Source organism: Pistacia vera, unplaced genomic scaffold, assembly GCF_008641045.1.
Source record: "Pistacia vera cultivar Batoury unplaced genomic scaffold, PisVer_v2 Contig145, whole genome shotgun sequence".
Classification (NCBI taxonomy): domain Eukaryota; kingdom Viridiplantae; phylum Streptophyta; class Magnoliopsida; order Sapindales; family Anacardiaceae; genus Pistacia; species Pistacia vera.
In genome coordinates, this window is record NW_022195521.1 from 842,180 (window position 1) to 912,205 (window position 70,026).

The 70,026-nt window shown below is 33.8% G+C and overlaps 4 protein-coding genes across 4 annotated transcripts; 2 read left to right on the top strand and 2 right to left on the bottom strand.

Annotated features, from left to right (window-relative positions):
• The first annotated feature begins 377 nt into the window (after positions 1-377).
• On the top strand, positions 378-1,162 carry LOC116123818 (putative gamma-glutamylcyclotransferase At3g02910). The gene has a single exon (XM_031409550.1). The coding sequence runs from the start codon at positions 535-537 to the stop codon at positions 1,105-1,107; it is 573 nt and encodes a 190-aa protein (XP_031265410.1). The 5' UTR covers positions 378-534; the 3' UTR covers positions 1,108-1,162.
• Positions 1,163-4,798: 3,636 nt separating this feature from the next.
• Positions 4,799-10,813, bottom strand: LOC116123811 (dnAJ-like protein slr0093). Its single transcript, XM_031409541.1, has 6 exons — positions 10,567-10,813; positions 8,427-8,504; positions 8,191-8,266; positions 7,698-7,771; positions 7,353-7,423; positions 4,799-5,246 (listed from the first exon to the last, which is right to left on the bottom strand). The coding sequence occupies exons 1-6, from the start codon at positions 10,594-10,596 to the stop codon at positions 5,204-5,206; spliced, it is 372 nt and encodes a 123-aa protein (XP_031265401.1). The 5' UTR covers positions 10,597-10,813; the 3' UTR covers positions 4,799-5,203.
• Positions 10,814-47,544: 36,731 nt separating this feature from the next.
• On the top strand, positions 47,545-49,794 carry LOC116123819 (8-hydroxygeraniol oxidoreductase-like). The gene is made up of 7 exons (XM_031409551.1): positions 47,545-47,598; positions 47,735-47,877; positions 47,956-47,993; positions 48,294-48,699; positions 48,996-49,232; positions 49,310-49,468; positions 49,569-49,794. The coding sequence occupies exons 1-7, from the start codon at positions 47,562-47,564 to the stop codon at positions 49,677-49,679; spliced, it is 1,131 nt and encodes a 376-aa protein (XP_031265411.1). The 5' UTR covers positions 47,545-47,561; the 3' UTR covers positions 49,680-49,794.
• A 165-nt stretch (positions 49,795-49,959) lies between these two features.
• On the bottom strand, positions 49,960-54,620 carry LOC116123813. The gene is made up of 5 exons (XM_031409544.1): positions 54,495-54,620; positions 53,589-53,724; positions 51,526-51,619; positions 50,330-50,410; positions 49,960-50,244 (listed from the first exon to the last, which is right to left on the bottom strand). The coding sequence occupies exons 1-5, from the start codon at positions 54,526-54,528 to the stop codon at positions 50,107-50,109; spliced, it is 483 nt and encodes a 160-aa protein (XP_031265404.1). The 5' UTR covers positions 54,529-54,620; the 3' UTR covers positions 49,960-50,106.
• Positions 54,621-70,026: the final 15,406 nt, after the last annotated feature.

Here is a 70,026-nt window from a genome sequence, read left to right on the forward strand (position 1 = left end):
TTTGAGTTCGAATCCTTCTTCGATTGTTAATAAGGGTAATCATTAGAACTCTTATCTGATCGGTAATTTTAGAATACCGAATGATTAGTTAAAATATGAGTAAACTAGTTCAGACAACCCGATCATAAAACAAAAAAAAAAAAAAATCCTAAATTATTTTAATGTCAAAGCCTCGGAGCGTTTTGCTGGATGGTCACTTGTAATTAACTTCTTCAACCTCGGGGTTTTATCTCCCATGGGCATAGAAGGCTCCACTTTGTGCTTGTGAATTTACGAATTTATAAAAATTTGTCAATATGGTAAGTATTAATTGTATTATAGAATGTAAGATGAAAATAAAAAAAAATAAAAAAAATATATATATATATGGACACAAACCATGAATTGCAACAAGGCTCGTATAAATAAAGATGTCTAGTTGGTTGAAACGTGAAGCAATCCAACCCACCCAAAACAATACAAACAATTCTCCAACAACCTAAACAAAACAAACATCTCCTCCTCTCTTCTTCCCCTATCTCAAGATCTTCAGTCATGGGTATTGAAACCGCCCAAACTCCTTGTACAACAACCTCCATTTTCACCTACGGCACCCTCAAGCGCGGCTTCTCCAACCACACACTAATCCAAGATCTAATGCGAACCGGAGACGCCGTCTTCAAGGGAACCTACACAACCGTCGACAGTTTCCCTCTCGTTTGCGGCCCCTACAAGGTCCCTTTCCTCCTCAACTTCCCCGGCTCCGGCCTCCGCGTCACCGGCGAGCTTTACGGCGTCTCCGCCTACGGCCTTGCCCGAATGGACGAGCTCGAAGGCACTACCCGCGGCCACTACCAGCGCTTGCCGATTCAGGTGGTGGCTACGGCGGCGATGGCGGCGGAGGCGGAGGACGATAAAGAGAATGAAGAAGGGGTGAAGATAACGTGCGCCGAGGCGTATTTTGCGGAAAAAAGTTACGATAAAGAGCTCTGGAGAAGGAATGGGAAGAAGGGTTTCGGGGTTTATTCAGAAAAAGAAGCAAAAGGGTATGTGAAAAGAAAGGATCGGCCACAAAATCTGAGTTTTTTAGATCATATTCGTAATTTTATTTCTTCATCTTCTGATTGATTGAATAATTTTAGTGATTAGTTTATAATAATAATGGAGCAAAAATTTTAATTTGCTTTCTTGTTATATTGAGATGTTAGTGTGTCTCTGTTACCGTTGTTCCTGGGTAGCAGGTAATCCAGTCCAGTGGTAGAAATTTGTTCCGTAACGTTACTGTAGCAGCAAATTGTGATGACGAATTGTCCACCGTTTGTTGGAAAGCTTCGAAATTGTGGTTTATTTTGATTGAATATATTTAATTATTTTTGATTATCTTTTCTATTTATATTTATGGATTTTTATGTGGGGAGAAGGCATTTTCCCACCCAAGGTTTGGCGAAACGACACTTTTTCACCCGTAAAGTTTTAAAATGACACTTTTCTCCCTTCGTCAAATTATTTTAATATTTGATTAAAAAAAGGAAATATCCTTAAATAATTTATTTCTTAATTAGTTTATTATAAATTAAAATTTAATTAAGTCAAAGTTTTTATTCGATTATTTATTAGTTCAAGTGTAAAGATATATTTTTTTATTTTGTTTATTTAATTAATTAGCAATATTGATTTTCTATGTTAATTAGTAAAGATGAAAAACATTATATTATAAAAAACATTATAAATTTAATAGATTATTGAATAATAGTAATGTGATATTGATGACATTATAAATAAATAAATAAATTCATAGTATTACTCCTAACTTTTTAATTGGGGCTAACTATTTTTTTTTTTTTACTTTTAATATTTGACTTTTTGGTTAAATAAAAAATAATAAAAATTTTAAAAAGTTAAATATTTAAGGGTATTTTCGTCTTTTCAATTAAATATTAACAGAAAATATAATTTTTTTAAACCATAAGTATTTTTGGAATTTTTTTGATATAATTGACTGTATTTCAAAAATGCTTATAGAATTAGAAATAAATTATTTTTTAGGTTATTTTAAGCTTCTTCTCGTAAGCTTTTTTTAAATTTATTAACTAATTTCCGTTCAATAATTCATTTATAATATTGGTTTTCTTTTTTTTTTTTTTTTGGTGTGTGTGTGTGTATGTTTTGGAGATGTATTGGGATTTTGAAAGGGGCTGAAGTTATTGCTTATTCTTTTTGTTTTTTATTGAAAATTAAGAATAATTAGATAAAATTTTTGTTTTGTTTTTTCTGTTGTCGTATTTCCAAAGACTCCCACAACCAACATATATATCTAAAATGATAAATTCTTTTTGGCTATTTTACATTTTATTAATATTTTATATTCTGTTTCAAATGATAATATGTACAAAGAATGGAATATTAACAAATTGACATGTTTTGAAATAAGAAGATTTAATCAAACATAACAGAATTTTTGGTAAATCTAAAAAAATATAAGATAAACTTGAACAGGTAATGTTTTATATACAAATTATTTTTTATAAATTGATCCGATAATATAATCTAATAATTAATTTAAAATAAAATTTAATTATTCGCAAATTGCGCACTTGAAACGGCTCCAAATTGATTAGAATTTGTTCTGATCTATTGAAGAGACAAATGACAATCAAGACATAACTTTGTACCCCTTGAGTGAACTCTTTTGTGTAGCTTTATGTTCAAATTAAAAGATGTTTCTTTATAATATGAGGAATTTGTTGACATAAATTTCTTATAGATTAATTTTGTGGGGGTAACAACTTGGCTTTTTAAGGGGAAAAATGGTCAAAAGCTTGCTTGAATTTATGACACGGAATATAACAAATTATAACTAATTTTCTTTTATAAAGAGTGTACTCTGCAGTCTTTGCTGACATAATGCTTCATGCAACTGTTTATAATCATTAAATAATTTTATAAAATTTAATGCATAATTTAGGGGTATATTGAAATCAATTTTTTTATATAAATATATTCTCTACTTTGTTTCTTCAGAGTTCCTAAGTAAAAGATGTTATGAAAATAAAGGAAGGTAACCATAAAGAGCCTAGATTTCCTGTTATTGATCATAACATAAATCAAAGTAAAAGTATCGTTTGTTGTACTCTCCTCAGAGAACAGCCTGGATTTTGAAATTCAGCCCAATTTAACAAACACAGTATTTGTTGAAGAGCCAAAATTGCATAGAGTTGGCAATGTCCGAGGATGAGGCTAGGGACCTTCATCTCCAACCCCATCTTCGTTGAGTTGGTCATCCCTTCCGGCCTTGGCCTCAACTTTGGAACTTTCCGGGATGGGGTGGGTATCCCCGGTAAGGGAATGCAATACCCACCCCTACCCCAATTTTTTAAATAAAATATAAACTTTCTATATATATATATATAATTTTCCTGACTTAAAAATTGTACACTATCCTACGGCAGCAATTGCAAGAGAATTATTATATTCAATAATTAATCAGGCAATGTGACTACATAAATTAAATAAGCTTACAGTATTCATATATATTATATGACAAAATATTAATATTATGATATTCATATAGTAAGAATATAAATATATTGTTAGCTTAGCCTTTGAATCACACAAAGATTGACATTTGGAATACACATTCTTGCCAAGTCTCTTGTATCATAAATTTGATGGATTATCAAAACGGGAAGAGGCAGGCCAGGCCAAGTCTATTTCTTTTACCCTTTAGGTTTGAGTTAAGGTCAATAAAATCCCTTTTGAATTTAAAAATATTAAGATACTTCCCGTTATTTAAATTATCATCATTTTACATATTAATGTTAGGGTTTTCGAGCTTAAGCCCCTAAAGTTTAACCAAATAACAACATTTTCCTAATGATCTTTCACCGTTTATTTTTAAACCAAAACCAATGTTTTAAAACCCAACCTAGCCTAACCGGTTGAATTGGGACCAGAGGCCTTCACTGGACCGAGCTACAAATTTTACTGTTCATAAAAAACCCAAGAAATTAAGACTACAATCGACAAACAATTGAAGGTTGAGATGTTGGGGTTTTGAAGAAGAATGGCTGGTGAGTCGAAAGGTGGCGACGAAGGTGATTTTCGGTGTGTGAAATGACTAAAAATCGCAAAAATAAATTTGCTGTTGCCGACAATTGTCAAGGCGAACGGGGGTAGAGAGAGATGGGTTGTGGTCAAGAGGCTGAAGGGAGAGTTTTCATAGTGATGGAATGTGTTGTCGACGTTGTAAACAAGCTCTATTTGGCTTGGGTGTCGACATTGGCGGTGTAATTTAAGGCGTTTTTGCAAGATTTCAAACCTGTAGAGATTAAATTAATTTTTAAGAGTGTTTTTATTGGATTTCAAACTTTTTTTATATTCTAACATCACCAGTTTGACCCACCGATTTAAACTTGAGACCCAATCACTTTGCAAGATTTCACCCTGGGTTAGGTTTTAAAACCTTGACCAAAACCGCAACAGTAAAAGATTTATGTTATTACTAAAACCAGAGTGGATAGTTGTTATTTAATTATATCTAAGAGGGTTATTTTTATCAAACCTGAACTATGTTGATTATTATTCTAAAATTTTTTGCTAATCAAACAAATTAACAAATAAAATCCAAAACTAACAATTAAAAAAAATATCATTTATGTTTAAGACATTGCAAGGAATTTTATGATATTTACATATACAATCTTCAACTTTCTTAATAAAACATCAATTGCTATTGTCATTATATTCAAATGCTCTGATATAACTGGAAATTTGCTATTTAAAACAATTTCTAAGGCAAAAAGTAAAAATGTGCTGAATTGAACCATTCACCAGCCACAAATTTACTCTAAATACAAACCATAACTTATAAGATTAGTCGACAGATGATTGGATAGAATTGGAACATCAAAAGATCTTTCACATATTCACATCTCAATATTTCTCACAGCCACATAAAATGAGCTTTCGTCTCAAAAAAATCATTACCAAGTTACTGATATCGATTGCTATTGTATGTAACAGTACAAACATACTCAGGTCCATCTTCAGCTGCCTCGGCAACATAGTACAAACTTCAACATCTCTATTCCTGCTTCAATTCACACAGTAATTCTTGTATCCAAATGATATTGGAAATTTTCGATTGCAGAGATCCGACTCATTAAGAGAAAGATTACGAGGTCTATAGCACAAACATTGTCATGGATTACAATATCACCAGACCTTATATATCTGCAAAGTCATTGGTTTCTTTCAGTTGTGGTGTCCTGAACCAAGATAAAAAATCGTTAGTAACATTATAGATTGCAAGATAAAGTTGGTAAATCTCGTATGATCCTTTCTTTATACTATATGAACCAGAAATGCTTGAATTTGAAGGTTGAAAACATAGGCAGTAATGCAGCTACCTACCCATGCACGCATAAGCCTGAGTATGAAAATTTAACTATTTTTTTTTGTTTCAAAATAACTACAGTTAAAATTGTAAACAAGGAGTTCACATATGTTAATTAAATTTAGAGTTCACCTATCTGGCTTTGAGTAAGCCCATAAAAAGAAGTTACTAAATTACTCATATGATCCTTTTCCAATTTATAAACAAATTCGTCATAGAAATGATATACATATTTTGTTGACAACTTTAATTTTCTCCCATTCAGTCCAAAATTCATTCAAGATATAACAGCACTTTACCGAAGAAGATGACAAAGCTTTCCCATCCCTTGTAATTTGCCAAATCAGTCACAGTGGCACATCACCCTCTATACTTTGTTTTTGAGGCTATCTTTTATGATGCTAAACCATCCATACTTCTCTTTTGAGGCTATCCTTCATGACCAAATCTTCTATACTTTTTTTTTTTTGAGACTACCTTTAATGATGCTAAACCTTCTATACTTCTTTTTTGAGACTATCTTTTATGATGCTAAACCTTCTATACTTCTTTTTTGAGACTATCTTTTATGATACTCCAGGAAGAAATTAATTATGATAAGCTAAAGGAAAAATGTCTACAAAAGTTGCAGGAAAAAGGTACTATAAATATCAGCAAGGCTATCACTTTAGGCAGGCAGTTTCACCAGTACTTGATCTTACATCACATTAAACTTCTAGGTTGAATAACTTAATCACTAGATTGCTACACAATATTAGAATAACAACTAGCACACCATATAAACCAAAGTACATTTAATTTGAGGTGACAATCATACAAAGTGATGCTGAAAACAACAAGACTACTTTTTCTGGAATTCTTTTAATTCTGGGAGAAAAAAATACGTGGACCATAATAAAATTAGATAACTCTAGTTTATGAGATTATGTGGTGGATACAACATTACAATACGATATCTCTAGTTTATGGGATTCTGGAGTGGATCCAACATTACAATCATATTGTATTAGATATCTCTACTTATTCAATGCACTTTACCAATGATAAATTGGATTGTGATTATAATCCTCAAAAATATTCAATCCTATGTCTTCTCATGTATCAAACAAAAGCTAAATGGTTAGGACTACATCTAACATGTGATATTTCCAAATTACTTTACTGTCGACATATTAAGCATAATTTCTTTTGTTAAAAGTCCATTAACGACTGGTTTGAAAGATGTGTCATAACTTGTGTAAGATATAGAATTTATGAGCTACCTTTATACTCTCGTAAGTAGTGATTCACTTATATATATAGAGGCGAGTTCAGCGCCTTTTATTTTACAAAGTTTTGACACAAGTTTGTTAACATTAGATAGGAACAAATTGTATTCCCAAGATCAAAGCTGATGTGGAATTTCTATTTTTACATGCAAAAAACAGATCCTGGCACATTGTCACATTAATAAACGTAAATGTTTTCTCTCCGATATTCTCTTGCGTCTATCCATTATTCTCTCCTAACTGAGGTCATATCATAGTTATTTTATAAAAGTTTTGAAGATAATGAAATCTTGAACCTGGAATCCTATTCAGGTAAATGGTTAAACACTTGAGTCAGCCAAAGATAGAAAAGAAGTCCTCTCTTGGAAAAAAAATTCTAGCCTACTATAATATTGACAATATTTAAAATTTTCCATCCCTTAAATCTAACAAACATTCTAAAGACCCTTTTTTTTCTTCTTCAAAGTTGACATTCTATTTGAAAAGTGAAGAAAGAAAAAGAATTGCACACGTTGAAATAGTACACAATGTAACCAAAATATGTCAGTCTCATTGACAGGGTATTAAAGGTCTGAGTTGACCAGTCTTCATGCTAATTACCAAAACTAAGACTTATGTACATGACCTCACAAAGTAGTTGGTAGTAGTGATTCAACAAGAATATTAGAGCTCTTTTAACCGGGCAAGTTATACAGTTGCAAAAGAATTACCATATAGAGGGCTGACTAATGCCAAGGCCATTGCAGGTAAGAATCATTCCTTTAAATCTGGCAAGATATTCCTGTATCGCAATGGCATATGTCAAAGATAATCAGTAAACAGTGTCAGCTAATTGTTCTTGACCATTCCTAAACAGCTAAAGAAGCATAAGTTGACAATAACAGACCTAATGGAATCATATAAGTTCTATATTTATAAAAAAAAATAAAAAAATAAAAAAATAAAATAAAAAATATGATGATCATAAAAGTTATACCCGCAAAGTATACTTATCAATCTCATAAATAAAAAATAAAAAAATAAAATAAAAAATATGATGATCATAAAAGTTATACCCGCAAAGTATACTTATCAATCTCATAAATCCCAGTGAAATCATATTCAAGGCGTTTGTCAGGATCACTCAACACTGCAGCAGAATAAATTAAGAATATATCAAATTAGATGAGCAAAAACCATCAATTCACACTATTATATGCCTGATTCAACAAAGAGCTCCAACTAGGATGCATATTATGCTACAGTCTTCAGTTGTTCAACATAAATCCCAGTCCCAAGTACCAACCACAACCTTTTGCAGATACAATTTTTTTTCCCATTTTTTTTTTAGAAGAAAATTATTTTAGTATGTTTGCAGACCCTTGAAAAAATTGTCTTCCCTTTAATTCTTTCAACTTTCATTGTTTACTGTGTCATGCCTTTGAAGATGCTCTGAGGAAAAAAAGTTTCCACATACTAAATTCCAAGGATGATCATTGACACATCAGAAGGCAACAGGGGATTGCATGCTAAGCAAAATGCAAAATTTTGTTCTTACTATTGAATTACCTTTATAGGCTTCGTTTATCTCTTGGAATTTCTCTGTAACAGCGCTATCACCATTGTGCTTATCAGGATGCCACTTCTACAAATGGACAAAAGATCATGAAAACATCCAGTCAACTCCATTGCATCCATAGAAAGGACCATCACAATGTAGAAGTGTAGGAGCTCATCCAATCCAAAACACTAATAAGATGAGGAAGGGGATAAGGAGAGAGAGAAAGAGGAAAAGAGCCACTAACCAGTGCAAGTCTTCGGTAATTTAACCTGATCTTCTCATCAGTTGCATCATAATCAACTTCTAAAATCTTGTAAAAGTCCTGTAACAGAGTGATAATTCCTTGTCAGATATTCATCAAAGCACAGTGGTTCACTGAATGGTGAAACAAAAAACTGAAGTTGAAAGAATTTGGAAACTTAGGCTCTAAGTTCATGTCACAAGAACATGGAATGTGAATAAAGGGCTTCTAGATGTTCATCCAGGAATTAAAATTGGAAAGATCTGACTAGACTTTAGCGATAGAGTTGACCTGATGACAATTATATTAATTATATTACAAAAATAATCCTCAAATGATGCAGTATGTCAAGAGATTCAGAATTACATCTACGTGACCAATTTGGTTCTTATAATTTTAATTTCATTTCTGTCTGAGAAACTTTGTGCTATGTTAAGAGAGGACTTTGTCTCCCTTGTAACTGTCGCAATGACTCTATACACACAGTTATAAATCACCTACTTGGCCACCAGATTTCTAATTAAACATCATAGCTAAATTCATACTTTACTATGCCCTACATTTCACAAATGCATAGGTTTATTAAAAGGGGAGTAAGTCTACAGCATCTGGGTAGTAAACCAAGGTTTTGGGACAACACTATTACACAACCTGCAAAAAGATACTGGTTCTCGAACAGGGGTTCCCAAATGGAACCTACTTTTGTCCTAACACTTGATTCTAGGGAGAAGGGGAACCCTAGATGTAAGTCCACAATTGCAGTATCCTATCCTGTTTATTTCCTATCCAACGGAATTTCTGAAATTGTAAATCTACTGCGTATCATAATTATACATAAGCACAAAGTGATTGCACAGATTTCAAAAAACAAAAAGATAACAGTTCATATTGTCTCGTATAGCTATTCTTGATGTTATTGAAGGAGTTGTAAGGCATTCTTTCTACTTCAGCATATTGTCTCATATAGCCACTGCTGATGTTATAGAATTAGGCGTAAGAAAATTGCACAAATAACTAATATAGAATTAGGTGTAAAAATCAATTTGCACAGAGAAAAGATATTTTAATACATAGAGATAAAGATGAAAAAATAGCAGCATAGAGAGGCAGAAATGCACGAACAACTAGACAGAGATCTTGTACTACTTGCTTACCTAACAACATCTTCATACGGACTTCAGAACTAGAAGGAAAAAAGAACACAACTCCAGCATAAAAAGATGGTTATAAACAGTATGCTTAAATGAGAATATAAATCTCAGGCTACCATGTCCACTACAAAATGTAAATTAAGAGGCCAAAGTTGAAGAATATCCACCACCATCCCTAACACATAAAATGGGTTCAACAGTGACTACATAAATGTCAAGCTTAAAGTTCACAATGAGGTACCACCTCGACCCTAATGGTTGTGAATGAAAGATATATGTCCGAAAGGACCTTGCCAATACCATGGGAGGGAAAAGTATAAGTTGAATAGCAAATGACATATGGCGTGAAATACATTCAGTACCTGCGTACTTCAACTGGACATGACCATATCATTTCTAAAGAATGTATAAGCTAATACTGAGACAGGCTTAGATGAAAAAGATGCAAAAGCCACACTAAAAAGTTTATCCTGTTCATTGGTCATAAGGGTCAAGGGATTTGGAAAAGCCATGTTCGGTACATTTGTTTTAAGAAACCAAACTGATCCTATTACTTGCTTTCTTCTACAATTAAGTCGATACAAATTTTACTGTTGCACAAACAATTCTCTTCAACTACATTTGACAACTGCAACTTTTCTTCCCAATAAGCTTGTTCTACAAAATCCATACACATGATTCAAGATTATCATTAACTAATCCTCCATAATCTTAACTTCTCCCTTTACCGTGAGAAACATAAACAAAGAATCAACATCAAATCAAATACATGAAACTAATTGAATGAAAATTGCTTCACTTTCACTTTGAACGCTAATAAAATCTTTAACTCAAACTCCACTTTCTCATCATTCCTAAGATTTTCAGCACCCAGATGCACACAAAACCCAGAAACCTCAAAAGGGTCCAAGAAAAACTATGAATTGCAGCAAAATTACAGCTTAATGAAGAAAAAGGAAAAAAAAGGAAAAAAAGGATAGAATTTTGGGTACCTTATTAGTAGAATTATCATTGGCTTCCATTTGGTACAGAAATGGGGTTGGGGGCTATAAACAGAGGTTTATTTACAAAATACTTCATTTGATTAAAAGAACCCAGAAGTGGTTTTGGTTTCCTCGATCAGCAGATATTATATTTTTTCTGAATTTTGAAGAAATGACAAGTTTGAAAGATATTGTGTTGTTTTTGTGGTTGATTTTTTTAGTTAAAATCAGAAGGAGATGAGCTTCAAATGCCACAACAGCGTTTGGTTTTGAGATAGACAATGTATTTATTTATTTATTTTATTGAGGGAGAGAAAGGGAGGGAATGTCATTATTTACAAAGCGCCACTGAGGTTCTATGAAATACAACAAGCCCCCAAAGTAAGGGTAATCCATAAATTCCTTCGATAATTGGGTTTGAAAAAACTTGTAATTATATAAACGCCCAAATGTTTTGCGATTTAGCAAATTGGCCCACTAGGTTGATTATTGGACCATAATCCCCATCGAATCTAAAATCGTTAATAAGATTCTGTTAACATTAGGAATGACTATTCCGGCTTTAAAACCTTAAATATAGCTTGTAGATGTCGTTGGGGGCTAGATGCAGCCTCATAATGACCGCATGAGGTAATTTCTAACCTTACAACGATCACTTGAGGTTGTTTTAAGCTTTCTAACAACTACTACAAGTCAATTTTGGCCTCGTAATAACGGCTTGAGGTTGTTTCTAGTCTTATGGAAATCTCATAAGGCCAAAATTGGCCTTACAAGCCATAAAAGACTTATTTTGGCCTCTCATAACTATCACGAGAATAGAATGGCCTTATGGTGGTAAAACAAAGGTAGATCGAGACTCATCATACTTGCACGAGGCTAAATCCAACCTCAATATAGTCATGAGAGGTTGGACATGTTAGAGAACTAGTGGAGGGGAGATGGAAAAAGGAAAAAAAGGGAGGCACAAGGGAGAGAAAGAAAGAAAAAAGACGCGTGGAATGGGGAATTGAAAACAGAAAATAAAAGTTTTATTAAGAAATTTGAAAGGTAAAAGTATCCTTCTTACGTAGGTAAATATCAAAATTACCAATTTGATGGTTAAATTTATAGGCAAAAACTAACAAAATGAGATTATTGTTCAATTTCCACCCTAAACCATAAACTAGGGTTGTTTGTTATGAAACTAGAAAACATTTGAATGTTTACTAATTACAATTTTGCAAAACCCCTAAAAATTGGAAAGTCCAAGTTGGAATAAATTGAATCGTGCAATTTGGTTTGGGTATGTGATATTTGAAAAAAAAATCAAATAGAATTGATTTTTTTATGCANACTAGTGGAGGGGAGATGGAAAAGGGCAAAAAAGGGAGGCGCAAGGAAGAGAAAGAAAGAAAAAAGACGCGTGGGTGCGGGAATTCAAAAAAGAAAATAAAAGTTTTATTAAGAAATTTGAAAGGTAAAAGTACCCTTCTTACGTAGGTAAATATCAAAATTACCAGTTTGATGGTTAAATTTATAGGCAGAAACTAACAAAATGAGGTTATTGTTCAATTTCCACCCTAAACCATAAACTAGGGTTGTTTGTTATGAAACTAGAAAACATTTGAATGTTTACTAATTACAATTTGGCAAAACCCCTAAAAATTGGAAAGTCCAAGTTGGAATAAATTGAATCGTGCAATTTGGTTTGGGTATGTGATATTTGAAAAAAATCAAATAGAATTGATTTTTTTATGTACTTTTTTTTTTCTCTTTTCTTTTAAGAGACTCTAAGGTTGCTAAAGACTTAAGAGAATAAGCTATACCTTATTTGTTTTCAATTTGATTGATTTTTTTTTTTTTTTTTTTTTTTTTTTGCAAAATCCCAATATATATATTTTATAGTATTACATGCATCAAATGCTTATTTCTCCATGCATTCTAACCTCCAATTGGTATCACATAGCATTGGGACATACCGTATACAGTGTTCTCAACAAGAAGAGCTTTAGTCTTCTTAAGACTTTCTAGATAAAGAGGACAATTCCTCTTCTAGTGCCCATTTTCCTTGCACCAAAATCATTGGCCTTTTTCTTTAGATTTATTGGCTTTAGGTGTAGCATTTTTCTTAAACCCTTTGCCTTTGGGTTTCATCCCCGACTTCTTTTAGGGTTTCCATTGCTTCTTCTTCTTAGTCTTACTAGAAGAAGTTGCATTGATTTCGTCCTGGCTTTTTCCTTTTCTCTCCTGATCATAAAATTGTTGAATCTCATTCATCAAGTCTGGAAGGGATCTCTCAATCCTATTGACATTATAGTTATTAATGAAAGGCTTGAAACTCAGCAGAAGGGAGTGGAGAATCAAATTAACTTTGAGGGTGTCAAGCATCTTGATATTCAAAGCATCTATTTGTCCTAGAATATTTATAATTTTCATGACGTGTTCTTCCGAGGACATACCCTCTCTTAACCTCATTCCAAACAAGGTTGACCTTAACTCATATTCCCTCACTTTCAAGTTTTCACAATACAACTCTTGTAACGTGAGAGAAATTTCATTAGCACTCTTCATTTTTTTTCACATTTTGTTTGGAGCTCATCACTCATTGAAGCCAACATATAAGTACGAGCTCTTGATTCATCATCCTTCCATTTCTTATATTCTTTGTGCTCATCAGGTTGAGCTTCAAGAAGAGGAGCTTCAGGTAGGGGTGTTTTTAAAACATAAGCTACATTTTCAGAATTTAATATCATTGATAATTTTCTTAGCCAATCATTAAAGTTGTTACAGCCAACCAATTTGTTGTTGTCATCTAGATTTTTCATCAGTAAACTATTCGTCTTTTATTGTTTTATATCACACACGAGATAGACTGCAAAGAAATTAAAAAAAAATTATTATTTTTTTATCACATATATCTTTTATTAAGCTAATCTAATTAGCTTCCACTATTTTATTCAAATCCCATACTTCCTTGGATGAAAATTCGGAATTTTCTTGGATTAAATTTCTAGTGAGGAATCAAATTCTTATTAAACCTAATGTAACCTCACAACAAAAGATCAAGTCATGCTAAGAATGGCAAATGGAGCAAATGTTGCAGCCGAGGCCATGGGAACATGTAGTTTGATGCTTCCATCATGACACATTTTGTATTTGTACAATATCCTATATTTTGTTAAAGCTACTAGAAATATAATTTTTGTTTTTGTATTATGTAAATATGGTTGCAGTGTATAGTTTAATAAAAATGAATGTCTACTTTATTTTGGAAATAAACTTGTTGGGAAAGCTATCAATACAAATAGTTTGTATGTGCTAGAATTGAATAACCATAGCATAATGAATTCCATAACTAATAAAAAAATTCGAAATGAAATTAATCCTAAATTACTTTGACATCATAGAATAAGTCATATAGGAGATAGAAAAATAATCCAATTAGGAGAAAGTGGACTTTTAAGTTCATTGGGTTCAAAACCCTATCCAACCTGTGACTCTTGTCTTCAAGGAAAAATGACGAAATCACCCTTTAAGAGTAATGGGGAAAGGGCCAAAGATTTGCTAGAATTAATACGTACAGATGTGTGTGGACCATTTAATAAAATGGCCAGAAGAGGTTTTCACTACTTCATTGCCTTTACTGATGATTATTCAAGGTATGAATATTTGTATTTAATGAAATACAAATCAAAATCTTTTAAAAAGTTCAGAGAATTCAAGAAGGAAGTAAAGAAACAAACTGAAAAGAGTATTAAAATTCTACAATTAGATTTAGGAGATGAATACTTAAGTATGAAATTTTGAGATTTGCTAAAAGAAAATGGGATTATATCACAATTAACTCCTCCATTTACACCGCAGTACAATGGTGTATCTAAAAGGAGAAATTGAACTTTATTGGATATGGTACGATCAATGATAAGTTTTACGGACTTGCTGATTTATTTGTGGGGATATGCCCTTCAAACAGCAATGCACATTTTGAATAGAGCACCATCCAAATCAGTCCAGAAAACACCATATGAAGTAGGGTATAGGAAACCACCTAGTCTTAACTATTTGAAAGTCTAGGGTTGTCCAACTTATGTCAAGATTGTCAAAACAGATAAGTTGGACATAAAATCTGATAAAGGTCAGTTTATAGGGTATCCTAAAGATAGTTTAGGGTATTATTTTTACTTCCTTACTGATCAAAGAATTTCAATCAGTAGAAACGCACATTTCCTTGAAAAAGAGTTCTTAGAAGAACAAGGTGTGAGAAGAAAATTTGAATTCATGGAATAGGCCAAAGAGTCTTAGATTGACAATACTCAAATAGATGAATCAAATTAGGAACCTTTAACTCATGAGACAATGGTTCCAACTTGCAAATCTTCTAGAATATCTCGATCTCCAAAGAGATATTATGGACTTCTACATGAAAAAGTTTTTGAATCTCTTTCAATAGGAGAAGTTGATCGTGGAGATGATCCTAGAACCTATGAAGAAGTGATATTAGATATTGATTCTGGAAGATGGCTAAAAGCAATGAATTTTGGAATATAATCAATGTATGCCAATCAAGTTTGGACACTTATTGATCCTCCTAAAGGAATAGTTCCTATTGGATGTAAATGAGTATTCAAAAGGAAAATTGAGAAAGATGGAAAGGTAAAGACCTATAAAGCTAGACTGGTAGCGAAAGGTTATACTCAGAAACAACGGTTGGATTATGAGGAAACTTTTGTTAGAGTAGGTGCCTTAGAGCCAATCAATTATTGTAGAATTGACTCTTTGTAATAATTTTTATTTATCAATAAAAGGCATATTCTTCCATATCGTGTAAATCATAATTTTGTGTATTGATATATGTCCTTAGGATGGTTGAACCATGATAGGGTATTCAGCGTTTCAAATATTGATAGTGAGAACTCTATGATCACATATGGTGGCCATTCTGGAAATATCCGTAGCCCCAGTATTATTCTGACTAAGGACACAAATAATACAATAAGGCTATCATAATGTTGAACGACTCTATTGAAAGATAGTGACTGATCCCACTTGTCAAGGTTGTTTGCTGACAACCTAGAGCAACACATGGTTGTTTGTTATAGGCAAGTTCATTGGATAGACCTACCAAAGGATTCCATATGGATGGTAATTCTACTGTCTATGGAGTAAATCCTCTAACAAATGGTGGTGCATGTGATCCTTAGATTTGAGATTACTAGAGCGTCTTGTGCACTGATTGGTGTAGTTTGACACTAGCGCAATGTAGTTCTATTCAGAACTATAGACTATGGTAGATCAACAAAAGATTCATCACTCCTGGATATGTGAGAAGTTATCTCAATATGCAATTTAGTAAATGGCAATGACACTAAATCTGTGGCCATAGTGAAATTGAGTTGTTATTCAATCGAATTTATTATTTTGGTCATTGGTCTAGTAATTGAATACAAAAATATTGAAGATATCTAAGGTTGACACTATTTTTGTACCTTAGTCTTGATGAGATAACGTATGATGAAATGATTTGATTGCACGGTAACCATATTGTTGATAGCTATTTCGCTGAATCCAAATCTATCGAGTAGCTATGATGCCTTGCTAAAGGTCAATCTTGGTCTATATTTAGTGAGACGATTGATTGGTGTCAATCGCGAGACTACTCACTACCAATATGATAAGGAGCCTATTGGTCACACACATAAGGAGACAATTTAAGGATTAATCTGTGAAAGGGGTATTTTCGTCTTTTAAGACAAGGGTATTTTGGTAATCTCATAGTGCAATTAAATTTGCTGAGGTTGTTGCCTGTATTCAATTTTAATATTAAAAATAAAATTAGTGAGATTATATTTAAATATATGTAAGCACATATTTAAATCAATTATTGTTATTATTTAATGTTAATATATTTTTAATATATTAATTGATTTTAATAATAATAATAATTAATAATTAAAATACCATAATAGCAATGTTTGGCTATTGGGTTAATGCTATTCAAGTTATGGAATAGGGTTTTATTTTAAGTTACACTCTATAAAGGTGCAATTAAATAAAACATAACAACACAATTAAAACCCTAGCCCCCAACGTTTTTCACAAGGGAGAACGAGAGAATTTTTCTTTGAAATTTTTGCATACCTTCAAACCTTATTGCATTGATTTAATCTAGCAAATTAAATCAATTGTGAGTTTTCCTGTCTTCATTTGGATCAACATTCGTGCAATCCTTGCTTAGATTGATTAGCGAAATTCAATATTCAGAGAAGGAGCCTCCAAACTCGGGTATAAACGAATCATTGTATGGGTTTTTATTGTTTCATTTTAAGCATATAAAATATATATATCAAACCGTAATCTTGGCAAAATTAGAATGATCGAAGAGCAAATTTTTTGTTTTTCCACTGCCATCGTTCATCGATTACTTACAATAGTATCAGAGCATAGAGTTTTGATAATATATATTTTAATTAAATTGTTTTGATTGATTATATATATCAGACCCTAATCTTGGCAAAATTAGAGTGATCGATGAGCAAATTTTTTTGTTTTTCCACTATCATCGTTCATCGATTACTTACAATGGTATCAGAGCCTAGGGTTTTGATAATATATATTTTAATTAAATTGTTTTGATATATATATATATATATATACATACCCTAATCTTGGCAAAATCAGAGTGATCGATGAGCAAATATTTTGTTTTTCCGCTACCATCATTCATCGATTTCTTACAATGGTATCAAAGCCTAGGGTTTTGATAATATATATTTTAATTAAATTGTTTTGATTGATTATATATATCATACCCTAATCTTGGCAAAATCAGAGTGATCAATGAGCAAATTTTTTGTTTTTCCGCTGCCATCGTTCATCGATTGCTTACAATGGTATTAGAGCCTAGGGTTTTGATAATATATATTTTAATTAATTTGTTTTGATTGATTACCTATATTGATTGCTAGAACTGCATGTTTAGGTTTTTCAAACTATTCAATTGCTTAAATTAATTAATGTATAAACTAAATTGCTAATGAATTTGTATTAGATCGATTTTGTGATTAGCGCATGCATGAACAGTGTTATGGAATTGTGATTTGTGCCGCAGCACAATTCTGCTATGCTATGGCATCAAGCTTTGCAACACCTAGAATGCATAAACAGGTTGCGGTGAAATAAAACATTGTCATAGCGTGATCGTGGGGTAAGCGACTGGAACGCACAAATAGGCCACGGCGAAATAAAACTTCACTACGACATAATGATGTTGTGCGATCGCAAAATTGTGTGATTTGAGCCGCAATGTAATAAAACTACGTCGTGGCGTGATAGAGACAAGCATCGAAGTAGCACGTCAAATCGTAAAATTGCGTGGTCTCACCGCGGCGTAATAAAACTATGCCATGGCATGAAGATATCTTCAGAGAGAGCGAGTTGCTGGATTTTGCGCCTTGATGTAATGAAACTTTGTCGCGGTGCAAATTCGTTCCTTCGCCTCGCCGTGGCATAATAAAACTATGTTGTAGCGTGAGTGCTACTGTATGTCTTATTTCTTATTTTAGCGCAATGGGACTTAAGTGTAGCATTTTAAAAGTACTGGACCAATAATAATTCTGCAAATTCAAGAGGGTAATTTTGTAACTCAACCCACACAATTCAAAATTGATTGTTTTGAATGTATGCAATAACTCTTGTTTGAAAAATTGCATGGTGTACGGTACATGAGCCTTAGAACTAGGGTGAATGTTTTAATTTAATTTGGGTATATATGGTTGTAAATAATTTTAAATAGGGCCTACATGCTCTAACTTTCTCTTCCATTCTCGATGTATATTCTCTTTTCATCTAATTCCCCTCAAATGTAACTCGAGGTTTCTAAATTTATTGATGTAAAATTAGTGTAATTTTAATTTCACTATAAATTTAGTGTGTGCAATTTGCAATGTACTTGAAGATGGAGCAAGGACGAAGTGATCATACTTGAAGACTCAAGATATTATTACAGGATCCGTAGGTGACCTACTGATTTCTCTAGGCTCGAGGAAATCAGTTTTAGTTAGACCATGTACCGGCACGTTTCTTTAAATGCTTATTATGCATGCTAAGGGTGTATGCTATGACTATAACATGCTAATAAAGATAAAACTGCTGAGACGTAAGATAAAAATCCTTAAATAAAGTATATTAAGTCAAAAATATGCCTTCTATCACCATGGGTTTAATCAAACCACTATTCGTCGGTACCTTGTTCGCCAAAGCGAAGGTACACTTCTACCAGTGGGGGGTTAAATCTCATTAGAGTTTTCCTTAATGGTGATGGGTCGATTTAGATGATATGTTTTGCTTGTTCACCAAAGCGAAGGTTGATAAGTATATCATAGGCATAGTAGAGAAGTACACTTGTTGTGTGTACGTGGCGACATGTAGTGTTCACTATATTGATACTAAGAATCACATTTGAGGACAATGGCTTCTATCATTGTATTGTGTGATTAGTTTGTTGGCTTACTTTGCATATGAGGTTGGTAGTTGGAGTTATCAACTGGTGTGAATTAAGTTTGTTGGCTTACCTAATCAACCCATTTTGGCTTGTTCGCAAAAGCAAAGGTTTGAAATGGGCTAGATGGGATCTCAGTCCACTAGGAAAGCCAACAGGCTTTCTTGAATTAATAGTGAAGGCTATTAGCTTGAGGAAAATAGTGAGAGTGATTTTTAATAAAAGACCTTATTAAATAATAATAAACATTGTAATAATTTTTACTACATTTGTAGATTCACCTAAATGAGCAATACCAACCTGCAATCGATAATCAAGAAAGAAAACATGCTAGATGAATCCAATTTCTTGGACTAGTATCAAAATCTTCGGATTGTACTGAAGTCCAAAAAGAAATTGTATATCCTTAATAAGTCTTATCTAGCTAAGCCTGATCCTAATGCCACTTAGGAAACATACCAAAAGTTCCTTGATGATGCTGATAGTATTCAATGCATTATGCTAGCATCGATGACACCTAAGCTGCAAAAGCAACATGAGAATATAGACGCAAGTGCCATAATTTTGCACCTCAAGGAGCTTTTTCAAGGAAATGCTTGTCATGAGAGGTATAAGGTGTCGAGCGCACTGTTTAGGAGTCGTACGATTGAGGGATCCTAAGTTGGTCCTCATGTGTGCAAGATGATTGGATACATAAAAAGGCTTGAGACTTTAAGGTTTGGTGTAGATGCAGACTTACAAGTGGATTTAATTCTGCAGTCACTACCTGATTCTTTTTCACTGTTTATAATGAACTATAATATGAACACGATGGTGAAATCCCTGTCAGAGCTTCTAAACATGCTAAATACTGTGGAGTGGGACTTAAAAAAGTTCAAGCCTGTTTTATTGGTTATTGCCAGTAAAGAAAATGCCAAGGCCAATCCCAATCCCAAGCCTAAGCCCAAGCCCAAGCCCAAGCCCAAAAGAGAAGATACTCTCAAGCCTGAAGGTGGCATTGGGAAAGGTGGGAAGATAGTTTGCTTCTATTGTGGCAAGCCTAGCCATTGGAGGAAGCACTGCAAGGCTTTCCTTGCAAACAAGAAGAAGTCAGACGCTTCGGCTTCAAGTATGTACATGATTGAGATTAACTTCTCTCCTTCAACATCTTGGGTCATTGACACAGGATGTGGTACTCACATTTGTACTAATGTGCAAGAACTAAGGCAGAGTAGATTGCTTGCTAAGGGAGAAGTTGACCTACGAGTTGGAAATGGAGCACATGTGGCTGCATTAGCTGTAGAGACTTATTGTTTGACTTTGCCTATGGGCTTATTGTTGGAACTCTATGATTGTTATTTTGTACCTGCAATTTCTAAAAACATTATTTTAGTATCTACTTTGGATAATATAGGATATAATTTTGAGATATCTAAGGATTGTTATCCTTTAGTTTGAATGGTGTACTATTTAGAATTGTAAGGTTATATAACAAATTATATGTTCTCGATTTAAACAATAAGGATATTCTCAACTTTGAAATGAAGAAAGCTAAACATAGCAATCAAACCCAAACAGCCCCTAGCATTGCAGACTAAGTCATGTTAATTAGACCCGCATTGCAAAACGTCAAAGGGATTGAGTTTTGGACCCTTTTGACTTCCAGTCATTTGAGGTATGCGAGTCATGCTTTTTAGGCAAGATGGCCAAGTCGCCTTTCACAGGACGAAGTGAAAGGGCTACTGAACTGTTAGGCATCATCCATACTAATGTTTGCGGTCCACTAACAGTTGAACTTAGAGATGGATATTCATACTCCATCACATTTACTACTGATTTTAGTAGATATGGTTATGTCTACCTTATGAGACATAAATTTGAAGCCTTTGATAAATTCAAATAGTTCAAGAATGAAGTACAGAATATGTTGGACAAAAGTATTAAAGCTCTTCGATCGGATCGAGGAGATGAATACTTGAGCTTAAGGTTTTCTGAATATCTAAAAGAATCTAGGATAGTATCACAACTCACTCCTCCGTATACACCCTAACAAATGGTGTGTTTGAAAGGAGGAATATGACCTTACTTGAAATGGTTAGGTCTATGATGAGTTTTAGTGATCTACCTACATCGTTATGGGGTTATGCCCTAGAGACTGTAACTCACGGACTAAACCATATGTTGTCTAAGTTTGTATATAAGACTCCATATAAACTATGGAGTGGGTGAAAGCCCAACTTGTCTTATCTAAGGATTTGGGGTTGTGAAGCTTATGTCAAGAAATTGACTGCGAACAAGCTAGGCCCGAAATCTAACAAATGTATATTTGTGGGGTATCCTAAGTAGACCAAGGGATACTATTTCTACCACTCAAAAGAGCACAAAATTTTTGTCACTCGTATTGGTGTCTTCTTAGAAAAGGCATTTTTCCTAAGAAGTACTAGTGGGAGAAAAGTAGAAATCGATGAAGTTCTAGAACTACAAGATACATTAGACGAAAGACAGGAAGATGTGCCACAAGAAGTGGTTGAACATCGTGAGGAGGTTACTCCACAATCTGTGGATCAAAGTGAACCACCTTAACTAGCACAAAAGCTACATAGGTTTGGAAGAGTACGTCATGAGCCCGAGAGATATGGATTTCTCATGACTCAACATGGTGACGTATTGGTCTACCAAGACAATGAACCTATAACCTACAAAGACGCTATATTGGATCTAGATTCCGTTAAATGGCTTGAAGCCATAAAATCTTAGATGGACTCCATGTACCAGAACAAAATATGGTCTTCGGTGGATCCACCTGAAGGGGTAAAACCTATAGGGTGTAAATGGGTCTTTAAGAAGAAGACTGGCATGGATGGCAATGTGCATACATATAAGGCATGACTGGTTGCCAAAGGTTTCAAACAAATTCATGGTATTAACTCTAATGAAACCTTTTCGCCGGTTGCCATAATTAAATCCATCCGGATTATGCTTGTGATTACTATATAACATGCCTATGAGATTTGGCAAATGGATGTCAAAACAGATTTCCCGAACAGAAACCTTAAAGAGGATACGTATATGACACAACCCGATTGTTTCGTTCTTAATGGACAAGTTGATAAGATATGCAAGCTGCAGAAGTCCATTTATGGACTTAAGCAAGCTTCAAGGAGTTGAAACATTCGTTTTGATGAAGCTGCAAAAGAATTCAGTTTTATCAAGAACGAAGATGAGCCTTGTGTTTACAAGAAAGTAAGTGGGAGCGTAGTGGCATTCTTGGTGTTGTATGTCAATGACATACTTCTGATCGAGAATGATATACTGAACTTGCAGTCGATAAAGACTTGGTTATCTAAGTGCTTCGCAATGGAGGACTTAGGAGAAGCAACCTACATCCTCGGAATAAAGATATACCATGATAGATCACGTAGGTTGCTTGGCCTAAGTCAGAGTACATACATAGATAAGTTGCTGAAGAGATTTAGTATGGAAGAATCTAATAAGGGATTCTTCTGATGTCACATGGTGTCTATCTCTCTAAGGATATGTGTCCTAAAACATACGATGAGAGAGATAGAATGAGAAGGATCCCATATGCGTCAGCAATTTGATCCATCATGTATGCTATATTGTGTACTCAGATTGATGTCTTATGCACGTTAAGCACTTGTAGCAGATATCAATCGGATTCAGGTGAGTGTCACTAGATAGTTGTCAAGAACATCCTTAAGTACTTGAAAAGGACTAAGGACATGTTCTTGGCTTATGGATGGGAAGATGAGCTCACTGTGAGAGGATACAGTGATTCTAGTTTCCAAACGAACAAAGATGATTATTGCTCGTAATCCGGGTTTGTATTTTATCTGAATGGGGGTGTAGTGAGCTGGAAGAGCTCCAAGCAAAGCACTGTATCAGATTCTACAACGGAAGTTGAGTATATCGCATTATCCAATGTAGCCAAAAAGGCGGTTTGGATCAAAAGGTTCGTCACTGAACTTGGTGTGGTCTCCACTATTGTTGAACCAATAAAAGTCTATTGTGACAACAATGGAGCAATAGCTTAAGTGAAGGAGTCACGGTCTCACGAGCAATCCAAACACATACTCAGGCATTATCATCTCATCAGAGAAATGGTTGAGAGGAAAGATGTGTAGATCAGTAAAGTACATACTAATGACAATCTCGCCTATCCACTAATAAAGCCTCTATTGCAACAAAAGCATGAAAAACACTTAAGGCCATTCGGTATTAAATACATGAATGATTGACTATAGTGCAAGTGAGAGATTGTTAGAGCAGGTGCCCTAGAGCCAATCAATTATTGTAGAATTGACTTTTTGTAATAATGATTATTTGTCAATAAAAGGCATACTCTTCTATATCGTGTAAATCATAATTGTGTGTATTGATATATGTCCTTAGGATGGTAGAACTGTGACAAGGGTATGAGGTGTTTCAAATCTTGATAGTGAGAACCCTATGATCACATATGGTGGCCATTCTAGAAATGTTCATAGCCTCAGTATTATTCTGACCAAGCACACAAATAATACGATAAGACTATCATAGTGTTGAACAACTCTGTTGAAAGACAATAACTGATCTCACTTGTCAAGTTTGTTTGCTAACAACCGGTGCAACACATGGGTGCTTGTTGTAGGCAAGTTCACTGGACAGACCCACCAGAGGATTTCATATGGATGGTAACCCCAGTGTCCATGGAATAAATCCTCTAACGAATGGTGATGCATATGATTCTTAGACTTAAGATCACTGAAGCGCCTTGGGCACTGATTGGTGTAGTTTGACACTAGCCCTATGTAGTTCTATTTAGAGCTATCAGAATGGTAGTGATTGGCTACATCGAGAAGTGTATCAAGACTATAGTGGATCAACAAAGGATTCATCACTCCTAGTTTCTCACTGTACAATTTAGTAAATAGCAATGACACTAAATCTGTGGCCACAATGAGATTGAGTTGTTGCTCAATCGAATTTATTATTTTGGTTATTGGTCTAGTAACTGAATACAACGATATCGAGGATATCTGAGGTTGACACTATTTCTGTACCTCAACCTTGATGAGATAACATATGATGAAAGGATTTGATTGCATGGTAACCGTATCATTGATAGAAAGCTATTTTGCTGAATATGAATCTATCAGGTGGTCATAATGCCTTGCTAGGGGCCAATCTTAATTTGTGTTTAGTGAGACGATTGATTGGTGTCAATTGCGAGATTACTCACAGCCGATATGATAAGAAGCCTATGGCTCACACACATAAGGAGACAATTTAAGGATTAATGTGTGAAAGGGGTATTTTCATCTTTTAAGACAAAAGGGTATTTTGGTAATCTCACAATGCAATTAAATTTGCCGAGGTTGTTGCTTGTCTTCAATTTTAATATTGAAATTAAAATTAGTGAGATTATATTTAAACCTATGTGTGCATATATTTAAATGGATTATTGTTATTATTTAATGTTAATATATTTTTAATATATTAATTGATTTTAATAATAACAATTAATAATTAAAATACCATAATAGCAATGATTGGCTATTGGGTTAATGCTATTCAAGTTATGGAATAGGGTTTTATTTTAAGTTACACTTTATAAAGGTACAATTAAAATAAAACATAACAACACAATTAAAACCCTAGCCCCCAACGTTTTTCACAAGAGAGAAAGAGAGAATTTTTCTTCGAAAAATTCTGCACACCTTCAAACCTTATTGCATTGATTTAATCTAGCAAATTAAATCAGTTGTGAGTTGTCATGTCTTCGTTTGGATCAACGTTCATGCAATCATCGCTCAGATTGATTAGCGAAAATTAATATCCAAAGAAGGAGCCTCCAAACGCAGGTATAAACGAATCCTTGTATGAATTTTTATTTTTTCATTTTATATATATATCAGACCCTTGTCTTGGCAAAATCAGAGTGATCGATGAGCAATTTTTTTTGTTTTTCCGTTACCATCTTTCATTGATTACTTACAACTTTTTCACTGGTGACAATGCTTAAATCCATCAGAATCATGCTAGCCATAACAGCACACTATGTTATGAAATTTGGCAGATGGATGTCAAGACTGCATTCCTCAATGGATTTATTGAGGAAAACATATATATGTAACAACCTGAAGGTTTTGTATCCAGTGCTGAAAGACATAAAGTGTACAAGTTACATAGATCCATTTATGGGTTGAAACAAGCTTCCAAAAGCTGGAATATTCAGTTTGATGAAACGATCAAATCTTTTCATTTCATAAAGAATCCGAATGAATTGTGTGTATATAAATGGGTGAAAGATCATGTCACAGTTTTTCTCATACTATATGTAGATGGCATACTACTAATGGGCGATGACATTGGCATGATTATTGAAGTTTACATAAGGTTATCGGAGGCCTTCTCAATGAAAGATTTGGGAGAAGTAACCTATACCCTAGGAATTCGCATCTATAGAGATAAAGCGAAAGGATTAATAGGGCTGTCTCAAAGAATGTACAAAAAGGAAATGTTGAAAGGTTCAACATGCAAGATTAAGGGTGATCGGGTCCAAGTATCCAAGGATTTTTGGAGGAACCGAAACTGATCGGTTTTGGTTCCTCAATTGCTAGAACCAAAACCTATGAAACAGGTTTCGGTTCCAGTTCCGGGTACCTTGGATAATCACAGGTTCCGGTTCTGGTTTTGGGTACCCTGGATAATTATCATTGGTCCTTGTAACTTTACAAAATGATAAAAAAACATGTAAAGTTTACAAATACATCCCTACTTATTTAAATATCTATAACAATATAACCTTTTCCTTATTAATTAATTTCAATATTTCAAATAATTTTAATATATAGTCTTACTTTTAATATATAGTGTAAGACTATATATTAAAACTATTCATAGCTTCTTCGTATCCAAAATCCAAAATGTTCACTAGTTATGTACATTAGTCTAGGGATAAAATTTATTAAAACCCCCCAATGTTGTATACTAGTTATGTATAAACCCTGGTTCTTTTCCCGGTTCCTTGTAGGGTACCCTGTTACTGGTTCCCTACAGGGTACCCTATTATAGGTTCCTAGCAGGGTACCCTATTCCAAGTTTTGATTCTGGTTCCTGGTTCCTAGAATGAAGAAACCAGAACTGGAACCAGGGGGTCCCAGTTCCTATTTTTTAGAACTGGAACCTGTCTTGTAAGGGCCAGTTTTGGTTCCAACCCGAAACTGGGACCCCAATGACCCGCCGGTTCTGGGTAGAACCTATTTTCATACTTAACCCTATACACGACTTTAAAAGGGGTTTTTTGCCTTGCAGTCATGGACTATATCTTTCAAAAGATATGAGTCCTAAGACTTATCAAAAGCGATAGCGGATGCATAATATACCCTACGCTTCAGCCATATGTAGTCTTATATACGCAATGCTATGTGCAAGACCTGATATAGCCAATGCTATAAGTGTTGCGAGCAGATATCAATCAAATCTGGGCGAGAAATATTAGACAGCGGTTAAAACAATCTTTAAGTACTTAAGAAGGCCCAAAGATTAATATTGAGTTATAGAGGTTCAGAATGAAAATCCAGGGATACTTAGATTCTGATTTCCAATCAGATATAGAAGATAGAAAGTCTACGTCCGGATTCATTTTTACATGTAATGGAGGAGTAGTTAGCTAGAAAAGTTTCAAGTAGTCAACCACTACCGACTCCACTACAGAAGCTGAATATATTGCCGCTTTAGAAGCGGCAAAAGAATGTGTGTGGATACGCAAATTTGTAACTAGACTAGACGTGGTTCCAAACATGAAATATCCGATAACCTTGTTCTGTGACAATAGTGATGCTATTACATAAGCAAAGGAACCTAGAGCACACCAAAAATCAAAACATATTCAACTTAAATATCACATTTTGAGAGAGTTCGTTGGAGTTGGAGAAATTTTGGTGCAAAAAACACCTTCAACAAATAACATAGCTGACCTACTCACCAAGGTGATGACACAGAAGCAATTGGATCATCATCTTGAGAAGATGGGTATTAGATACCACAATAATTGGCTTTAGTGCAAGTGGCTTTAGTGCAAGTGAGAGTTTTATTAGTGTATGCCCTAGGAACCAATCGTGTTGTCGGTTATATATATATATATTTTGTACATACATTTTTAATTTATTAAAAAGAAAGTGTTCTTATTTCAACTTTTTTTTTTCACTGCTTCATTTATATATATGTGTGTGTGTGTGTGAAATATCTGGATGATACAAATCTTTAGAAGATCAAAATCATCAAAGTATTCCCTACATAGGTAATAATAATTGTGCAATAATATTACATAGTAGACATGCTGAATGCCTCCATTGAATATCATATGATTATATTAGTGTGAGTAATTATGAGAGTCATACCTTTATGACATTAGCATGGATAAACAGTTAATGAACTTTTTGTCGAATACAGCCATTTACGATGAATCACGTGTTAGTAAACGGTCCCGTATATGCAGCGGAAACAAAAATTAATATATAACAGGATCGTTTACATGAGCCAAGATCAAGGGTATAATTTTACAATTCATATTAAAGCAAGAATCTGCAGAAATTAATAATCTGTGTTTAGAAACCATACGCACGTTTGGAGGCTCCACCACGATTGTCTTTGAACGTTTTGCTACCGATCCAAGTGTAGGATCGAACCCACGTAGTCCACACGAAGACAATCTCAAAAGAACCAAAGAGGTATTTGCTAGATCCTCTTTGGCTTCAAGATTAAGAAGAAAAGAAATCAAATTGAATTGATTTAGGCCAAAGAAAGGTTTCTGGCGTGGGAGTGTCAAATGGGGGCTGTGTGTTTTTGTTTTTCAAAGAAAAATCTCCTTAATTTAATTAACACACTTTTCTTTTTATAGTAAAAACAATTTGCCCTAATCCCATACGGAATAGGCTTGGGCTTCAACCCAAACGCCCCATGTTGCCAAACACTCCCAATTTGATTTATTTTATTTTCCATCATTATCTCAATTAAAATCAATTAATATATATTTAAATATATATTAACATTTAACAATAATGATAATATATTTAAATATGTGCGAACACATATTTAAACGTAATTTCACTTATTTAATTTTTCTAACAAATTAAATAAAGGCTACGACCTCAGCAAATTTAATTGCACTGTGAAATTACCAAAATACCCTTTCGCCTTAAAAGACGAAAACGCCCTTCTTTCTTCTTGCATCTTAAATTGTCTTCTATGTGTGTGACCCTTAGGCTCCTCATCATATCGGCAGTGTATAGTATTGCGATTAACACCAATTAATCGTCTCACTAATACACAGACCAAGATTGGCCCCTAGCAAGGCATCATGGCCACCCGATAGATTCGGATTCAGCAAAGTAGCTACCTGTCAACGATATGGTTACCGTGCAATTCGATCCTTTCATCATACGTTATCTCGACGAGACGAAGGCATAGAAATAGTGTCAACCTTCGGTTACTCTCGATATTATTTATTCAGTTTCTGGACCAATGACCCGTATTATAAACTGGATAGAGCAACAACTCAATCCCACTGTGGCCACAGTTTTAGTGTCATTGCCATATACTGAATTGCGCCGTGAGATAACTTTCTCCCGTACCCGGGAGTGATAAATCCTCTGTCAATCCACCATAGTCTTGATACACTCCTTGATGCAGCCAATCACCACCGTATTGACAGCTCTGAAAAGAACTGCGTTAGGCTAGTGTCAAACTACACCAATCGGTGCACAAGGCGCTCCGGTGATCTCAAGTCTAAGGATCACATGCACCACCATTCGTTAGAGGATTTGTTCCATAGACACTGGGGTTACCATCCATATGGAATCCTCTGGTGGGTCAGTCCAGTGAACTTGCTGTGGTGTAATCGCCTACAACAAACACCCATGTGTTGCACCAGGTTGTCACCAAACAACCTTGACAAGTGAGATCAGTCACTGCCTTTCGACAGGGTCGTTCAACACTATGATAGCCTTACCGTATTATCTGTGCCCTTAGTTCAGAATAATACTGGGGCTACGGACGTTTCTAGAATGGCCACCATATGTGCTCATAGGGTTCTCACTATCAAGATTTGAAACACTTGATACCCTCGTCACGGCTCTACCATTCTAAGGACATATATCAATACATATTGCAATAATAATGATTTACGCGATATAGAATAAAATGCCTTTTATTGATTAATGAACATTATTACAAAGAGTCAATTCCACAATAATTGATTGGCTCTAGGGCATCTACTCTAACATCACGTGGATATTTAGAATATAGTCAATGATACATCGTAGGATCGTATTAGTGTATCATTGATCCTTAGACCTGAGATGTCACAGTTGGATTCCACATAGATGCATATGGTTCATATGGTGTATAAACATGGGACTAATCATGTCATGCATAAGGAGTCGATCTAGCCATGTGTTACTTATGTGTGAAGACAAGTGATAGTCAAGATGGGATCCGTTAACTTGATATAGTTTGATATCAATTTCCCAAAAAAATGTCAATATACATTGGAAAAGGAAATCTCCGACTGGGGTATATAAAATGTTACCTAAAAGGTTGTTTATGGTGACACTTTCCTAATCTATTGATTGTCAATTTGATGTAAGAATAGGACAAGGACTTTGACATACCATGAATTCATTTTTGATTGGGATTAGAAAATGGAAGGATTTAACTACAGAGAGCATATGATTATAAAATGGTTCGTTGGAGTATATCTTCAATATAACTTAGGGGTTATGGAACATTACTAAATGTCTACCATAATCGGTGGGAGTTTCTGTCGTAAATAGTGATGACAAAAAAAATTTGGAACAGACTACGATATTGGGGAACCTAAGAGGTCACACATAAATAATCTATAGAGAATGAAGAAATAGACAAAGAGAATTGATTATCCAAGGTTGGCTAGCACCTACTAAGGGTAATAAAGACATTTATATTATTATCATTGAATTAGATTCAATAGAGGGTTATATTTGTAATTATGAACAATTTAAAAGATTAAACTGTTAAATGGAATTAAGTGTAATTCTAAGTTTATAATGAATCATTTTCTTTATATTAAATTAGATTTAATAGTGGATTGTAATTGTAAATATATAAACAATTAAAGAGTTAAATTATCAATTATGAGTAGATGTTAATCAAATGTCATTGTTTAAAGAAGTTTAATAACTTCATAATAATTATGGAATTATTTACAACTGCAAAACAATTATGGAATTGTTTAAGGAGGTCCAAAACAATTATTGAATTGTTTATAAGGCTACATATATAAAGAAAATGATATATCAATTTTAGAGTAGAGATCAAAAATTTCTAAGAACCCTAATATATCTCTCTTAGCCTAATTCTTCTTTTTCCTTAGTATGGATACTCTTTTGTTTAATTTCCCTTGAAATTAAAAGTCTCCAAGATTGCTAAGGACTTAAGGTAACAAGCTAACCTTACATGTTTTCAATTTGACCAAAAGTTTTTTTATAGTATTACATATATCAAATGATTATTTCTCCATGCATTCCCACCTTCAACTAAAATTTATTATTATTAAAACATAAATGTATATTGAAAATCTCCTTTGGGAGATATAACAATATACAATAATTGAGTTTAATTGATGCAATTTTTCTTAATTGGTAATCACATACACTTTCATTAGACATGTTAGTTATCTTTGGATATACTAAACACACCCAATCAAGTACATTAACTAACTTCAGTTATGTTCATAATTATAGGATTAACTAATATAATTTATGAACTTCAAAATTACTCATGTCCAATATATCATGTCATCTCTAAAGCATCTAACAATCATGAGTAATTGAATCTAACTTAGTTTGATATCTATGGGATAATCATTCTAATTTGGCCACTTTAGTTACTAACAAATTATATATAATATAGTTATCAAACTTAAATAATTACTATAATTATATCCTAAGTGGACATTCCATCTTTCTCTAAAGAAAATTTTTCTTTAGAAACCTATACACATCCTTCACGCGCCCATACGCGTTGGATATTGACCATCACACGCTCACACGAGCCCTCACGTGTAGTCACGTGCCGGGCACGCGCCGCCACACATCGTCATGCGCCAGCTGGCCCATTTTGGCCCTTTGACTGGTTTAGTCAACGGTCTAAACCAGTTTGACCGGTTTGAACCGTTGACTGGACTAGTTCACTTTTCGAACCGTAACCGGGTTGGGTTGCCCCATTTTGCTGGATCGGGTTGACTCGTATTTACTAAATGGTTTTGGGATTTTATGGGTTATTCTTAATGGGTTTGGGTTTGAATTTTCTTAATGAGTTTGGGTTTGAATTGAGCTCACTTAATAAATAGGCTTGGGCTTCTTTTATTTGGGTTTCATAAACTAAAAAAATAGGCTTTAAAAATGGGCTAGATCAACTAAAAAATAGTATTATTATATGGGCCAATATTTGATCTGAATTTATGGAAATATTTTGGAATCCGAATTTCTAGAAATTTTATTGAAAAACGTGTTGAGAAAATCACGTTTTAGCATAAGAAAAAATTAATTCTGGCCAACTTTCCAACCACTTAAGAGATTTACAAACCCAATCTAATTTGACAGCCTTCTTATTTGTCAATTTCCAAACCCAATCTAATTTCTTTATACCATAAGAATCCTAATATATAAAAAAAATCAACTTAATGGACAATACATCAGTTTCTAAACCTTGCTCTGACATCACATGTAAAATTTAATGGCAAAGAATCAATAATATAATCATATTTCTATGCCCTAAATTGTATAAACATAAATCCCAATACCTGAAACATAACGAATTTTCACTTTTTATTAAAGAAATAATGCATACCTGGTTCCATGATTAAATTCCTTGATGATGTGAAAGAAGGCAATGTATCTCTGCCTTTATTCCCTTTAAATCAATTGCTTATTTCTTTTGATGAATAAAGAAAACTAACATAAGGAATGGTGAGAGAAGACTCCGTTTTACATAGCAGTTTCATTAACTGCCAAACTGCAGTTATTTTATTAACTGTAGTAACTTCTCCATAAAAGGTAAATGACCGTCATGCCCCTTAACCAATTTAATCTTTATATATATGTATATATAAAGATTAAAAGATACAAGAGATGTGCTGGCATGACAATTAGTATTAGAGGATCAATCTTTGTAGTCTTTTGACATTATACTCAAAGTCTACTGCAATAATTGAAGTTTGAAAGAAACAAAGATTGGTCCATTTAGCATATCTGATTTGATATTCTTTTAATCGTAGAAGTCAAAGGCTACCGAATGAATAATGAAAATGAAAGTGTGTGTGTGAGATAAAAATGAGTTGCAGAGAAAGAACATGGAAATGTTTATAACTGTCGAGAGAGAAAGTGACGTGAGTTATAAAGTGAAGATTTAATGAAATAAAAAAATTTCAGAAGAGTGTATTATTAGCAGTATATAGTTAGTTGTATTAGTTGTACACACAGGCAGATGCAGTACTAGTTTGAATTTAAATTATCTATATTTATATGTACAATTTCCGGATTTTGACCCATTCTAGCAGAAATATTAATGGACAAAAATATTAATGTGCTATTAGTTTTTATTTTGGTCCACCCTAACAGAAATTTCTAGATCCGCCCCTGGTTGTACATTTGTATATGCGTAAAGCTAGTTAGTTTGTTTAGTTATAACTTTAGTTAAATGGTTAGTTGGTTACTGTAATATATAAACAGTAAGTGATGAAATGAAAGAGTATTCGATTTTCCCCAAATTCATCTCTTTCTGAATTAGTTTCATACTCTTCAACAAGTATCAGAGCACCAAAATTTACGCTTCTCGATCTGATATCAGATCAATTAAACACTTGATTTCATTTCAATCAAGCTCAAAGAAGCTCAAGATTCTTCAATTTCAGCTTGAATTTCTTCATTTTCAGCTTGAATTTCTTTATTTTCAGCTCTAACTCTCTAATTTTCAGTTAGTTACTGTGGTAGATTCAACTAAAGAATTAGTCATTCCTTCAATTGATTCTAATTCACCTCTTTATGTCCATTCATCTAACACACCAAGTTCTATTCTGGTTTCTGAGCAGCTTGTAGGCATTGAAAATTATAGCCGTCTGGAGTCAAGCAATGATTGTTTCACTTTGTGCGAAGAATAAGTTAGGGTTTGTTGATGGAACATGCACAAAATTATCAGTTCATTCTTGTTTAGTTCTACAATGGGAAAGGTGCAATTCGTTTGTTCTTGCTTGGATTTTCAATTCTGTTTCAAAGGAAATATGCAATAGGATTGTTTACTCAACCAGTGCTACTTAAGTATGGCAAGACTTAAAGGAGCAACACCACAAAGTTAATAAAACCAAAGTATTTGGCATCCATCGTGAAAATGTTAATCTTACACAAGGAACAAACACAATAGCAATCTATTATAATAAGCTCAAATCACTTTGGGATGAGCTTGGTTCCTTTGTTTGCTTGCTTGCTCCAGATAGTATTTCTGCAAAAGCATATCTTGAACATCTCAATCAATAGAAGTTGCTGTTGTTTTTTTGGGATTGAATGATTCCTATTCTATGGTTCGAAGTCATATTTTGCTCATGAATCCTTTACCAATTGTCAAACAAGCGTATTCAATTGTTAATCAAGATGAAATGTCAACAAATCTTTGACTAGAATGAACATCAATTATGAAGTAACCATTGCACTTTATGCTCATAATAATGGAAAAGGTCAGAATCAGGGATAGAAGTATAAAGGCAAGAAGCCATTTATTGAATGTGATTGTTGTCACTTACTTGGCCGTTACCAGAGACATGTTATAAGTTGAATGGCTATCCAACCGATTATCAGTTCACAAAAGGCAAGACAATTTCCAAAACCAAAGTCTTTGCTAATCAAGTACACACTTAGAGCTCAAGTTCTGAGACTTCAGAGGCTAGAAATTCTGATGCATTAGTTGGTCCAGTACTAATTACTGAGCAGTACAACCAGATTCTCCAATTGCTAGGAAAAGAGAATGTTAATCCTCCAGCTACTAATCTTGCAGGTATATTTGTTGCTTTATTCTCTTGTTTTGACAATAATAGCTGGATTATAGACACGAGAGCTACTAATCACATGACCTCCAATTATTCTATCCTAAAATCCCCCATTGCCATAGAACCATCTTCAAAATATCTTGTAAGATTACCAAATGGTGCAAAAACGTAACTTACATGAAGCATGTTGGCTCTGTTGATCTGGACAATGGTATTCATTTATCTAAAGTCTTACATGTACAAGATTTTAAACACAATTTATTGTCTGTTTCAAAATTCACTATTTCTAACAATTGTTCTATTACCTTTTATCCTGGTTTTTGCTTAATTCAGGATTTTTGCAATGGAAAATTGAAAGGGATTGGTAAGCATAGTCAAGGCCTATACTATTTTGATCCAATTTTGAAAATTTCATCAACTTTATCAAGTTTAGGAATGTCAAATAAAGCTATTTGCAATACTTCACATTCACAAAACATTGTAACTTCTGCCTTTACAATTGAATAAAGTTCATGTTTCTACTGTTTCTTTTATTGTCAGCATCTAATCTACTCATCTTGAATTGTGGCATCAAAGATTAGGTAATGCACCTTATTCAATTTTGCAACTTATGCATCACAAATTGAATATGTCTCATCCTCCTCGTTATCATGTTTGCCTTTTAGCCAAAGAGACTAGACTTCCTTTTCCTCATAGTAATTCACAATCACAGAGTAATTTTGATTTGTTACACATGGATGTTTGGGATCCACATAAGACACCAACTCATGGCAATGCTAGGTACTTCTTTACCAAGTAGATGAACATTCCAGAGTCACTTGGTTGTTCCTTATACAATTTAAGTCAGACACTTTTCACACTATCAAACAGTTTCTTCAAATAATCCATCAAACTGTTTCTTCAAATAATCCAAACACAATATCACTTAACTCCGAAATGCATTAGGACTCATAATGGTCTAGAATTTTTTAATAAGGATTGTCATGATATGTCAAGTAGCAAAGGCATTATTCATCAAAGTTCTTGTGCCTACTCCCCTCAACAAAATGACATTGTTGAGAGGAAGCATAGGGCACGTCTTGGAAGTTGCCAGGGCCTTGAAATTTCAATCTCATGTTCGTTTTCATTTTTGGGGTTATTGTGTGCAAACAATTGTCTATCTCGTTAATAGATTTCCTACATCAGTTCTTAAAGGTTTATCTCCTTTTGAAAATAATTTTGCTAAACCCCCTTCATTGGATCAATTGAGGGTACTTGTTCTGTGGCATATGCAACCATTCTTCCTTATAAAGATAAAATGTCCCCTAGATCTGTACCTTCTATTTTCTTGGGTTATTCTCTAACTCAAAAAGGTCTTTACAACCTTTCTTCTCGTTTTGTGACTATGACCAAAGATGTTTATTTCTACGAAAACATATTTCCTTTTACTTGGCCTATGCCTTGCCAAGTTCCTTTTCCTATTGACTCTAATTTTCTTGAATTAGAATCAGACCAGCATTTTTTCATCCCTACTTCAGATGATGAATTACCTACTATCCAGACCATAGAACCTACAGCTTCTCACCCATCTTTGTTGCTTGACCAACCTATTACAACACCACCCTTAACCTTTTCACATAACTAGAGTGTTACTTCTCCTTCTATTAGGAAATCCAACAGAGTTACTAGGCCCCTAATTTGGACATCTGATTTTGTTTGTCCTTCTATTTGCAATCTACCTACAGTTAACTTCACTTAGTATCCTATTTCCAACTTTGTTTCCTATGACCATATTTCACCTTCTTATAAAGCCTACTTATCATACCTATCTTTAGTGTAACCTATTAGTTCCTCTCAAGCCTCTAAGGACCAACATTGGGTGGCTGCAACGTAGAAAGAAATACAAGCTTTAGAACAAAATCATACCTGGTCCTTAGTTTTCTTACCCCCTGGAAAGACTTCTATTAGTTGTAAGTGTTGGGTAAGTGACCAGATTCACGCAGCGGAAAAACGTAATTATACAAACAAAAAGGTCACTTACACATCCAAGATCTAGGCACAGATTATAATGTTCTCATGCATAAACTTAAAACGTAAAATAAAATCTGGTAAAAACAAATCTATACAAGGATTTAGTTCATACCCACATTTGGAGGCTACTCCGAATATCTCTGATTTCGCTCGTAAACACAGCTCACAGCACTGTTCATCAAGTACTGTTCACTGACACTGTTCACCAGATATTATTCACCAGCTACTGTTCATAGACACTGTTCACCATATTTCTTTGCTAATCGATCCAATGTAGGATCGCACTCACGGAAATCCACACGAAGATAATCCGAAGAATCGACATTTGTTTTGCTAGAACAATTGTCGACTTCAAGAATCAAAAGACAATCAAAGAAAAGAAATTTTCTTTTTGCACTCAAAGAGTGAAAACGTGAGAGAGAGGGAGAGAGTGTGGCCAGGGTTTTTTGTGTTTTTACAAAAGCATTCATTCTGTTTTAATTAAGTTGCACTTATATAGTGCAACTAATTAAAACTCTATTCCAGTAAGGAATACCCATGGGCACCAACCCAAGCTTACCCTTGCAACCAAACACCATGTAATTGGTATTTTAAATTAATTAATTATTATTATAATTAAAATCAATTAATAAATAATAATATATTAACATCTAATTAATAATAACAATTCATTTAAATATATGCATACATATATTTAAATATAATCTCTCATATTTAATTTTAATATCAAATTAGATATAGGCAACAACCTTAGCAAATTTAATTGCACTGCAAGATTACCAAAATACCCTTTCGTCCTGAAAGACAAAAATACCCTTCTCACAAATTGATTCTTAAATCATCTTCTAAGTGTGTGACCGTAGGCTCCTCATCATATCGGCAGTGTGTAGTATTCTGATTAACACCAATTAATCGTCTCACTACACACAGACCAAGATTGGCCCCTAGCAAGGCATCCTGACCACCCAAAGATTCAGATTCAGGGAAACTGCAGCCTGTCAACGGTATGGTTACCGTGCAATCAAATCATTTCATCAAATGTTATCTCATCGAGACTGAGGTACAGAAATAGTGTCAACCTCAAATATCATCGATAAGTTTGTATTCAGTTACTAGACCAATGACAGAAATATTAAATTGGATTGAGCAACAACTCAATCCCAGTGTGGCCACAAATTTAGTGTCATTGCCATTTACTGAATTACCCAGTGAGATAAGTTCTCCCGTACCCAAGAGTGATGAATCCTTTGTTGATCCACCATAGTCTTGATACACTCCTTGATGCAGTCAATCACTACCGTATTAATAGCTTTGAATAGAACTACGTTGGGCTAGTGTCAAACTATACCAATCGGTGCACAAGGCACTCTGGTGATATCAAGTCTAAGGATCACATGCACTACCATTCGTTAGAGGATTTATTCCATAGATATTGGGGTTACCATCCATATGGAATCCTCTGGTGGGTCTATCCAATGAACTTGCCTCCAGCAAGCACCCATGCGTTGCACCAAGTTATCGGCAAAAAACTTTGACAAGTGAGATTAGTCACTGCCTTTCGACAGGGTCGTTCAACGCTATGATAGTCTTACCGTATTATATGTGTCCTTGATCAGAATAATACTGAGGCTATGGACATTTCTAGAATGGCCACCATATGTGATTATAGGGTTCTCTCTATCAAGATTTGAAACACTTGATACCCTTGTCACGATTCTACCATCTTAAGGACATATATCATTACATATAACTATGATTTACACGATATAGAACGATGTGCCTTTTTATTGATGAATAAACATTTATTATAGAGTCAAACTCAGAATAATAGATTGGCTCTAGGACAGCTACTATAACAGTAAGTTGGTGTATAAGCTTAAGTATAAAGTTGATGGTTCTTTGGAAAGGTATAAGGCTCGATTAGTTGCTAAGGATACACTCAAGAAGCTGGGATTGATTATGCTGAGACTTTTTCTCCTGTCGTCAAAATGGTTACTGCTAGAACCATTTTGATATTAGCTTCTATGCATAGTTGGCCCCTTTTATCAAATGTATATAGGTAATGCATTTCTACAAAGGGATTTACAGGAGGAAATCTACATGAATTTGCCTTAGGGTTTTGCCAAACAGGGGGCCAAAATATTGTTTTGTAGGCTTCACAAATCTCTTTATGGTTTGAAGCGAGCTTCTAGAGCCTAGAATTATAAACTCACACAAGCTCTTCTTGTTGGAGGTTTTAGCCAATCTAAGTCAGATTACTCTTTGTTTGTCAAGAAAGTTGATTCTCACGTTGTGATGCTATTATTGTATGTGAATGATATAGTCATCACAGGGAATAACATTGACTTGATTCATCAAACGAAACAGATTTTGCATTCTAATTTCAAGCTGAAGGATTTGGGGTTGTTAAGATATTTTTTGGGGTTTGAGGTTACTAGATCTTCTAAGGGAATCAATTTATGTCAAAGGAAGTATGCCCTTAAGCTTATTTCAAAGTCTGGATTGTCTAGTTCTAAGCCCTTTTTAGTTCCTATGGATTCCAATTTGAAGCTCAAATCTGCTGCCTATGATGATTTGTTTCCCACTGGCAATGATCCTCTTCTTTTTGACCCAAGTGTCTATCAAAGATTGGTAGGGAAACTGCTATATTTGTGCATGATTTGACTTGATTTGAGCTAGTTTGTCAACCTATTAAGTCAAATCATGCATAAACCAAAGCAGTCTCACATGACTACTGCTCTTAAAGTAGTCACATATATCAAGTCTGCTCCAAGATTGGGTTTGTTTTTCCCTACTGAAAATCATATGACTTTGTTGGCTTATTGTGATTTCGATTGGGCATCTTGTCTCATGGCAAGAAAGTTAGTCACAAGCTATTGCATTTTTCTTGGTAATTCTCAGATTTCTTGGAATCCAAGCATCAAGCAACTATTTCTAAGTCATCTTCTAAGGCAGAATACAGGGCGGGTGGCTTCCACTGTTTGTGAAATCATTTGGTTGGTACAACTCCTCACTAAACTTGGTTTTCCTAAGTTGCTTCCTGTCCCTCTCCATTGTGATAATCAAGCCGCAAATCACATTGTCTCTAATCCTATGTTTTATGAGAGGACAAAGCATACTAACATTGACTATCATATTGTCCGGGAACAGCTCAAAGTTGGCCTCATTAAGACTGCTTATATCTCTTCTTCAGAGCAGCCAGCTGATTTGTTAACCAAAGATCTAGGCAGCAATCTTCATTCCAAATTGTTACACAAGTTGGGTGTTCTTGATCTTTATCACCCTCCAACTTGAGGGGTGGTATTAGCAGTATATAGTTAGTTGTATTACTTGTACATTTGTATATGTGTAAAGCTAGTTAGTTTGTTTAGTTGTAACTTGAGTTAGTTTGATAACTACTTGAGTTAAATGGTTTGTTGCTTACTGTAATAACTAAACGGTAAGTGATGAAATGAAAGAGTATTCGATTTCCCAAATTCATCTTTTTCTGAATTAGTTTCATACTCTTCAACATGTATGTTTGTGTGAGGTGGATATTATTTTTATGAAACTCGTATCTCATAATTTATTTTGGTTTAATATAAGAGGTACAAACTTGTATTAAAAAAAAAAAGAATGGTTGAACCCTCCGCATAAGTGTGTATGTATGCAAGTGTATATATATATATATAAAATTTAAACTAATATGTATACCATACATCATCAGAATCCAATAGCGCCGATGTCCATTGTAGTCGTTGCCGTCAATCACCGTCTATTTCATTTATTTTATAAACAAAATAAATTAAATTTTTTATTTAAATTCTTTGTAAATAAAACTATAATACAAGGTATATATGTCATTTAAATATACAACATCAGCTTTGAAAATAACCTTATTTTGAAAAGCTAGCCTGGGTAGCTTTTAGAATTCTCTTATAAATCTAATTATTTAACTTCAAATTTAATCGATTTTAAAAATTGTTTACCAAATGTTTTTATTGCTTTAGTTGAAAACTTAATTGATTATTTCTTAAATTATAATAATTTTAAACACAATTATTGTTTACCAAATGCTTTTATTGCTTTAGTTGAAAACTTAATTGATTATTTCTTAAGTGATAATAATTTTAAACACAATATAAATTGTGGAAGACAAGTTTGATTATGAATTTGTGTAAAGCTTTTATCTTCTCGAGTGACGTGTGTTCTTTTGTCCTTAATATTAACAGATTTGGGCAATTCTTATTCTGGAACCTCTTACATTTATTTCAGGCACGTTAACATATGAATTATGATATTGAACTCCAGCGGTTTGGGCTTTTGATTATTTTACCCACCGACATTGTAACTAAAATTTAAGGGAAAAAATGTGGATTATTATATGACTAAAAATAAAACATTGTTGCACTACCCACCGAGATTTTTCTGTTTTTTATCCAGGAGTTGTCCTTTATGACAGGTGCCTTAAAAGTTGTTCTTTATTAACAAAGCCGCCCATGTGAATGTGTATAAAACTATAAATAGAAATTAAATAGCGTTTATAAACTAATTAAAAAATATTTTTTTATCGACCCATTATTCTTTCTTATCTATTTTATTGACTTATTTTGTTCTTTTCATTTCTTCATTCAATAGTGTCGGATTAATTTTTATCGACTCATTATTCATTCTTATCGTATTCTTTAATATAATACTTTTTTATATACTTAATTGGGAATAAAAAAAAACTCTTCTTTTTATCATAGCAAGATAATTGCAATTTGGATATCAATCTTTATTAAAATAAAAATTTCTTTTATTTATCCTTCTTTATTAAAAAGGAAATTCCCTTTTTTTCTATTATTCTTCATCAAATCAATATTGTTAATACGAGATTCGCATCAACTAAAGTAATCTGATTGACCTTGAAGAAATCGAATCTGATGTGTACGTGATTAATTAAAATCAGCAATGTATGAAAGGAAAAATGCAGTAAAGTAAATGACACAAGGAAGTTTTAAAGTGGTTCGGCAAGTTATAACCTTAAGTCTATGTCTACTGTTTTTGTATTTGTTATGAGAGCTTACAATGATATTCTTAGAACAATTTGCTAACCCTTTTCTATCGTTGGAAGGGGTTTATATACAAGTTTTATACAAAGGAAAGAGCGAAAATAAAAGGATTACAATTATAATTGAAATACAACTCCGATATTCTCGCGATTGAGTGTTGAGATTATATATGATCCCTTCTAAGATATCCGAGATCTGAGGTTATCTGTGAGTTATTTAAACAACTATCAAGATTGGTCGCGACTAGCTTATGCTAGGTCGAGCTACATCTCGATGAGCTTATGCTGGGTCGGACAATCGTTTGAGTCGAACTGACTCTGGATCGGACTACAACCTTGCAAAACTCTGACTTCTCTGAACTTGACGAAAAAATCACACACAACAAGTATAAGATAAGGCAACTATAATTCCGATACATAGATCTCAAATTCTCTCATTTCATCTCTCTTATAAAATAATTTGATCTTTTATGTAGCGTAACTTAAAGGTGTTCTACTTCATTTACATTGTACAAATTTATAATTTGTTACCAAATAACTATTATTTCTTTTCAATGTGTAAAAAAAAAAAAAAAAAATCTTTATATCTTTTAATTAGGTGTATGATTCTTTTTTTCTATTAATAAAAGTTCATTCAATCGTCAATGTTAATAAAAAAAAAATACAAATATAGTAAATATGTATTTAGAAAAAAAAGATCCACCCTCTGCAAAATAGATTTCTGATAATTCCCGGGTGGCAAGCTTTCTAATTTTTGTGGCAATTTTATAATACAATCTGTAGTGTAAAAGATATACTGTATTAATATAGTTTATTACTATTAATTTATAAATATATTTTAAAAAACAGAGACATGATAACTCTCTGAACTCTGAAGGCGTATCAGTACAAATTTATAAATTCGGTATGATGTGGTTATTTCTTCTAACATTTTTTTTCTTTCCAAAAGCTTGACAGTTAGAGATAGACCGATAGTGTATCACGTGTTTGTAAAATAAGAATTATCTCTGAAATTATCGCAATATTACTACAATAGAAATTGGCATACTAATTTAATCTAATATAATAACACAATTTTAAAAATAAATAATAACAAATGAAAAAACTATTAATCTTGCTTTCAATAAAGATTTAATATAATATAAACAAGATTCATCAATAACCTGTGTTCAACAAGTAATATGGCATAACAACGATGGTGAGTAAAAAGAGAAATAAGTAAAATAAAATAAAAATAAAAATAATGGAAAATCATCATTGTAATATTATTATTGAGCTATATTTATGAAAATTACTATAGTATCTTTGGTTGCCTTGAATGTATCTACTGTGACTATTGGAAGCCATATTATGATTGTCAAATCGTGTATCGTATCGTGTATCGAAATCTTAATTTATAAATCGTGTATCATGTATCGTATCGTATCATAGGATACGCTTTTTTCAAAAAAAAATAATAATAAAAAATTTCAAAAAATTAATGGGTGCATTTGGTTTATTAGTTTTGGATAAGATTTTGGGAATAATATTGGGTAGTTGAATAGGGGAGTATTACGAGGCAAAATTTAAAATTTTCTAAAAAAACCACCTAGGTTTGCTAATTTAATTAATCACCCCAATATATAAAAATTGTGTAAAATGACAAAAACACCCCCACCACCCGCAGTGCTAGATTCCGACCACCACCGTCGGAATCTGGTTGAAAAATTATGTTACAACACAAACCGGTCGGATCTGTGTCGTAACGCGTCGATATGGCTTTTTCCGGCTAGATCCACCACAAATCTGGCTAGAAAATGCTAGATCTACGGCCAGATGTGGTCGTCGACTGCCGCAAAGGTCCATCTTTGGCCGTCAGCGACGGCCAAAGATATGGTTGTTGTTGTCGGTCAACGATGGCCAAGATTTGGTTGTCGTTGATCGTCAACGACAGCCAGATCTGGCCTTTTGGCCGAAAAAGACTAGATCGGTGAATAACCGACCATTTTCGGTCGTGGTGTAAGCCGTTGTGACAGATTCCGGCTACCACTGACGGTGGTTGCCGGAATCTGGCAAGTATGGGTGGGTGGGGGTGTTTTTTGCTAATTTTTAAACTTTTTTTCTGGGGTATTTAATGAAATTAATAACCTTAACGGGTCTAAAAGTAATTGAAAAAATATACTAATATTTCTCAAATAATGTGCCAAACAATATTTGGGGAATATGATTGGAAATATGGGTAGAAATATTGAACCAAACGCACCTTATCATCCCCAAAATTAATTAAAGAATTTTGTGGTATTATTGGCTTTAAATTATGGTATATAACGCCCACATTGAGGTACATAACTTATTTTATGCTTGTTTGCTCTTAGTTAAGCTTATATGCTCTTAGTGTTGTTTGGTTGCCCTAGGTTTTGCTTGTTGTAAGGTGGAAGATTGGCGAAGTTGGACATTTCAGACTTCGCCGCGGCTAAGAAGAAAGTTAGCCGCGGCGACGTATGCTCTGGAATTTTTCGCCAAAGCAAAGAAAAAGCTTCGCCAAGGCAAAGAGCTGGTTGAAAGCTTTGAGAAGATTCTAGAGAAAATTTCATTAAGGGATAAATGACCATTCTACCCCTAATTAGTTGTAAATGTGGGGAATGAAAAGTAAGAAAATTTCATAGAGAATGAAATGGTGATGAGGGCATTTTTGTAATTGACTAAAGGGCAAAGATGGAATTTTCAAGAAAGTGTAAGGGCAAAATGGGAAAGTATGCATATTAATATGAGACATTAAGAGTTCAAGCATACAAACCCTATCATTCTCTACACCTCACACGCCACCTTCACTCTCAAATTCTCTCAATTCCTTCATCAATTTCCAAGGAGATTTAGGGGACTTTTGATTGGATTTTTTGTAGAGATTCAAGCCTAAGCATCTCAAGGTAAGAATTCTTGTAAATAGATGTATGGCCCGTAAGAGTGTATGTGGATGAGGGCTGTACCCAGAAGAATATACCTACATGCACGCCGCTTTTAATGAGTAGTCTAAGAAGAAAGAGAATTTGTACAGTCCGTAAAATGCATGTAAATGAGGACTATACTCACTCACATGGCCAAGGTTTCGAATCCATGCGGCAACCAAGTCCGATCGGCAAAGAATAAGAAAGAAAAAGAAAGAATAGAAAGAAAAGAAAAGAAAAGAAAAAAAGAAGAAAGGAAAGAAAGAAGAGAAATAGAAAGAAAGAAAGAAACATAGAAAAGAAACAAGAAAACAGAATAAAAAATAGAAAAGTAAAAAGAAAATGCATTCTTATGCATTTGTGCATTTGCATCATATCTATGCACGATACCATGATTACTATCATGAGTAGTGAGAAGTTAGAATAAAGAAAGAACAAAGAGAACTAAAAAGAAATAACAGTGAGAACTAGAAATAGTGAAAGAATTGAGAAAGAACAAAGAGAGAACCTAGAAGAAGCAAAAGTGAGATGTAAGGAAAGAATTCAGAATATGAGCAACAGAGATAGAAGAATAGTGTAACTGATTTACTTACTGAGCAACTAGTGCTCACCTCGTTGTAGCTAAATGTTTTTGTAGGAAATAGATGAGAAATGATCGGATGGACATCGAGAAGCGGAGAGAAATGACACTATTGTCCACTATTTTTTTTTTAAGTTATTATATATAATATTTTTGTTCTATATAGAATTTAATATATAAAGTAAATAAAATTTTCGGGCCCATTATTTTTCACTTATATGCTTATGTGCTTTTATCATATTATATTTTTCACATATACTAGTTAGAAAGAGTCACTATATGGTATTACATAATCAAAATTAATCATAAAATTAAGAATCTATATTATTTTCTCTTAATCATTTATATCATTTTCAAGATCAATGTCAATATCTAGACTATCCATAAGATTTTTTAATTTTATCGCTTGATTGACAACTATGGCACTTTTTTATTAAATGGTTCCTCGAGCTTTGAAAATTGTATCAAAGATGATCCTTTACCTTTACTGTGTCTGTGTTATGTGGTAAGTAGTGAAATAGTTTTGGTCTTGTAAGAAACCGTTGGGTTAAAATAATAACTTTAGTCTTATAAAAAATTGTTTTATAAACCTAACAATAATGCAACACCAGTAGGGCATAGGGATATCTATAATAAAGTTTTTAAACTTTTAGAGTCTACTAGATAAAGCAAAGTATATCATAGTGATACATTTTTAAAACTTTAAAAGTATTTAATAAAGGTATAAAAGTTATCATCAAAATGATAAATTTGGAAACCTTTAAGGGTGGTGTACAATATTCCCCCACTTTTGGGGTCTTACTATTTTAGGTTTTTGTATTTATTAAAAGTAATATGGCGAACAACATGCACTCACCTATAGTTTATCGTAAAGACAAATTGATATCCAAAAGGTTTGAAAATGACAAACAACTACTTTTCATTAGGTTCTGTTAGGGATCTCCGTCAACAATACTGAAATAATAAATTTATATATTAATTAATATATAAATTTATTATTTCATATAAATAACTATTCAACATTTTAATGGATTAAATTCAAATAAGTGATTTAAACTATAAACTCAAAGATATATTTCTTTTTTAAAAAGCCCAAATAACATTATCTTTTACAAACTCAAAGGGATAAATTGGTCATTTTATTAATCCATAACAACTTGATGAAATATTAGTAATTTAATATAAATGATGTGGGTATTTATGTAATTGATTGAATTAACTTGTCATAGATTAATAAAAAACTATAATATCAAACTTTTAAGAGCATTTCAATTTTTTTTGGTATTGTTGATGAAAATCCATAATATAACCTAATGGCAAGTGATTGTTTGCCATTTCCAAACTTTTTGGATACCAACAGTCTTCACAGCAAACTAAGGGTGGGTGCATAATATTACATAGTAATGAGGGGAGAGGAAAGAGAAGAAGAAAAGATAAGACATAGGAAAAGGAACAAGTTTGGTATTATTAAGACTGTTATGTCATATGTAAGAGTATGACATTTCACCAAATCTTCATCATTATTTGTTTTTTTAATTTAACAAATGAAAATTATTGTCAAACAAAGACAAAGTGGGTCCACTAGTATGACTTATCTATAACATTCAAAGCAACGAAAGGATACTATAGTCATTTTCATAAATATAGCCCAATAATAATATAAATTATTATTATTACAATAATGATTTTCCATTATTTTTAGTTTTATTTTATTTTATTTTATTTATTTCTCTTTTTACTCACCATCTTTGTTATGCCATATCACTCTTTGAAACACAGGTTATTGAGAAGAGTAATGCTACAGTTATCAAGGGTGTACACCGAATGACGTAGTAAAATCCTAAATATTTATTTATTATAAGTTAATATTAATCAATGGTTATAATTTTATCACGTCATTCGGTACACAAATTTGGTGTGTAACTTTTGATAACTCTATCATTTTCCTATTGAGAAAATCTCTTGGAAGAATCTAAGTAGTTGGGTTCACCGTCACCAAATCTGGTTTTAGTTGTGCAAAGATTAAGTAGACCCCTCAAATATCTTAGGGTGCCTTTGTTTTAGTATTTTTGATATTTTTAGAGTTGGGTGAGAATAACGAGGTAGAATTTAAAAATTGACAAAACACCCCCTAGATTTGTTAATTTACTAAACACCCCTTAATAAAAACATTTAGAATTACAAAAACACATCCACCCATCCATTAATACCAGTAGCTGACCACCACCACTGGAGGGTGGCCGGATTTTCCGTATGGGCGCACGATTGACTAGATATGGCCGATCGTGCGTCGAGTTGACCTTTTCTAACTAGATCCACCGTGGATCTAGCCGAAAAAGGCTAGATCTACTGGCCATGTTTGATCATCATATGGCCATAGTTGACGATCGGCTATAGCCAAAGATTTGGCCGTCAATGACCAGATCTTTGGCCGTAGATATGACCTTTTTTGACCAAATCTACGGTAGATCTGGCTGAAAAATGATAGATCGACACACTACCAGCAAGATCCAACCGGTAATATGTCATTATACCAGATTCCGGCAACCTTCCGATGGTGGCCACCGGAATCTAGCAAATGTGGGTAGGTGGGGGTATTTTTATTAATTTTTAAAATTTTTTGTAGTGTTTATTAAATTAATAAATTTAGGAGTCTAAAGGTAATTGAATAAAATATAATAGTATTTTTTAACTAATGAAACAAACAGTTATTTTGAGAATAGGATTAGAAATAACTAGAAAATAGTATACCAAATAGATGTATTTTCCCACATAAAATAAATAGAAGGTTTTAGTGTTCAAGCATGAATCATATGTATCTAACTTTTCCCCTTTTTATTTATTGTACATATATATGATGAGATGGATAATGGATTCATACCAGAGTTAGCTGTGGTTAATAAAACTCTCACTGGTCATCAATGTCTAGCAGCAATTCACAAGTCATAACATGCAAAGGTAAGCTGATATCTCGCTTCTATATTTCCAGTTACTTATATTAAGAATTAATTTTGACCTAACACTAGAGAATGCAAAGATCAAGTCCTTGAAAATTCAGCTTCTGAAAATAATGTTTTTGTACGGGATGTGGCAGCGGTTGTGTGCTGGGGAGAGGGGGAGCCACTGAAGGTGGAAGATATTGAAGTAGAGCCTCCAAAATCAGATGAAGTTCGAGTGAAAATGCTATATGCTAGTATTTGTCACACTGATCTTTTATGTTCTAAAGCATTCCCATTGGTTAGTATCCACATCTAGCTCCTTCAATTTCTATCTGCGTTATTGGGCTTAATTTCTTCTGTTGATCTATTTTTTCAGCCTCTTTTCCCTCGTGTTCTTGGGCATGAAGGTGTTGGGTAAGCATACTATCCAATTTTCTCTATGCACAGCAGTGACAGTTTCAATATGAAAAATAAATTTCATGAAGAGTTTTTTACTATGATCCAACATTCTTGTAACATATATCTAGCACTTTATTATTGGGTTCTGGATTTTATGCAATCCATATGTTAAACATTGATTAGTGTTTCAGTTTAAAAATTTGAGTTTAGACACTGTGAAGAAAAAGATCAATTGAACCTTGGTTGGTGTTCATGAGCTTAGGGTCTTTTCCATGGAATTTTCATGAAGTTTTAGCTTGATGCTAATTGCTGCAGGGTGGTTGAGAGTGTTGGAGAGGAAGTAAAAGAAGTAAAAGAAGGAGATGTTGTGATTCCAACCTATATTGGAGAGTGTAAAGAATGCGAGAATTGCACATCAGGAGTCAGTAATCTATGCCTCAAATATCCATTGATCATCAATGGTTTGATGCTGGATGGCTCTTCAAGAATGTCAATTAGAGGACAAAATTTGTATCATCTTTTTACATGCTCCACATGGTCTGAGTATATGGTTATTAATGCCTATTATGTTCTTAAACTCGATCCAAGCATCGCTAATTTCTCACATGTTAGCTTCCTCTCATGTGGATTTTCAACTGGATTTGGGGCAGCTTGGAAGGAGTTTAATGTTGAAAATGGATCAAGTGTTGCAGTTCTTGGTCTCGGGGCCGTTGGACTTGGGGTACGCTAACAAATTTTTTTTTTATTTTTTTTTTTTACAGGGATCCATAATTCTCTAATAAGGATGTTTTTATATTAATTTTGTAAGGACCATATTTAAATACTATTAAATTAATTGGTAAATATCATTTCGGTCATGCATCTGATAAAATTTAAATATGATTCTTATAGAGACGATATATATAGTTATTTGTGGATGCTTTATTTCTAGTTTTTTTTTTTTTTTTTTTTTTTTAATCGACTGCCATCGAACAATATTTTAAAAAGATTTTTATATTCAAAATCGTGTAATTCCAGGTTGTGAATGGAGCAAGAATGCAGGGGGCAGCCAAAATAATTGGTGTAGACAAGAACAAATGGAAGAAAGAGAAGGGAGAAGTGTTTGGAATGACTGATTTTATAAATCCTTCAGAATCAGATAAATCTGTTTCAGAATTAATCAAAGAGATAACAAATGGAATGGGTGTGGATTGTAGCTTTGAGTGTACTGGAGTTGCTACTTTGGCTAATGAAGCCCTGGAATCCACAAAATTGGTAAACTATGTATTCATTAACAATAATTAATACATTTTAATTATTATTATTATTATTTTAATTTATGGATTATTTAGGGAAAAGGTAAAGCAGTGATAATTGGTGCGTCAAATGATGGAAGCATGCCGATTGGTGTATTGTCCCTTCTACTTGGAAGGAGTTTAAAGGGTAGCATTTTTGGAGGGCTCAAAACAAAATCTGATCTTCCTATTATACTTGACAAATACAAAAATAAGGTGCACTTAAGTCACTCTTTTATATATTTTTATTTTTTAGTTAGGGCCAAAAGGTCTAGGTAAATTGTTATTTTTCATATGTTTCTACTTTGTGTAACAGGAATTTCAACTTGATGAACTCCTGACCCATGAAGTTCAAATGGAAGACATAAACAAGGCAATTGAGCTATTGAAGGAACCCGATTGCGTCAAGGTTTTAATCAAGATTTGAAATAAAACATGTATTTTATGAAATTATTAATCAATAAATAAAATTTTAAAAGACAGCAATTCGTTTTCTTCGAATGCCAATTTCTCCTTGTAATGAATACCTATGAAATACGGGAAGGTGGTTTCTCCATTTGGTTGACTTTTTTCTTATATGGGAAGTCTTCCTATGAAATACGGATACTAGTTAGGAAAGAGGCAGATGATAAAAAATCAAAGGACAATATGGGTAGAAAAGGTTCCCAAACTCAGCACTAATAGTAACTATGCATTCAAAAACAATATAGGAAAAAGCAAATCTCCAATCAAATACAATAACATGAATACATTGCAACAAATCCCATTTTTGTTTTCAATAATTCGCAAGTAATTAACAAGCCAAGTACAGTTGGTATCTTCAGAACTAGGAAACTATAACAAAAAACAAAATCTCAAATCGTAGCCTCTACTTCAGGATCAGATTCCATTGGTACAGGAGGTGAATTATTGCCTCCTCTTAAACGTGAAGATACATTGTCAATAGCAGAGTTAAGTTGGCTGATTTTTGCATTCAAGGTCTGCCTCGTCTTCTGCATAATACAATGGATAATTTTTTCACGATTAAAGGAGACTATTAGAGAGAAAATAAACAGAAAAAGTAGTTCCAATGTTTACCTCTAAGCCTTCATCGTAATATATTGGTCTCTTCGCTTTCCGAAAACCATATTCATCTTCATTTAGCAGAGATCTTCTGATCTGAAAAACACAAAAAGAGCAATCCATTGAATAGGCACTACACATGAATAAAAATTTAAATAGAGAAGCATCATAAAAATTCAATTAAAAAAGCATCCACAAAACAGTAGGAAAACATTCCTTCTGTTCTATGCCACAATAAAATGAATTTAGATACCGATGTAATTGAGATACTAATTATATACAATAACAATATATTTGAGTGTAGGTGTGTCTATACAATAACAATAACTCTTACTCCTAGTATAATCCGAATTTCAAATTGGAAATTTTCCTACATCCCTCCCACATCAACTCCATCATACATACTAATTATATACATATACACAGTGAACTAAATAGCAAACCAAAGTAATTAGGGTGTCCTGAGGAGAAAATCACTATATATTTGAGTGTGTGTGTGTGTCTATACACACACATATAAAACACACACATATATATATTGTTATTGGGGTTAAGGCAACTTTATTCCTGTTCGGTTTTAGTTAAGATTCATTTCTTATTTGAAACTCTTTTCCCTCTAAATTATTAAACAATTGTTTAAGAAATGACGAATTATATTAAATCTATATAAGTAATCTTGCATAAACAATGAAATTAGAAAATCGGGATACATCACTTACCTGAATATTTATTCTATTCATTGATGGAATAAATTAATAGTATACTAAATGACCAGTTACATTTTTCATCAGATTATAAGATTTTTGGTCTGACCTTTACTAACAAGTTACACAATAAAAGTCCCTTGCCTTCTAAGGCATTAAATTTAAAACAAATGAATCCGTAACATTGATTTCACATAATGTGGCAAGGAAAAGCAATTGCATATAAATGTCGATCTCCAGCAAACATAAGCACTACTAGCACTATACTTTAACATTGAAAATTTTTACACTCTAATTGCGAATGGTAGCTTGCCATTTGCCTATGAGCAAGTATAGCAACTTGAGCAACTTGGATAATGTTATGTAATACTCCTCCAAATTTGAATTAGAAAAAGACAAATTTTGGACCATAGCAAGCAAGTCAAATGTCAATGCATGAAATTCATCAGATATGATGAAATACTACTTGCAGAAATTAACTACAGCCAACAGTAAAAATCTAATCACCTGTGGGGCAAAGACATAAGCTAAAGTTCCAAACACTGCACCTCCTAGAAGAAATCCAGCAACAAAATCACCACCTCCTCCCCGATTTCCATCTCTGCATAAGCAAAAAGATTGTGAACAGGTACGAGATGCTGCTTGAATGAATGCCACACAAAGAGAGACCAAAAGGGAGGCAACAACCATCTTTTGGAAAATTAAGTAGACAAAACCCATGCTTTCACTCACGGGGAAATACTGGTAGTATAGAGAGTAAAAAGAACATAATAAAAGCCTTAGCTCAAATTCCAATACTGGCCTGTAGTAAAATCTAGTTATAAGAAGCTTGGCTGCATGCTATAACTCAGGTTGGGTTTTATATAAGTTCTTTCTCAAAAAAGAGCAAAAATAAAATTGAAATAGACAAATATGAATCAGATCAGTGAATGCCACCTTTCAGTTATCTGATCTTATTAGATATAAGTACATGGATGCATACTCTTGTTTTGCAAATCTTACAGAATTTTTAATGACAATCTCAAAGTAGCATTAGCTATTCCGTTGAAAGGGGTTGAGCACACAAATTTTTCTTTTTTTTACTTAACCACTAGCAGGGAAGGTTTCCTATAATGGTAGATTATCTTTAATAAGTCCAAACTGTAACTCCGCATTTTTTGTAGGAGATGAAGGATCTAGCAGAAGATAAATGTATAAAGATGTTTTTTAACACACCAAAACCACACAACACATCTCATTTGTCAATATAAATCCTATCTGTGTATAACCTTATAGTTAAATCCTTTGTGTGAGCATCATTCAAAAGAGCCATATAGTTAGAAACTGGCATCAGCTAGAGTTAAAAAAATGAAAAAGAAAAAATTATTTGAAACATAGGAGCGCATAAATTCCACTTTACTGTTTTTGTTTTTGTTTTCAATAACTTGTAAAATAATGTCAAAAGGAGAAACTCAGTAAGAGCATAAATAAAAAATGGCTGCATAACCTCATGCTTTTAGGGTCCTGCCTCACCTTTTCTTAAAATTAAAAAAAAAAAAAAAAAAAATTCATCCTCTTATTTTAAAATACTCTGAAAATGAGGACAGAAAATAAGCACAGACTATAACCATTCTGCTCCTTGGTCCCCCATTAGAACAAAAAAAGTATGCAAGAACAGACAAATTCACAGCAAAAAGGACAATCGTTCTGAAGAAACCAAAGGGTCCAGAAACTACACAAGATGTGTAAAAGCTGCAATCTGAAAACATCAAAATCCCTCACTAAAAATTAAAAAAGAACAAAATTTTCTCCCTACCTAGGCAATTGAAGCTTCCTAATAGTGTTGAATAAAGAAGAAAGCAACTTCCAGAAACTCTGAAGTATCAGGCACCAAAAAAGAATCTCAAAGTTTTAATTTATCTTAAATATCAATGCTGATATTTTTCCTGTCAAAGATTCCTGATGTATTTTTCACTATGTCAAAAATAGAACTTAAATCAACCAAATTGAAAAAGGAATATGCAGGCAAAAGACGTGACTTTTGGCAGGCAGAAAAAATGAAGTACCATCCCGAGAAGACCCTTACATTAAGTCATTATTATGGCAGAAAGCAACAACCCGATTACATTCAGGCATAACGCTTGCAGCTAGCACAATTCATTTTGACAATTACTTCAAAAATTTCTACAAACAGGCATGAACATCTTCTAATCCTAACATTAGCGGAAGAGACGAGGAATACGAAAACTAAAGAGACAAATATAATTCAGCAGAATTTTAAAAGGAAAAGAGTAAAATGGTATCACTAACATCACCAAATGAGTGGTTAACGACATGCATAGTGCAAAAAACACGTCAAACAGAACATATCAAAAAAACTGAGTGCACAACTTATTTAGCCTAGAAACTTTTGAGCCAGCTTTTGCTAATAAGACTAAGTTTGAATCCCTCATGATTACAGCATTTATCTTGTGCCATCATCATGAACATCAAATTGATCAAAAAAATTCAACATATATTTTACTTAAAATGATTATAACAATCGTTGAGTCAAATTTGTTTCACATAAATCCAAGACCAGAATAACATACCGATACTGTGCACAAACTGAAAATTTCCGGCTGGTTTCCACTTGGTTTGATTTCCTCTGAATTATCAGTCTTGGCATTTTCCCAAATGTAATGGACTTGGCCGATGAAAGCTCATGTGGCTTGAGATGAGATCCACCTGTACCCAAATGAAAACAATTCATAAGCTAAAAAAAAGAAAAAACCTGAATAAGCATAAACTAACAGATAATTATAACAATGAAAATACAAATACAAACCCGAAATTTGGACTAACATGACAAAAATAAGTAATATTACACATACAAACTTGCATAACATTTCTCTTTTATTGTTATATTATTCATTCTCATATTGAGTATTTATTTCTAAGAGATTTTTTATGTTCCATTAATCTGGCCTTTATCAATTTGTAAACAAAGTTTATATGTCACTACATTTAAAAAAAAAAACAAAAAGTTAAATATTGTGCGCCAAGGACGAAATTCACATAAAACTTCATTCAAAAACTTAAACAAATTAAATCAAATGAACTTTATCGCTCCCTCTGCTTCTCTCTTTCATTTCAATCTACTTCACAACACGTAACAAGACAACTCCCATATAACGCATATGACACAAGATATAGACAATTCGAATTACGGAAAATTAGAATCAGAATAAAAATAAACATCGAAATTGAAACTCTTAGCAACAAACGAATCTCATCCATAAACATGGAATTAATAAAAAAAATCTAAAAGAATTCAAACTACGACTCATTTCAAGAAGTAAAAAATACCCCAATTCAATCATATGATAAATAAGTATCGCTGTAATTTTTTAACTCCTTCGCCTTTCGATAAATTTCAGAAAACTTGAAAGGAGGAGTTTAGTGATATTAATGACGAAATTAACCCTAAAAACCAGATGAAAGAAGTATATGCATACCTGAAACCGATACAGGAGCGAAACAAGAAGCCATGAGAGAAGATCTAGAGAGAGAAAGTGAGGTTTTTAGAGAGAGAAACTGGGTGTAAAGCTCAGCAATGGCCGAAGGAAGAGGAAGAAATGGGGTTATATAACTTATATTACGGTTCGCTTCTTTGGACATCGGTATTTCCGCAAATGCCTCCTTTGGTTGGAAGAATTACGAAACATTTGGTGTGTTGTAGGAATACAGTGAAGGGTATTATGGGAAATGGAAAGGCTAACCATGTAACGACGGTTAATTTACAGTTAAATCCAAAGCTGTTGCTGCTTTGGTTGATCCGCCAATGTGCTAACAACAAATACTTTCAATTAATCATTGTATTTTACTGTCTATTTTTTATTGCTATATGGATGAATTGTCACAGCACACAAATCTAATTTAGGACTTCTGTGAAAGTTTTTCAATATTAAGAATAATAACTAGAAGCAATATATTTTTCTCTAGTAAAAATTTAATTTAATAAAATTGTTTATATTCATTTTTACCATTAAAGTTTTTAAAGTGTCTTATTGAATCGAATGTCTATGGTTCCGACATCCGAGACTCTTTTTTGAGAAAATATGGAGTTCTTCATAGGGAGAACAACATTTTCTCACCCAAGATTTGGCGAAATGACAATTTCCCATCCGTCAAGTTTTAAAATGACACTTTCCTACCCATCGTTATATTATGTTAGAAAAATCCATCCTGAAGAAAGGTTTGATGGTCAATTTACATGAAGCCTACTCATTATACTCACTACATCCTAACACCCAACCCAAACATCTCTGAGTCACTCCTACCAAAATTGGAAGCACAAAACCACATTCAGATAGCCCCAGTTTCTTGGTCTAAAGTATGCAGATTATACAAATCATTCAAAATCCTCATACATAAACTACACAATAATCCCTTCTAAATCTAAAAATCAATGGCTTAACTTTATGCAGGCTAGTTATTATGGAGGAGAGATAGCTCCACTATTCAAGGAACACATGGTTATCTAGTTCACTCATACTAATGCTCATCTTGTTAACAATGGTCTTGCTACTTCAATTCAAAGGCTTCGTTGTCGCACAATGTGTCAGGCTTTCGCCTCCTCAGATAGAATTGTAGAGCTTGGAAACATATTGGTTGAAAGACTAAAGAATATGAATTCTGTGTGTATTGCTCTTCATTTGAGATATTTAACAATATCTGGCTAATTACAAGTTTGATTTTTATATACTTTTCGTCATTTAATCTTGCTAATTGGGAAGTGTAAAATTTGTAGATATGAAAAAGACATGCTTTCTTTTACAAGCTATAGTTACAATCTCACAGAAGCAGAAGATAAGGAGCTGCGAACATTAAGATATAATACTCAAAACATTGGAAGGACAAAGAAATCAATAGCATAGAGAGAAGGCTCAACGGTGTATGCCCCATGACTCCTAAAGAGGTTGTTGTCTTCCTCGAAGCTATCGGATTTCCTTTCGATGCAAACATCTACATAGTTGCCGGAGACACTTATGGTCAAAATGGCATTCAAGAACTTGTAGCAAAGTCTCCAAATGTAATGACTCATTATGATTTGGCTACAGAAGAAGAATAAAAACCAAAAGGACCTCACTTCCTCCCACTCCCCCGATTCCAAACCCTCAAACCCCCAAGTCTATGAATTCACAATGTAAACCCAAAATTCCAATCGGTTTGGCCTTCAACAACAATAGAGAAATATAAAAACAATGTCACAGNTAGCAGGGAAATGGACGCGTGGGAGCTCCATATCGTTTGGCAGGCCTGACGTGTGTTTGTTGTTCTGACGGGAGCAGGTCATTCCCCACGTGACCCTCCCACGTCAGTCCTTACTCTCCCAGGCATAACAAAAAAAGACATGCTTTCTTTTACAAGCTATAGTTACAATCTCACAGAAGCAGAAGATAAGGAGCTGCGAACATTAAGATATAATACTCAAAACATTGGAAGGACAAAGATATCAATAGCATAGAGAGAAGGCTCAACGGTGTATGCCCCATGACTCCTAAAGAGGTTGTTGTCTTCCTCGAAGCTATCGGATTTCCTTTCGATGCAAACATCTACATAGTTGCCGGAGACACTTATGGTCAAAATGGCATTCAAGAACTTATAGCAAAATATCCAAATGTAATGACTCATTATGATTTGGCTACAGAAGAAGAATGACAACCAAAAGGACCTCACTTCCTCCCACTCCCCCGATTCCAAACCCTCAAACCCCCAAGTCTATGAATTCACAATGTAAACCCAAAATTCCAATCGGTTTGGCCTTCAACAACAATAGAGAAATCTAAAAACGATATCACAGAGACAATCTCGCTCACTCAATCTCCAAAACAACAACACTAGAGATGAATTGAAAACGAGAAATCAAGATTGCGAGAATTTAAGGAGAAATATATGGAATTTTAAAGATTCGAAGAGATGTTTGGGTCGGACATTAGGTTGTAGTAACTAAAATGAGTAGACTTCATGTAAATTGATCATCATGCCCTTCTTTAGAACGGATTTTCCTAATAGGACATAATGGCGAAAATGTCATTTTGAAACTTTACGGGTGGAAAATTGTCGTTTTGCCAAACCTTGGGTGGGAAAATGTTGTTCTTCCCTCTTCATATATGGAAGAATTTTTTATTTTAAAATTAAGACTTGGAGTTTCTTTAGGGAAGAATGGCATTTTCCCACCTAAGGTTTGGCGAAACGACACTTTCCCACCTGTCAAGTTTCAAAATAGCACTTTCCCACCCTTCGTTAAGTTCTGTTAATATTTGATTGAAAAGATGAAAATATTCTTAAATAGTTTATTTCTTAATTAGTTTATTATAAATTAAAATTTAGTTAAGTCAAAATCTTTACTCGATTATTTATTAGTTCAAGTGTCAAGATATCTTTTTTCCTTTGTTTATTTAATTAATTAAGAATATTGATTTTCTATGTTAATTAGTAAAAATGAAAAACATTATAAATATAGTATATTATTGAATAATAGTGATGGGATACTAATGACATTATAAATAAATATTAATGTCATTTAACTTTAAATAATTCCATAGCATTACTCCTAACTTTTTAGGTGGGGTTAACTCTATTTTTTTTTTTTTTTTGACTTTTTGGCTAATTAAAAATTTATAAAGTCAAATATTTAAGGGTATTTTCGTCTTTTCAGTAAAATATTAACAGGAAACATAACAGAACCTAACGAAGGATGGGAAAGTGTCATTTCGAAACTTGAAGGGTGGAAAATTGTTGTTTCACCAAACCTTGGGTGGGAAAATGTCGTTCTCCCTTTCTTTAGTTGGCTTAATCTATTGGTCTAGTAAAAAAGAACATATTTAAAATTATAAGCGTTTATGATATTTTATAAGTTGTTTGGCTGCATGCTGGAAGTGTTTATATTATTTTTAAGAGTAATACTTGCCTTACAAAGAGGCATACAAAGAGTCAAATCCAATCCTTGAAAGAAGGGAAAAAGAGAGAGAGAAAGAGACAATCATGAATTTCAATGGTTAGATTTGACTCTTTGTATGCCTCTTTATAAGGTTAGTATTACTCTATTTCTAAATGTTGAATGACCTCTTCCCACCCAAGGTAAGGCAACACTACATTTATACCCTTAGTTTCAAAAACCATTGACTTTCCACCCACCGTTAGTCTCATTCATATGAATTTCTCTTTGACCAACTTTGACCGGTTAAATGCCCTTTTTATCTTTGTAAATCTTTGCTGTAATATTTAAGTATATTAATAGATTACTTTTAACCACAACTTAATGAATTACAAAATAACCATTAACTTTTGAAATCCAACGCATCTTCTTCACCTCTTTCATTTCACCAACTCCCTTTTCATCCATCTTTCATTTTCCACGTCATCAACCTTCTCAGAACACAAAAAAATAAAAAATTTACATCATCCGATATCACCAAACTTGTTTAAGTGATCACAAGATAAAATCAAATTTTCAAAATTTTAGATCTAGAACTCAAAACCTAAAATCAAAACAAATTATGCAATTAAAAAGGAATTAAATTAGGTGTGGACGCCAAACTGTAGATGGTAAAATCTACAGTTGAATTAAGGGATGATCCTCTGAAGACGAGACCATTGACAATCATGTAGACTTGCACGGACAAAGAAAGTGAAGATGAAAGCTCTAAGGACACCAGTGTAGTGTTTGTCATAGGCACTTCGATGCTCAAGTCAATACAGTTGAAAGGAATATTTAAGTGAGGCTGAAGGCAGGAAATGGTTTACCAGCAGTGTTTGGCTAGGGCAAGACTATCAGCGTAAAGTGGCCGGAGCATGGCTTTACGACTACTAAGGGAGGTAAAGTTAGTCAGAACTAACCTTTACGGCGGGAAAAGGTGACGGTTCCTAAGAGCAAGAACTTTGATAGCTAAAGTTATAGGTTGTATGTAAATGAATAATGAGAGGGCTAGCCTCTTTTTATATAGTGAGGCAAAGGAGCTTGAGTCCTTGTAGAACTAGGCGTTCTCACAATAGGAGTTTGGGTAAACAGGAAACTTAGTGTTTATCCATGTAGAAGTAGAAATATTAGTTCATGTAAGATTAGGAATCTTGGATGAACTTAGTTCATGTAAGATTAGGAATCTTGGATGAACTAGGAAGTAAGTAGGACTCTAATTCCTATTTTGGAACAAATATGAGCTAATGGGCTGGAGCCCAATTTAGCTTAACTTGTAGAAAGCCTAACTCGTGGAGTGGCTCAAAGCATAAGTTGGCTTGGTTCGTAGGGTAACCTTGATCATAGAATGGCCCAACTCGTAGAGTAGCCCAACTCACAGAGAAGGGTTCCTCATGGTATGGACCAGTTCGTAGAATGGGTCAACCTAGAGAATGGATATTCTTACAAGATGGGCCATTTGGATGGTTAATCCACAAGATGGATTTAAGCGTAGACCCAACCAAAATTCAGCTAAGGCATTAGGCCGTATATAGCATTTATTTTGTTATTGGGCCTGACAAGGCCCAATAAGATTTTTGGCCCATACAGTTTGTCCCCTACTCCCTAAGTTAATGGGACTTAACTTAAAGAGTAGATTGAGCCGATTGTAGGCATAAAGGAGTGAATCATTGCCCTTTTGGGGATGAATTGGCTCCATTCGGTGTATGTGTTTGCTAATTGAATATAGGCCACTCAAGCTCAGCTCGACTCAGATAACCAAGTGGAGAATGCTAGTCAAATGAACGTTAGAGCAAGTGGCATATGTTGAGCCAAGAGATACATGGAGAGTCAACCTCAAGTAAGTTTTGCAAAGTGGAACAATCGTAGGCCTATTTGGCTCAACTCATTCTGCCGCATGAAAAATTATTGCCAAGTGGGCTATTATGACTTATTGAAATTCATTCGCATGGCATGCATTGAATGGCACGTGGAACGCTTATACAAGTCCTTGAGACTTGTGTCCTTGAGTCTTTTAAAGGCATTGGCTGGGCTGGGCCGAGTGGAATGTTTGGGATATACTTGTGACCATGTATTGGACCGAGCTGAATGGATGGTAGCTTAGTCATTCATCCATTTGTTCCCACACGACAGGCCGAACTGAGTGGGTCATGGAGACGCTATAAGCCCTAGAGCTTATAGTTTAGCTTAGTGAGGCAACGTTTTTTAAATGCCCCGTCGAATGAAGTGTGCACTTGGAGACCACATTGCTTTCCTCCATTGGCAGGATGTGACCGAGCCGAGTGGGGATAACCCATTTAATGCCCTCACATTGCTATTCTCATTTGGTAAGCCAAGCTGAATGGAAAGTCACATTGAGGGCAATTGAAAGTCGTTTTGCTGGTTGGTTATTATATGAGGTTGAGTCGACTCGGTGCTTTGTATGAGTGACATGCGTAGGGTTTAGATTAATTTAGGCAGGAGGTGGGAAAATGAAAGGTCTCTTTTTTGAAAAGAGGGGCAGTAAATGGGGGTGTCTCTTTATTTCGAAATTAGTTTCCATTTCAACTTCCTTTGAGAGAGAGAAAACAAGAGGATTTTGCAGCAGTGGAGATTTTCACCTATTGATGTGAATATTTTGTTATGCTTAGCAAGTGCACTAGTTTCAAAAAGTAATAAAGTGATAAGTAAAGTATTGTTCCCACGAGGATAGAGTTACTAAGTATTGATTTCCCTAGTTTTAACACTAATTGAAGAATCAAACAAGCAAGCAATGGAATACTAACAATCTAAAGAAAAATTCACTATTAATAAAAAAAAAAAAAAGTAAAGCAATACTCAATATCGCAATCAACAAACAATGATAAAAAAAATGCTAGGGTATTTGATTTCACCTAGTTAGGCTAGCTCAATTTATAGATTCTATTACCCAAGCTCTAATTTCTTGATTGACAATTGAATTCCCTAAGATGTTTGGTACTCTTTCTCAAGTTATACCACCCCACCCATTCCTATTAACCTTCTGAACCAAGAATTGAAGTCTAATAATTACAGTCTCTTAAACTTTGTGGAATTCTATCTAGATTTCATAGATCATGTTTATCTATCTTTAGTTTTCACTCAATCTAGGTGTTTATCTGAAGAAGCATATATCATGAATCATTTCTCTGTCTCATCATGAACAACACATCATTTGAAGGGTGACCAAGCATCCATAAACAATAAACATGAAAATAAACACTCAAATCATGAAATTAGAACTAAAAGCAACTCAAATCATATAAATTGAACTATTGTATCAAAGGTTACATCAAAAGCCTAACTCAACAGTTTAGTTCATGCTTAAAATTGAAATTAAACAAGAGGAATAAAAAAGAATCTAGGTTCGTTATCCAAAAAAAAAAAAAAAAAAAAACACAAAGGATGAAAAATCTTCTCTAAATCTTGTTCAATCTTCACTTCTCTTCTTTTTCCTTGTTGATTTCTTCCCCAAAAACGAACAAGAGACCTTCCAGACTCTTTTCTCTTTATTTTCACTTCAATTTATACCCTTTAACTTAAGGGCGAAACCCTAGCAAGCCAGAATTAGGAACAACCCTAGCAAGCCAGAATTAGGAACAACCCAAAGCATTAAGGTTGTAGATCTAATCTTAGCTTTCCAAATATGCTAGATTCAGATTATTCCATCTTAACAAGCTCAAGTTACACCATTTACGCTCAAAACTATAATTTATCGTCAAAATCATCGTTTATGCCTGCAAAGCACAATTAATAGAATTAAGTATCAATCACGGACCAAAATTATGAAAAGTATCATAAATCCTATTGAAATTCAATGCAAAATAACTATGAAAAATAGGATTATCAAATACCCTCAAACTTAAGATTTGTTCGTCCTCGAGCAAAAAGAAATATAAATCAAAACCAAAAGAGAAATACTCATGTTGAATCATAATGCAAGTCTAACAAATTGCCAGTAAACATTGTTTAAGGAAAAATACTCAATATTCTAAAAAAGCCAAGTTTGTGAATTAACTCTATTCCTCTATTAACTCCCCAAGTAAGTAATCCTAATTCAATCCATCATTCAACTTCTCAGATTATTTTTTGCAAACAAACAAAAACTCTTAGATCATTAACAAACTCCATAGGCCGACTCTTCGAATTACTCTCTTATAATGTAGACTAGACCATTGCTAAGTGTCAAAAGGTCTTTATAAGCTTATAACGTTAAGCTTGGGTAGCAAACTCCAAAGAAATGATAGGAAAAACAAAGTGAGAGAACTCGGTTTTCCTCATGCATACACCAATAGCTTACTTCAAGCTATGACCTTCCTTTATTGCAAAACCTTCAGATTATAGCACACACCTTTCACACAAACTTATGAATTTCATTATTTTTTATTTTGAATTGAATTCTTTTTTCTTTCTTTCATTCATTCTTACTTTTTTTTTTTTTTTTTTTTTTTGTATTTCCGCAAATGCCTCTTGGTTGGAAGAATACGAAACATTTGGTGTGTGTAGGAATACAGTGAAGGGTATTATGGGAAATGGAAAGGCTAACCATGTAACGACGGTTAATTTACAGTTAAGTCCAAAGCTGTTGTGGCTTTGGTTGATCCGCCAATGTGCTAACAACAAATACTTTCAATAATCAATGTATTTTACTGTTATTTTTATTGCTATATGGATGAATTGTCACAATGGGTGTTTGGTTCCGTATACTTTGCACTTTTAAGGAACTGAAATCGAAACCGACGGTTTCTTGAAATTTGGAACCAAAACCAAAACCAACAGTTCCGGTCCTAAGTACCCAGAACCAGAACCTATAAACACGGTTCCGGTTCTATGCTGGTACCCTGTAATTATAATGACCCCCAAAAGTTTTAAATAGAAAAAAACCCTTAAAAACTTATAAATACCCCCCCACCTGGCACTTGTTAACAAAAATGAAATTACAAATTAAAATTATAATTCAAAATTACAAACTCCATTACTTTGTAAAGGTAGATTCTCAAAAGTCAAACCAACTTACTTTAAATGTTATGAAATATAAATAAATGTATTCACATTATTTTTCTACAAAAGTTTTATTAACCCCCATATCTTTAATTTTATTTTATATAGCAGTTCCTGGGTCCTAGTTCCGGTTCCGGTTCCTAACTATAGGAACCGGAAAAGCACAGTAACGGTTCAAAAATTGAAACCGAAACCTACCTATGACGACTGGTTCTGGGTAGGAACCGGAAACAAAACCCAAGGTACCCGCTAGTTCCGGTTCCAACCGGTTCTTTTGAACACCCCTAGACAACACACAAATCTAATTTAGGACTTTTGTGAAAGTTTTCAATATTAAGAATAATAACTAGAAGCAATATATTTTCTCTAGTAAAAATTTAATTTAATAAAATTGTTTATATTCATTTTATACATAAAGTTTTTAAATTGTTTATTGAATCGAATACCTATGGTTCCGACTTCCGAGACTCTTTTTTGAGAAAATATGGAGTTCTTCATAGGGAGAACGACATTTTCTCACCCAAGATTTGGCGAAATGACAATTTCCATCCGTCAAGTTTCAAAACGACACTTTCCCACCCATCGTTATATTATGTTAGAAAAATCTATTCGAAGAGGGTATGATGGTCAATTTACATGAAGCCTACTCATTATACTTACTACATCCTAACGCCCAACCCAAACATCTCTCAGTCACTCCTAACAAAATTGGAAGCACAAAATCACATTCAGATAGCCCAGTTCTTGGTCTAAAGTATGGATTATACAAATCATTCAAAATCCTCATACATAAACTACACAATAATCCCTTCTAAATTAAAAATATGGCTTAACTTTAGCAGGCTAGTTATTATGGAGGAGAGATAGCTCCACTATTCAAGGAACACATGGTTATCTAGTTCACTCATACTAAGCTCATCTTGTAACAATGGTCTTGCTACTTCAATTCAAAGGCTTCGTTGTCGCACAATGTGTCAGGCTTTCGCCTCCTCCGATAGAATTGTAGAGCTTGGAAATATTGGTTGAAAGACTAAAAAATATGAATTCTCTGTGTATTGCTCTTCGTTTGAGATATTTAACAATACCTGGCTATACAAGTTTGATTTTATACACTTTCGTCATTTAATCTTGCTAATTGGGAAGTGTAAAATTTGTAGATATGAAAATGTTATGCGAGACTTTGGGCACCAACTAACCAATACGTGTACAACGTTGATTGATCAAAAAGCACACGTGAAAATGAATATCTCAAGAGAAATAAAACTATGAAAGTTTTAAAGTGGTTCGGATGCTAAGGTAGCAAATCCTACGCCATGATGTGTATTGAAATGATAGTGTGGGTCAGGTCGCAACAGCGGACTGACTTACAAGAGGTTTAGAAAAGTAAATGTGTTGTTTCAAGAGAGAGAGAGACTGATTTTTTGTAAAAATGGTCGAATCCCTCTAATGAAGGGGTCTTCTCTTCTTATATCAAGCTGAAGCGTGGTATCATCATTAAATCTGGGTGGTGTGATTGTCAGGATATAATCTGGCTTTATGTCCATCACCCTTTCCCAAGCTGACTTCGCATGGTTTATAGCAGGGAAATGGACGCGTGGGAGCTCCATATCGTTTGGCAGGCCTGACGTGTGTTTGTTGTTCTGACGGAGCAGGTCATTCCCCACGTGACCCTCCCACGTCAGTCCTTACTCTCCCAGGCATAACAAAAAAAGACATGCTTTCTTTTACAAGCTATAGTTACAATCTCACAGAAGCAGAAGATAAGGAGCTGCGAACATTAAGATATAATACTCAAAACATTGGAAGGACAAAGATATCAATAGCATAGAGAGAAGGCTCAACGGTGTATGCCCCATGACATCCTAAAGAGGTTGTTGTCTTCCTCGAAGCTATCGGATTTCCTTTCGATGCAAACATCTACATAGTTGCCGGAGAACTTATGGTCAAAAGGCATTCAAGAACTTATAGCAAAATATCCAAATGTAATGACTCATTATGATTGGCTACAGAAGAGAGAATGACAACCAAAAGGACCTCACTTCCCCACTCCCCCGATTCCAAACCCTCAAACCCCCAGTCTATGAAACAATGTAAACCCAAAATTCCAATCGGTTTGGCCTTCAACAACAATAGAGAAATCTAAAAACGATATCACAGAGACAATCTCGCTCACTCAATCTCCAAAAACAACAACATAGAGATGAATTGAAAACGAGAAATCAAGATTGCGAGAATTTAAGGAGAAATATAGGAATTTTAAAGATTCGAAGAGATGTTTGGGGGGACATTAGGTTGTAGTAACTAAAATGAGTAGACTTCATGTAAATTGCATCATGCCTTCTTTAGAACGGATTTTCCTAATAGGACATAATGGCGAAAATGTCATTTTGAAACTTTACGGGTGGAAAATTGTCGTTTTGCCAAACCTTGGGTGGGAAAATGTTGTTCTTCCCTCTTCATATATGGAAGAATTTTTATTTTTAAAATTAAGACTTGGAGTTTCTTTAGGGAAGAATGGCATTTTCCCACCTAAGGTTTGGCGAAACGACACTTTCCCACCGTCAAGTTTCAAAATAGCACTTTCCACCCTTCGTTAAGTTCTGTTAATATTTGATTGAAAAGATGAAAATATTCTTAAATAGTTTATTTCTAATTAGTTATTATAAATTAAAATTTAGTTAAGTCAAAATCTTTACTCGATTATTTTTAGTTCAAGTGTCAAGAATTTTTTTCCTTGTTATATTATTAAGGATATTGATTTTCTATGTTAATTAGTAAAAATGAAAAACATTAAAATATAGTTATTATTGAATAATAGTGATGGGATACTAATGACATTATAAATAAATTTAATGTCATTTAACTTTAATAATTCCATAGCATTATCCTAACTTTTTAGGTGGGGTTAACTCTTTTTTTTTTTTTTGACTTTTTGGCTAATTAAAAATTTATAAAGTCAATATTTAAGGGTATTTTCGTCTTTCAGTAAAATATTAACAGGAAACATAACAGAACCTAACGAAGGATGGGAAAGTGTCATTTCGAAACTTGAAGGGTGGAAAATGTGTTTCACCAAACCGGGTGGGAAAATGTCTTCCCTTTCTTTAGTTGGCTAATCTATTGGTCTAGTAAAAAAGAACATATTTAAAATTATAAGCGTTATGATATTTATAGTTGTTTGGCTGCATGCTGGAAGGTTTATAATTTTTAAGAGTAATACTTGCCTTACAAGAGGCTACAAAGAGTCAAATCCAATCCTTGAAGAAGGGAAAAGAGAGAGAGAAAGAGACAATCATGAATTTCAATGGTTAGATTTGACTCTTGTAGCCTCTTTATAAGGTTAGTATTACTCTATTCTAAATGTTGAATGACCTCTTCCCACCCAAGGTAAGGCACACTACATTTATACCTTAGTTTCAAAAACCATTGACTTTCCACCCACGTTAGTCCATTCATAGAATTTCTCTTGACCAACTTTGACCGGTTAAATGCCCTTTTTATCTTTGTAAATTTGGTTAATATTTAAGTATATTAATAGATTACTTTTAACCACAACTAATGAATTACAAAATAACCATTAACTTTTGAAATCCAACGATCTTCTTCACTCTTCATTTCACAACTCCCTTTCATCCATCTTTCATTTTCCACGTCATCAACCTTCTCAGAAACACAAAAAATAAAAAATTACTCATCGATATCACCAAACTTGTTTAAGTGATCACAAGATAAAATCAAATTTCAAAATTTAGATCTAGAACTCAAAACCTAAAATCAAAACAAATTATGCAATTAAAAAGGAATAAATTAGGTGTGGACGCCAAACTGTAGATGGTAAATCTACGTTGAATTAAGGGATGATCCTCTGAAGACGAGACCATTGACAAATGTAGACTTGCACGGACAAAGAAAGTGAAGTGAAAGCTTAAGGACACCAGTGTAGTGTTTGTCATAGGCACTTCGATGCTCAAGTCAATACAGTTGAAAGGAATATTTAAGTGAGGCTGAGAGGCAGGAAATGGTTTACCAGCAATGTTTGGCTAGGGCAAGACTATCAGCGTAAAGTGGCCGAGCATGGCTTTACGACTACTAAGGGAGGTAAAGTAGTCAGAACTAACCTTACCGGGGGGAAAAGGTGACGGTTCCTAAGAGCAAGAACTTTGATAGCTAAAGTTATAGGTGTATGTAAATGAATAATGAGAGGGCTAGCTCTTTTTATATAGTGAGGCAAAGGAGCTTGAGTCCTTGTAGAACTAGGCGTTCTCACAATAGGAGTTTGGGTAAAAAGGAAACTTAGTGTTTATCCATGTAGAAGTAGAAAATTAGTTCATGTAAGATTAGAATCTGGATGACTAGTTCATGTAGATTAGGAATCTTGGATGAACTAGGAAGTAAGTAGGACTCTAATTCCTATTTGGAACAAATATGAGCTAATGGGCTGGAGCCCAATTAGCTTAACTGTAGAAAGCCTAACTCGTGGAGTGGCTCAAAGCATAAGTTGGCTTGGTTCTAGGGTAACCTTGATCATAGAATGGCCCAACTCGTAGAGTAGCCCAACTCACAGAGAAGGGTCCTCATGGTATGGACCAGTTCGTAGAAGGTCAACCTAGAGAATGGATATTCTTACAAGATGGGCATTTGGATGGTTAATCCACAGATGGATTTAAGCGGAGACCCAACCAAAATTCAGCTAAGGCATTAGGCCGTATATAGCATTTATTTTGTATTGGGCCTGACAAGGCCCAATAAGATTTTTGGCCATACAGTTTGTCCCTACTCTAAGTTAATGGGTAACTTAAAGAGTAGATTGAGCCGATTGTAGGCATAAAGGAGTGGATCATTGCCCTTTTGGGGATGAATTGGCTCCATTCGGTGTATGTGTTTGCTAATTGAATATAGGCCACTCAAGCTCAGCTCGACTCAGATAACCAAGTGGAGAATGCTAGTCAAATGAACGTTAGAGCAAGTGGCATATGTTGAGCCAGGATACATGGAGAGTCAACCTCAAGTAAGTTTTGCAAAGTGGAACAAGGTAGGCCTATTTGGCTCGACTCATTCTGCCGCATGAAAAATGATTGTCGAGTGGGCTATTATGACTTATTGAAATCATCGGAAGATGTGTAAAAGCTGCAATCTGAAAACATCAAAATCCCTCACTAAAAATTAAAAAAGAACAAAATTTTCTCCCTACCTAGGCAATTGAAGCTTCCTAATGGTGTTGAATAAAGAAGAAAGCAACTTCCAGAAACTCTGAAGTATCAGGCACCAAAAAAGAATCTCAAAGTTTTAATTTATCTTAAATATCAATGCTGATATTTTTCCTGTCAAAGATTCCTGATGTATTTTTCACTATGTCAAAAATAGGACTTAAATCAACCAAATTGAAAAAGGAATATGCAGGCAAAAGACGTGACTTTTGGCAGGCAGAAAAAATGAAGTACCATCCTGAGAAGACCCTTACATTAAGTCATTATTATGGCAGAAAGCAACAACCCGACTACATTCAGGCATAACGCTTGCAGCTAGCACAATTCATTTTGACAATTACTTCAAAAATTTCTACAAACAGGCATGAACATCTTCTAATCCTAACATTAGGGGAAGAGATGAGGAATACGAAAACTAAAGAGACAAATATAATTCTGCAGAATTTTAAAAGGAATAGAGGAAAATGGTATCACTAACATCACCAAATGAGTGGTTAACGACATGCATAGTGCAAAAAACACGTCAAACAGAACATATCAAAAAAACTGAGTGCACAACTTATTTAGCCTAGAAACTTTTCAGCCAGCTTTTGCTAATAAGACTAAGTTTGAATCCCTCATGATCAAAGCATTTATCTTGTGCCATCACCATGAACATCAAATTGATCAAAAAAATTCAACATATATTTTACTTAAAATGATTATAACAATCGTTGAGTCAAATTTGTTTCACATAAATCCAAGACCAGAATAACATACCGATACTGTGCACAAACTGAAAATTTCCGGCTGGTTTCCACTTGGTTTGATTTCCTCTGAATTATCAGTCTTGGCATTTTCCCAAATGTAATGGACTTGGCCGATGAAAGCTCATGTGGCTTGAGATGAGATCCACCTGTACCCAAATGAAAACAATTCATAAGCTAAAAAAAAAAAAAAACCTGAATAAGCATAAACTAACAGATAATTATAACAATGAAAATACAAATACAAACCCGAAATTTGGACTAACATGACAAAAATAAGTAATATTACACATACAAACTTGCATAACATTTCTCTTTTATTGTTATATTATTCATTCTCATATTGAGTATTTATTTCTAAGAGATTTTTTATGTTCCATTAATCTGGCCTTTATCAATTTGTAAACAAAGTTTATATGTCACTACATTTAAAAAAAAAAACAAAAAGTTAAATATTGTGCGCCAAGGACGAAATTCACATAAAACTTCATTCAAAAACTTAAACAAATTAAATCAAATGAACTTTATCGCTCCCTCTGCTTCTCTCTTTCATTTCAATCTACTTCACAACACGTAACAAGACAACTCCCATATAACGCATATGACACAAGATATAGACAATTCGAATTACGGAAAATTAGAATCAGAATAAAAATAAACATCGAAATTGAAACTCTTAGCAACAAACGAATCTCATCCATAAACATGGAATTAATAAAAAAAATCTAAAAGAATTCAAACTACGACTCATTTCAAGAAGTAAAAAATACCCCAATTCAATCATATGATAAATAAGTATCGCTGTAATTTTTTAACTCCTTCGCCTTTCGATAAATTTCAGAAAACTTGAAAGGAGGAGTTTAGTGATATTAATGACGAAATTAACCCTAAAAACCAGATGAAAGAAGTATATGCATACCTGAAACCGATACAGGAGCGAAACAAGAAGCCATGAGAGAAGATCTAGAGAGAGAAAGTGAGGTTTTTAGAGAGAGAAACTGGGTGTAAAGCTCAGCAATGGCCGAAGGAAGAGGAAGAAATGGGGTTATATAACTTATATTACGGTTCGCTTCTTTGGACATCGGTATTTCCGCAAATGCCTCCTTTGGTTGGAAGA

Bases quoted from the DNA above. Each gene is read 5' to 3' on its own strand.
- LOC116123813 (XM_031409544.1), bottom strand. From the start codon at position 54,528: ATGGCTTCTTGTTTCGCTCCTGTATCGGTTTCAG. The intron at 53,725-54,494 runs GTATGCATATAC...ATTTGGGTACAG, and splicing joins CGCTCCTGTATCGGTTTCAG to GTGGATCTCATCTCAAGCCA. The intron at 50,245-50,329 runs GTAAACATTGGA...TGTATTATGCAG, and splicing joins ATTACGATGAAGGCTTAGAG to AAGACGAGGCAGACCTTGAA.
- LOC116123811 (XM_031409541.1), bottom strand. From the start codon at position 10,596: ATGGAAGCCAATGATAATTCTACTAATAAG. The intron at 8,505-10,566 runs GTACCCAAAATT...ACTCTGTTACAG, and splicing joins ATGATAATTCTACTAATAAG to GACTTTTACAAGATTTTAGA. The intron at 8,267-8,426 runs GTTAGTGGCTCT...GTCCATTTGTAG, and splicing joins ATTACCGAAGACTTGCACTG to AAGTGGCATCCTGATAAGCA.
- LOC116123819 (XM_031409551.1), top strand. From the start codon at position 47,562: ATGTCTAGCAGCAATTCACAAGTCATAACATGCAAAG. The intron at 47,878-47,955 runs GTTAGTATCCAC...CTATTTTTTCAG, and splicing joins GTTCTAAAGCATTCCCATTG to CCTCTTTTCCCTCGTGTTCT. The intron at 49,469-49,568 runs GTGCACTTAAGT...TTTGTGTAACAG, and splicing joins TTGACAAATACAAAAATAAG to GAATTTCAACTTGATGAACT.
- LOC116123818 (XM_031409550.1), top strand. From the start codon at position 535: ATGGGTATTGAAACCGCCCAAACTCCTTGTACAACAACCTCCATTTTC.